The sequence below is a fragment of the Pelmatolapia mariae genome, linkage group LG9 (assembly GCF_036321145.2).
Source record: "Pelmatolapia mariae isolate MD_Pm_ZW linkage group LG9, Pm_UMD_F_2, whole genome shotgun sequence".
NCBI lineage: Eukaryota > Metazoa > Chordata > Actinopteri > Cichliformes > Cichlidae > Pelmatolapia > Pelmatolapia mariae.
In genome coordinates this window covers 3,627,118-3,699,206 of record NC_086235.1, presented here as the reverse complement: position 1 = coordinate 3,699,206, position 72,089 = coordinate 3,627,118, and the positions used below count along the sequence as shown (strand labels likewise).

Below are 72,089 nucleotides of genomic sequence, written 5' to 3'. Positions count from 1 at the left end.
TCCACAGTGGAGTTAAAGCGCACAGCTGTGACTTGTGTGGAAAGTCTTTTAACCAGGCTGGAAGCTTAAAAACACACCAACTCATACACAGTGGAGTTAAAGCGCACAGCTGTGACTTGTGTGGAAAGTCTTTTACCCATGCTGGAAGCTTAAAAACACACCAACTCATACACAGTGGAGTTAAAGCATACAACTGTGAGTTGTGTGGAAAGTCTTTTACCCATGCTGGAAGCTTAAAAAGACACCAAATCATCCACAGTGGAGTTAAAGCGTACAGCTGTGACTTCTGTGGACAGTCTTTTACCCAGGCTGGACACTTAAAAAGACACCAACTCATCCACAGTGGAGTTAAAGCACACAGCTGTGACTTCTGTGGACAGTCTTTTCACTGTTTTGGAAACTTAAAAAGACACAAACTCATACACAGTGGAGTTAAAGCATACAGCTGTGACTTGTGTGGAAAGTCTTTTAACCGTCCTGGAAACTTAAAAACTCACCAACTCATACACAGTGGAGTTAAAGCATACAGCTGTGACTTGTGTGGAATGTCTTTTAACCAGTCTGCAAATTTAAAAACACACCAACTCATCCACAGTGGAGTTAAAGCATACAGCTGTGACTTGTGTGGAAAGTCTTTTAACCAGTCTGGAAATTTAAAAACACACCAACTCATCCACAGTGGAGTTAAGGCATACAGCTGTGACTTGTGTGGACAGTCTTTTACCCATGCTGGAAGTTTAAAAACACACCAACTCGTCCACAGTGGAGTTAAGGCGTACAGCTGTCACATTTGTGGAAAAACCTTCCGCAGACTAGCCAGCCAAATCATTCACCTACGCATTCACACCAAAAATGATGTTTACTGCTGTGATCAGTGTGACAAACCTTTTGTGACATACAAAAACTTACAGCAGCACATGTTAACCCACACTGAGGAGAGACCTTATAAATGTGAACTGTGTGAGAAGAGTTTTAAATCTCCACTTAACCTCAAATCACACCAAAAGATTCACAGCAGAAAGAAGCTCTAAAAGTGCAGTTACTGTGAGGTATGTATTTTTCTTTTAACAGTTTTACAGTTTTATATGAATGAAGTTTAATTTCAAAGCTTAAATGAGACATAAACTTCATGTACCAAATATTGAGTCAAATCTGACACAAATCTCCTGAAACTTTCCTGATATTGGAAAAACGTAAAGTTTTAAAAGCTCCTCCCTTTCCTGTCTATCTAACATTCACACTCCAATAGATGCATCGGAGAGCAGGTTGGGGTTATTATCTTGTGGCATGCAGAGTAGAACATCCAGGGGTTTAACCACCAGTCTTCCCATTAAGTAGATTACCTACAAATGAAGACTTAATGTTGCCCAGTGAGCTGAGTGTTATAATGTAAACAGTAAAATATAATTGGACACTGGCACAGATGCTCTTTATTTCAGGCGGCGTTAAAAATAAAAATGTTGAAGGACTGACTTACACTGTCTTTGTGTCTTTGTTTAGAAGCAGAGCGACACAGATGGATCCAGTTCTCAACCCTGTCGTCACTGTGGTGGTGGGAAAGAGTTTCTCTGTGACCTTTGTGGAAAAACTTTCAGTCATCAAGAGAACATAAAACAAGATCAACTCAGACACACTGGAGAGAAATGTGGGAGAGGCTTCCCTAAACCAAGTGAATTAAAACAAAATGAACTCTGTCACAGCGGGGTCAAAAAGCATCTCTCATTCACCACTGCGGATCATCTTAAAGTGCATGAAAGAGTCCACACAGGAGAGAAACCATACAAATGCAGACACTGTTAGAAAAGCTTCTCACTGTCAGGGAGTCGTAACAAACATGAACATGGAGGGGAAACTACAGCTGTGACCAGTGTGGCTGATCTGGGTGTGGGCTGTACTTTGGTGTATTACCACCTTAAACAGCTTGATCTTTTTGTGGTTTCATTGACTCAGTTATGTCAGATTTCCTCTCTGTCCTGGTCTGGATGCTCATCTGTAAAGAAGTAAAACTCAAATTGTTCATTGGTCTCTAGCAGCTGATTGGTGAGCCAGCACTTCTGTGCAGCATGCAGTTGTGCTTCTTTTCCTCTTGTGTCGACTCAGCTCAGTTACTCGGTTAGAGGGTTTCACCTACACATGAATCCTTCCTGGATTCAGTGTTTTGGTATGAGGTGTTCTTGGGAAGACGTCACACCACCACCACTGTGTCAGGCTGTTCCTGTGATGTTCTTTTAATGCCACGTGTAACGGGACTCAAATCTCTCAAAAAAACTACAGCTTCTGTCTCATCTACCAACAAACATCTGGATGATGTTTGTTGGTAGATGTGAGATGAGACTTTCTGTTGTTCAATCTCTCCCATGGAGAGTCTCTTTCCCAGTCTCTTTCTTATTGCTGAATCATAGGCCTGCAGGTTTTTAGATAATGATCTGGGTTCTTCAGTGACCTCCTGGATTAGTCATCTATGCACTCTTGCAGTATTTCTAGTCAGCCGGTTGCTCCTGGGAGATTTTAGTACTCTTCCATTTTTCCTGTAATGTGGATAATGACTCGTGGTTCACTTGAGTCCCAAAGAATTAGAAATGACTGTGCAACCTTTTCATACTGATGTCAGTGACTTTGTTTCTCTGCTGCTTCTTTTGATCGTAGCATGATGTGCTGCTGTGTGAGATCTTTCAGCCTGCTTCCATACATGGTCAGGTTGTTTTTCATACCTTTTTACCCTTAACAAATTAAACCATTTACAGACTATTTTCCATTGACCCAGGTAACCTTTGTCATATTTCTTTCCTTTTTGATCATCTGAAACATTCAAATGTTGAGTCCTTCAGGTGTAACCTTGACTGTTTACCCAGTTGCAGCTTAAGCTAGGCTTAATTCTTCCTTTTTATACTACTGCTTAGTCACAACCAGCTGTGACAATGTTTATGGTTGGTTTGGTTAAAGTGCCAGTTTGGTAAATAGGAGAGGGCTCTCAATCCCAGCAGTGCATAAAAGTTTGAGTTCTCTGTCATTGCTCACTTTCTGTAAGAATGTCATGGTCCTGGGTCTTTTGACCCAGCGTTTTGTGTTTTCTATTATTGTGATGTATTTTGGTTCTGGTTTTCTATTTCTTTGGGTTTTGGTTCTGTTCTTCCTCAGTTTAGTATTTAGGCTTTTCTGCCTGCGTATTCCTGTGTCAAGTCCGGGTTTCTTAGTCTGTGTCTTTGCATGAGTGAGTTCCTGTTTTATTTTGTAGGTCTGTGTCTCTCGTCAGTGCTTCTAGTTTCACTCCCCTTGTCTCATTATGTCCAATTACCCCCAGCCGTGCCTCCGTCTGTGTCAGGTCTGTTTTTGTTTCGGTAACTCCCTATTCTGTTTTGCCACCCTCGCCTTTGTTTGATATCTCACTGTCTCTGCGGCCTGCTGGAGCGGGGGGGCTAGGAGGAGGAGTTGGCCGTCCGACTGGGGTCTGGGGTGTGGGGCCTCCCTGCTGCTGCGGAGTCGGGGCAGTCTGCTTCTCCCCACTGCAGGGAAAAGGGTAACACCACCTGGGTCTGGGTGCAGTTTCCCCCTCCAGGGGCAAGGGTACCTAGACCCGGTTCTTAGAGTACGTTTGGGGAGTGTGATTGTGTGTACAGCGTCTCTTTATGTCTGTCTCCACGTTGGTTGAGTGTGGAGTAATTGCCTATGAGAGCATGAGGGTGGGAATGGATGTTTGTATTTGAGTGTGCCTGTATGTCTGTGTCTATATGTCAGGTTGGGTATCAGACGCCACCTCTCTGGGGACATCTCAGGCCCTCCAAGGTTTGGAGGCCTATCTCCCCCCACCACTTCCCCTGCCGGTGGCGGACGCCCTCAGACATCGATGCGTTGGTGGTTCTTTGTGTCCGGGGGTGGGCGCCCAGGTACACACCGGCTCACTCCTTGGTGGCTGCTTATCGGGGCCTGGAACCTGGGGCTCGCTCGGGCCACTTCGGGGGTGGGGTGCCCTCGGCCTCTCGGCCTGGGGCTCGGTCACTCAGGCACAGCTGGCTGCCGGCGGAGCTCACGGGCACGTCACTGCAACCCCCCCTGGCTTCTGCTCCGCGGCTGCTGAGTGATCCCTCATCTGGGACTCTCCTCAGCTCTTTCTGGGACAGTGGCGCGGCTGCCCCTCTGTTGGTCTTCCTTGGTCTCTTGTGTTCTGGGGGCCTCTGGATGTCTGGAGTTTTGATCTCCTCCATACCTGCTTCATGCCCTGGAGGATGGGACTGTGCCCCCCCACACCCTCTAGCAGATCATTACATTAAGGAACCTTTTAAATACAAGCGCGCTCATGCTCACAGGTGTACACACAGGTGATCACACACACAAACTACACCCTTTTTGGCTCCTACCTCAAAGCACACTGTGCGCTGTCGATCTTACGTGCTGCACAATAATGTTTAATATTAAGTATATAGTGTTATATTCCCATATATCATTGTGATGTTGTTTATTCTATTACTCTCGTTTTCTTCTGCTTGTTTTCTTTTTTCTTTCTCAACAGGTGATCCAGGTGATCGATATATGTATTTTTTGTCTGCTTATTTTGTTGGTTTTTGTTTTTTGCCCTTTATCCCCGTCCCTCTTCTCCGCTGTTTTTTTTTTTTTGTTTGTTTTGTTTTTTCCCCCCTCTTTCTTTCTCCCTTTTCTTTTCCCCTGTCCCGTATCTAGCAAGTAAAAAAAAAATAAATAAATAAAATAAACAATAAAAGGTAAATCAAATGGACCATTACGGCAAGGCTGGGATGGTCCATTTGGTAAAGTAAATCCGTTGGGCATCTTTCTTCGCCTTTAGACAATAATTCTGATGGCAAAAGAACCAAACGGGACAGGTTTAAAAAAAAAAAAAAAAAAAAAAAAAAAAAAGATATCTCACTGTCAATAAAGCTTCCTCACCTCAGTTGTGCTGCATCCTGGGTCCTTTAATAACTTACCCCGTTTCTCAATATGCGTACTTGTGCGTACTTGCGTTCTCGTGTACTCGTGATACGTCATCAGTTGGAGACCAAGTACTGTTCCAATTTGAAGTACGCATCAAGCCTAGAACGCAAAAAAGTCCCAGATGTGTTCTCGCTCCGCCCGTTTTATCGAGCATGCACCGGTGGTGACTTGTGTGGACTTGGTACAGCTAAATATCCCAGAATGCATTTAGTCCAAAACTCAACAGCGGACTCCCGGCACATCGTTTTCACCCCCCCCCCCCCCCCCCCCCCGGCTCGGGGTCTTCTCACTACTCAGGTTAAAGAAAACCCAGCAGCTGTCTATAGTATTGAGTGTCCACTAAAATAAAAATAGGAGCGTTCCAACATCTCACCTGCTTGTTTTTATTAAGGTATGTACACGTATGTACATGTACACTATTTTTATTAATAGAGGTTTCACTACTGAGGTTAAAAATGATATATAAGTCACTTAGATCACTTCTAAATGTTAATGTTTGGTTTATTTCAGTGTTTTATTTGTTCCTGAGTAAACCGGTTTGGCTGTGATTAAAGTTAAGCTTCATAACATGTTACTCACAGTTAAATTAAGAGGGGACGGCAGTAGAAACTCCGGACCTGTGACATCATCACGTACGCTGGTGTTCCAATTGTACAAATTACGAGTCCGTGCTCGCGTTCTCGGCGAGTCTGTACTCCCGTGCATTCTCGGCCAGTACGTACTCGCGTACTTGAGAATTGAGAAACGGCCAAAGAAAGCATGTTATACGCAGGCAGAGCTGCAGACGATCAAGAATCCATAACTACTGGATGGTGGACGTTTCTCCAAGCAGACAGTCAGTTCTTGGGATGCCAGCTGGATGTAGTTTTACAACCTTTAACTTAATCTCTGTGTGTTTTTAACATCTTATACTCTGGTTTAACTTTTAAACAACCTGATCAAAGAAAGCACATCAAATAACTCCTGTTTGTCATCAGCAGTGGCTTTAGGATCATCCTCACCTGCTCATGGTTGCAGTTGTTTATCGGTGTGCTAATAGACATGAATTGGCATTAACTTTATAGTGTGATAAGATGTTAATAAGCTTATAAAGCTGTAAAGCCTCTTATCACCTCCTTCCTCAGTGTGATGCTCAATGTGAACATCAGGTTGTCTTGATGATGTCTACGTGAGTTTCTTCAATATTATTGGTTAATTAGATATTTCGATTGATAAGCATCTGAAATTGTGGACCTACTAAAGTGACCAGTGAGTATACAGTCTGGTTATATCAATACTACAATCTAAATATCAGGAGAGCAAATCAATATGCTTTCATCATGTTTAACTTTGTTCACATGCACTGATGAATGTACAGCTGATGGCTGTAGCATAAAACCCACTGTAGAAAACAGTATTCTTTATCAGGAAACATTAAATACTGAGTGTTTCCTCCCCACTACAGTTGTGATATATCTTGAACTTCTCACAGTCCTTCAATCATTCCACCAAAACACTGATCCTGAAATCCCTGACACGTCCCTGTACAGCACAACCCCCCCACCCCAATAACCATCTAAATTATGTTTCGTGTAATAAAAGTAGTAAAGGGAAAAAACTTTCAACACTAGAACAGGAGGGGTCCTTTTCACATCGGACTAAAACAGCAGCTGTAACTTGTATTTACTCAAATTACTTCAGGTCTACACAGACCTCCCTCTCCCCTCACCACCTCCTGAGTATGCAGGGGAACACCAAGGCGTTCCCATATAAAAGCCACTTCACCAATAACTGGTTTCAGCTTCTACCTTGTGACAGGAATGTTCTTTCACCTCAAAATGACTTGATACAAATCATGAGACACATGCTTGACAGATTACAGAATAATTTTATAAGCAAATTGAAATTTTAAAATATTGTAATACTTTCATATGTGAGAAATAATTCCTAGAATAAAGACTGAGCTGCTTAAGACTGAAATCATTCCTTTTGTGTTGTGTGTAATGGTCTCAAAGTTACTCAGAGTTGTCTATGAAAATTATTTATTCAAGATTTGTATCCCATCATGCATTACATCTAAGGGAAAAAATGGAAAGGTTCGAGTAATGCCAAAAAAAACCTCTCCTTTTCGTATGATGTATTGTTCCATACCTCAGATTTCATATACAGAGAGCAGGGCGCAGTGAAGGATTTTTCCTGTGTGCAAAATAAACACACAGGTGCATTTTAAACTTTGATTTCTCTGAATGAGTATTACAGTGTTTTATATTCTTTATTTCCAGAGGTGTTCAGCATAAATGTTTTCAAGGAATTCCCTGACTTACGCTGTCATTGTGTGTTTTGCAGAGTGAAACCGATGGATCCGGTCCTGAACCCTGTCATCACTACGGTGCCAGGAAAGCTTTTTGATGTGACGTTTGACGAAATACTTTCAATTTTACTTGGTGACTTTGTTAAATAATAATGAATCTTGTCTGCAGTTAAACCAGTGCTATAAAAGTCATTTCAGTTGGTGGGACACAAGCAGCCCAGAAAGAAGCACTGAATCGTTTGTGTAAAAACTTGTAAATTGTTCCCTCAAACTTTTCCCTCCTTTTTAGTGTATAAAGGTTTGTGTGCATTTCTTAAATTATCCATATCAGCATCTGACAACACGGCTTCAGAGTTAATGTCTCTGGATAACGATATACTATATTCTGCTTGGAATATTGTCTGTGCACCCCCATCCCCCTTCCTGAAATCAAATAGAATTAATGTGAAATAATTGTAGTGCTAAAATTTTCATTGGTGCTGCTTCTCTTTTAAAGATACTAATAAAAATATAAAGGTCACCGAGCCCCCCAACATTCATGAAAAACAAACAAAACTGGTGTCGATCAGCTGTGCTATGTTAATGCTAGTTTGTGATAAACTAGCTATTCTAAGTAGCTTGGAAAGAAAAGCGTCTGGACTTCTTTAAGTGGCACCACTTATATTCCAGATGCTTTTCTTTCCAAGCTCCTTGCACTATGATGACCTGGATGACCGAGAACCTTCACAGACAAACTAGCTATTGTTTTTGGAGTAATCCTATAAAACTTGAGAGGCTCTACAGTTCCATGTATTTAGTTTTTCTTACAGGAAACATGCCTACGCTGTTCTGATAGTTTTTTATGTGGTGGCAGATTTCTTTTCTTATGTATTAATTACATATTTTAATCATATCACCTTAGTAATAGTAATATCACTTTCTCATTTAATTGTATGCATGTGCACTACAAATGGGCTATATGCTCTACACACACACTGACACAGTGATGCCATTGTAAGTTCATAGGACACGTTAAACTGATAGTGAGACTCCTGCTTATCAGGGATGTAAATCCTTAGGTGACGGCCAAGCAGAAAAGCACTCTCCGCCTGTGAGCGGAAACCCGCCCTTTCCTATTGGTCGAAAAATGTACCATGTCGACCAATCAAAAAGTGATATGGCAACATGGAATTTAGTTGTTTAGGAAAAGGGAAGTTTTAGCAGTGACGGTTTTGAGATGTGAGAGATTTGCGACGTTTAGCGCAAATCTTGTGTAGTTAGTGTGTAGTTAGTGTGTAGTGTAGTCAATAGTTTTGTTGTGTGTGTCAGAACAATGAGGCAACTGCTGAATGTTACAGGTGTTACAGTAGTGATACACCTCCTGTTGTCACAACTGCAGGTATCAGGCTGTTGTTCTCCTTTATCTCCTAGTGGACAGAGATTATTTTTTGGAGTGGCACAAATAATTTGTGTGACATCAGATTTGATGCAGAACAGCTGATTGTTCTGTAAATAGTTTGAAATGTTTATTTAAAAAATGCCTTGGCTGCATTTTTAGGTAAACAGCTGCAAAAAACGTTGTTGTTTGCAAAACTCAGTAACTTTTTTTTCCTTTTTTGAAGAAGTAACTATATAATTAATTGCCCAACATTGGTCATTATTTACTGTGTTTTGCAGACAGAGAGTTACAGGACTCTCTCCCAGATCACAGACTCATACTCATAATACAAGTCAGAGCTTTATAAAGAAAAATTAAATTAAAAAGAAAGTTGTGTTTTCAAAATTGGAGTTCAAGTTATTTTTACTTCCAAGAGTGTTAACATACCACACAGGTCATGAACAAGATTTTTTTTAATTTTCATTATAAGTGGGCTAAAGCAGTTAATTAAAAGTAGTCTAACATAAATGTAAATGCTGTAATTTGATTATTTTAATAAACCATGTAACTTGGATGGATTCGATGCTGGCGTGACCACAGTGCACACGTCTGCTGTTGCTCACAGTGGACCAAGTGTCCGCTCAGGAAGTTTGTGTGTTCGCTCAGACACATGAAAAATTAGAGGGAACATAGTTTGTGATCATTTCCAGTGTTTAGTGTTCTCTGTGCCTCCCTTATATTTGGTCTCTGTGTTTCTCAGTTGCTCCGTCTCCCCTGTCAGTTGTATCCCCTAGTCAACACTGTGTCTCGGGGTTACGTTTCCTGTTTTACTTTGAAGGTCTGTGTCCTACATGAATGTATTGAGTTTTACTTCCCTTGGGTCTCCTTATGTCTGATTTCTCCCAGCTGTGCTCCCCTTCTGTGTCTCATTCTCCCCGTTATTCCCCAGTGTATTCATGCCCTGTGTTTCTCTGTGTTGGCGTTATGTCTTTTCTCATGTTGTGTGTCTGTTCCTACATCTCCCAGTGTATGTTTTGTTAGATTTTGCCCAGTTTAGGTTTTGTATGGGGTTTTTTCTGTTCAGCAATAGAGCTGCTTTGTGACTTTCAGTCCCGCCTCAGTTGAGTCTGCGTTTGGGTCCTTTTCCTGCCTGCACACAGCTGTAACATGACAAACCATGTGTTATGTTTGCCTCATGAAAACAGTTTGACTTGACAAATAAAAGGTTTGAGCTACGATTTCACTTCCTGTATTTCAGAGTGTCGACCCAAACTTTCAGAGTCAGAATACTTTATTAAGCTCTGTTGCTGCAAGATAGTAAAAACAATCAGTGAATAAACTGGATTGAATAAATTATTATAGTAAAAAGTTGCAAACAGCACAAACAGCTATAATATAACAATTAACTAAATTATTTTTTATTTTATTTGTTTATTTATTTTTTGCCTGTCCTGTTCAGTTCTTTAGCAATCAGAATTTTTGTCTGAAGGCCAGGAAAGATGCCCAACGGATTAATTTTTTCAAGTGGAGAAAATATGCCAATGCCATATTGTTCCACTTTATTGATCTATATTATCATTGTTTATTTAGTTTTTTCATTTTTTAAAATTTCATTTTCAAATCAAAATTGTATTTTAAGTTATTACAAGTTGGACAGACAACAATACAGAGAGGGAGAAATAAAACAGAGGGGATGGACAGACACTAAAATAAGATTTCTTTGGCTCTCGGTGGAGGTGGACGCAAAATGCAGGACTCTTCAGATGAAGCAGCGTCTTTATTTACAGTGTTGCAAATATAAACCACAATAAATTCCTGTGCGTCCCACACTCCCGTGCTGTGTCCGCTCTCAAAGTCTGTGCTCTGAAACTCTGTTTTCCAGTTTCCGTGCACCCGTGCTTGCTGCCCTCTCATCTCCACACTCCTGCGGGAAGAACACAGCCGTAAATACTTCACACTACGGCAAACTTACACTAACTGACATCTAACTGGGAAAGTGACGGAAAGTCTCACACAACGATCCATCGTCGGAGAGAACTCAACCACACCCCTAAGTAGCTATCCTGATGAAGCTTGACCAGCTGCACACACCTATACCCACAAACAAGAAAAACAAGGTAAAAACGAGGGACAGCAACACCAAATATACACATGTCCATAAACTATTCAAGAACCCTGGGTATCCAGACGCAGGGTTCTTGATAAAAAGTAAAGTGTATTTATTAAGCGCTTTTCATAGACGGGCAGTCACAAAGCGCTGTACAGGATTCTTATAATTCTTATTTTCTGGTTTATTTGTTTCTTCCCCTTCTCGTCCAATCTGTCTCTGTGTGCTGTGATTAGTGTCCTCATGTTTGTTTACCTCCCACCTCCTCAGTCATGTCTTTGTATCTGTCTTGTGTCCAAATCTTTTTTAGTGATGTTACATCAATGTGCTCACAGACATTTACCTTACACTATGTTTGAGTTACAGGGCATCATCTGTGAAATATAACAGAGATTACAATCTTCAACCTTCAGTGAGTTTATGGTGAGCCTACAATGTTATTCATTAACAACAAAGCAAACGAAGCATAGCTTGATAAATCTAGAAGACAGTTCAAATTAAATGATTAATTCTAGTCTATGTCTCAAAACCATGCAAACCAATGAGGAGGGGAAGAGGTGTAGCTAATGAAGTGGCCAGTCTGAGGGATTTCCCTCCTTCTCACTGAGGTTCTTTTGCTGCTCTTCTTCGTGTCTTTATAAACTGGTGGTGTTGCCACAGTATTCCTACACGCATTACTGTTTTTATTTACAGATGTGCAATATCTCCACATGCTGCTCCTCTTTCTCACTGTCTGAAGCCCAAATGTGTTTTCTCAGGGCATCTGAGTCACGTGATCGCACAGTAACGAATCAAAGCAGATCAGGAAGAAGGGGGCGGAGCAAAGTGTGTGTGTAGGAGAGGAGTCGAGCAGAGAGAGCTACTTTTGCATGAAACGGGAGTAAAGTATTGAACTTAGAGAAGAGACACAAACTAATGTATCGATCATATACCACTACCAACGTTTGGATCGATATCTGCATCGATCTGCCCACCCTTGTCTCCTGGATCGTAGCTGAGATCAGCGTGAACCACGTGGGTCTCTGCTCCCTGATCTGTTTGCTGTGTTTGGAAAGAGTTCCAGCTTCATCACGGAGTTTCTCTCGGTTTGTGGGCTCATCTAAAGGTAAGCACCGAGCTAACTTTACTGTGAGTTCAGTTCATGTTGAGTTTAGCTCCTGAATGAGGTCTTCTGCTGCTCTCCTCGGTGTCTGTTCACAGTTTATTGTGAACACGTTGAGAGAAGAGTGAGAGAGTGTTTGGAGAAAAACACCAACTAATCATTAGCTCAGCATGCTGGGAGAAGTTGGAGCAGAAAAGTCTTTTCATTGTCCCTGCAGCTGTTTTTCTGCATGCACCAAACCTCTACAGCCTCATTTCTATTTAAGTGATAACAGGAAGGTGTGTGTGTGTGTGTGTGTGTGTGTGTGTGTGTCCATGCTGCCCAGTCTCTTTTACTGTGTTTAAATTGCAGCTGCGAGAACACGGCTGTTCAACATCTATTCAGTCAGTCACGTTTATTTCACATCTACAGACACCCATTTCCACGTGTTACAGACAGTGTGTAGGTAGAGCGGTAAGCTTTGATCTTTTATTGGTCTATAATTTGAATTCTAGTCTTTAATTTGTCACATGCATCTTTCCTGGATGATTTAAGGTAATTTTGAGTCAACATTCAAACAGCAGTCAGTAAATTCTGGGTAAAAATTTCCCTGAGTGTTCACTGATGGAGAGAGTTTGTTCTTTTTTAAAAACATTACACCGGTATTACCGTGAACGGTATGATATAGCCCAGCCCTATATATATCTACATTGGGTGTTCGGTTATAAAATGTTCTTTTTTTTTTATTGCTAGTGATTTGCGGCTGGTTTATGACAGTTGACTGTTACATGTGTTATCATGTGTTTTTTATGATGTAATGTTTAGTAATAAATTTTAAGGTGCTAATCGCGGATAAGCTACCAAGCTCAACAATTAGCCGCCATGCTAAGCGGATGTTGGTAGCCAGGTCCGTGGGCCTGTCTCAATGGTCGTGTCCAAATTCATGGGCTGCCTCCTCCTGAGGCCGCATTTGTAGACCGATTACGTCACAGCGACTCCCCGAAGGCTGTCCAAATTCATAGGCTGCTCCGAATGCAGCCGACAAATGGGTCCTCATTTTCTCCGAATTTGAGGATGGGTCTGATGTAGAGCTGGGCGATATGACCCAAAATTCATATCTCGATATTTTTTAGCTGGATGGCGATATACGATATATATCTCGATATTTTTTTTTTTTAAAGCCATAAGGTAAGAACAAAAAGAGAGTTCTTAGTCAAAGCTGTGTCCCAGATGTCACTCAGGCACTTTTATTAACATACAGCGTAGATGTACATGAAGAAATTACTCAAAAATAAATTATCAGCATTTATTAAATAATAATGCTCCATAAATAAAAGAACACAATGTTGTTTTTGTGATAACAAAAAGCTCACAATTGTGCAGTCAAAATGTAAACTAAAAGACGCTGGGCATAATAACAAAGACAGACAGATTTCACAGCTGCTCTATTCCCAAGTTCTACTGCGTGACTGACAGCCTTGAGTTTGAAATCCTCTTTGTAACCGTCTCTTAACAGGTGCCATTTATGGTCCTTATACACACACAATACGGTAATATTACGTTGAAGCACAGTACGTATCACTCCGCGAAGCTCCACTACGGTAGCCGTAATGCTCTGAGTCAGCGGTGCGGCTCCGTAGCTTACCAAAGTCGTACTAAAACATTTTTTGAAAGATTGCTGAGCGCCGTGTACCACATAAAAAAGGTTCGCGGTCAGTAAGCACAACCAGAATTCATACATAAGGTGCACTGTCGATTTTTGAGAAAATGAAAGGATTTTAGGTTGTTAGCGTGGTTAGCTCGCTAACACGTTGACGCCGTCCAGCCCCACGCACGGGGCGATCCGCGGTAACTCGTTAACGGAGATTTGGCGTGTTCATCTTGTCGTTGCCTGCAGGTGAAGCTATGGGGGAGGGAGAGTTGTGTTCAGTGAAGGAGAGGCGAGGCCCAGTAACGCAGCGTAGAGACAAAAATGGACGAAAGAGAGGCAAACTTGCGGCTCCACAAGTATAATTATAACGTAACATAGACTATATCGATATAAACGATATTGTCACATCTTATATCTCGTATGATAATATATCGATATTTTTAAAAAAACTCGATATATCGCCCAGCTCTAGTCTGATGTATCCTTCTTTGCCCACCATATCCCAGAATTCATAGCGCGGCCCAGCCAAACTCTAGTTTCCGGTAATGGCGGCCGGTACTACGTTTTAAAATTACCCTTATTATTCTTTCTGGGTCACAAAATAAACTTTTAACATATTTTCAGGCGAGAAAGTAGCTGTGTAAACATCAAATATCTGCTCGGTTTATCAAGATATCGCATATTTGCAAAAGTGCTTCGACGTTTTCGGAGATGCCTGCTACCCACCAGCTCGATAGCGAGCCGGGAGCTCGAGGGTCACTGAAGCCGCCGGGAACGGCACAACTCCCGGCACATCATTTTCAGATCACCGCGGACTTTCGCTACTCGGGTTAAACGTAGTATATAAGTATAATCATGAAATATAACCTGAGACAACCTTAAAATGCTATTGTTGGGCTTTTACAGTGTTTTGTTTGTTCGTGAGTAAATTGGTTTGGCTGAGATTAAAGTTATTAGATTAGATTAGATAAAATAAAACTTTATTAATCCCCCGAGTGGGTTCCTCCTTGGTTTTTATACAGCTGACTAAACGTCAAACAGAAAACTGATTAAACAGAAGTGTGAGACGGTCGAGAATTTACTCCAGTGTCCTGTTATATTTTATATAGCAAGGAGCAGACGGCCGAGTTTATTAAACTCCACCGAGACAGCGGTGACGTTAATCAGAAGGCTGGACCGTCCAATTTCACTGCCGTTTACTTCCGGCCTACCCGACCGTCTAAGGACCTGGCCCACTTAGATTGCGAAGGCCCGGTCCCCAGGAGGATGCAGCCCATGAATTTGGACACGACCAAAGTGTGTACTTGCGTTCTCATGTACTCATGATACGTCATCAGTCGGAGACCAAGTACTGTCACTACCCGATCCGTACCGGAAACCCGATCGGTACCACGCACGTGCGAAAGGCTTCCGGTCGAAGCATTTTATGATAGTTACGGGTCAGAGTATCTGTTAAGATGTTAACAATAATAAGTTCCTCTTAAAATGTTTGCAGTAATGAAACATTCCAATATAATGTAGACAAAAAGGGGGAAAAAAAGATAGTTACGGATCAGGACTCCCCGATCCTTACTGCGCATGTGCAAAGTCGGGACCGTACAAATCGGGTCTACCCGATCAGTAACGCGCATGTGCAGATGTTTTCTTTTTCTTCTGTTCGTTTAATGGGAGTTTACTCCCCAGTGTTCGAGGATACCGCCACCTGCTGACCGAGCAAATGAACCCTATTGTAAACTGAATTAGCGTCATTACAAATGTGTGTTAAATTTGATTTAGTGATAGTCGAGTGTGTTTATGCTTGTCTGTGTGGAGAGGATTGATTGGAATAGTGATGATGATGTCCACTATCACTGTCAATTGTCAGTAAACACTTCATCTGGCTGATGAATCTTCACGTGACATATTACAAAGTCTGTATTATTAACTCTGTAATTAGGCGCCATTCTTCTTATTTTACGGCGCTGTTGTTCAATCGGGGAACGCTCTCTATTGAGGAGAAAAGCATGAATTTGTTTGTATACGGAGGTATCCATTGTCGCTATTAGGGCTGCCACAAACGATTATTTTGATAGTCGACTAGTCACCGATTATTTTTGCGATTAGTCGACTAATCAGATCATGCATCCATTGGACGTAAAACGTACAGCTTATTGCACCAGCATGCATCTGATCTTATATAACTATCATTAGCTTACAGTTTTAAGTGTTTAAGGTATGTGCTAACTAAAGATAAAGACAAGAAGATAGTTTATTAAATTTTAATGAAATTTGCATTGTTTCGGTGAAGTTTAACCTTGGAGAACCCCTGGGGTCAGAGCCGACCCCATTAGTTTTCTAGGGAAACCATGGGGTCAAATTTGACCCCATGGGTTCTCCAGGGTTAATAAACTCCTTGCTATCTAAAATATAACAGGTCACCAGAGTATATTCTCGAGCATCTCACACTTCTGATAATCAGTTGTCTGCTTGACGTTTATTCAGCTGTGTAAAAACTATAACTTTAATCTCAGCCAAACCGATTTACTCAGGAACAAATAAAATACTAATAAAAAGCAAAACAATAACATTCTAAAGTTATCTAAGTGACTTATATATGTTTAGCCTGAGTAGCGAAAGACGGCGGTGGGTTTGAAAATGATTTGCCGGGAGTCCGGTGTTCTCACCGGCTCTAGTGAGCCTTTCCCCCGGCTAGCTATCGAGCTAGTGGATAACAGACGTCTCCGAAAACGTTGGTGCGCTTTTGAAAATATGTGGTGTCTTGATAAACTGAGCAGATATTTGAGGTTTACACAGTTACATTCTCGCCTGAAAATATGTTAAACGTTTATTTTGTGACCCAGAAAGAATAATAAGAGTAATATTAAAACTAACTACCTGCCGCCATTGTTGGAAACTGAGCTGGGCTGCGCTATGAATTCTGGGACAGAGTTACTTCTTCTTCTTCGGGGTTTAACGGCAGCTGGCATCCTTGTACATGCAGTGCTGCCATCTTCTGTTTCAGTCCGTTATTACACTCTTAAATCCTACTACTTATTCCTGCGTCTTTTGTGATCTTACAAAGTTCAAACGACGCGTCGACTATTAAATCAGTCGTTGACGATTTTGATAGTCGACGTAATCGTGACTAGTTGACTAATCGTGGCAGCCCTAGTCGCTATCCATTGGGTAGCGACAGTACGCATCAAGCCGAGAACGCGAACAAGTCCCGGATGTGTTCTCGCTCCGCCTGTTTTTTTGTTTTTTTAAATTAAACTTTATTTATCACATTTTAGACATACAGTTAAGTAAAACAGGGATCATATAAAAGATGGCATTGTAGTATTACAGTGAGGAGCAATGAAAGTCACAGGGACAACGAGACAAAAGTGAGTACACAAAAAAAATAAATTAAGGAGAACATAAATAAAAATTTGCAAGAGCCAAAATCAAGTTAGCAGTTTCAAACGGTTACAGATGTTAACCGTCTTGAGAGCCTTAGTGTTTTTTGATGAGGAGATTGTCCTTATATATTGTGCGAGTTCCATTTTTAATACAAGATTTTAAAGCTACTGATTTACTCAAGTAGTTAGTTTTATTTTTCCATAGAAAATTGTATAATAATTTGTTAATTGACTTACAGGTTGTATTATCAACATGTAGTGACTGGGCAGCATAGGTTAGACGGGAGATTCCTTCAGCCTTCGAAAGCAGAACTCTTCCCTTCAACGACAGGTCTCACTGTAGCCAGTGATTAAAGATTTTTTGGGGGTTTTATCTATAATAGGCATGAAGTTTATGGAGCATCTGGATTGCTCGTTTTTTATTATTTGAATTCCAAGGTATCTTACAGAGTTTCTTGCAGGTATTCCATGAATTGAAGTTGCTAAACAACTTTTAACTGGTAGTACTTCACAGTGAAAGTCCAGAGGCTTTAGAGAATGGCTGTATATTGTTAATGGCCACTGAAACTTGCAAGGCGTCTCTGAGGAAGAGAGCTGTATTGTCTGCCAGCTGACTTATGAGTATTTCTCTGTTAGCAATGACCAGACCTTTTAAAGAACTAAGTTTAATGTGTGAATTAAGGAGTTGCAAGCTTTATGGAGCTGTTACTATTGGAATATGGTGTCCGAACGGCATTACAGAAGGATTGACCAAACCCAAATTTATTTAAAGCAGTAAAAATAAACTCATGCTCCAAGGAGTCGAACACCTTGTAGAAGTCTAAAAAAAGAATAAGACTATCATCCTGTACAAGTTCTGGGTAATCTATTATGTCTAAAATTAATCTTATGTTGTTTGAGATATGACGATTCTGTCACGCCCGGTGTGGCAGGCGTGTGGAGATTATAGAGAGGACCCAAAAGGCGGCAGCTCTGGTGCAGGTGAGTCTTTATTTACACGCGTGGGCACAAACAACAAAGGCAGGTGAACAAGAACTGAAAAACCTAAACTGGGAAGAGCTAACAAACAAACCTGAAACCTTGGGTCGAGAAACGGAGATGCAGGGAGAAAAACACGAGAACACGGAGGGGAGCAACACAGACGAACCAGCAACTAACAGAGGCAGACACGAGGTTTAAATACACAGAAGGATAACGAGGGAATGAGACACAAAAGGAGGGCACAGCTGGGAGTAATCAGACCTGACGAGACAGGGGAAAGTAAACTGAACACACTGAGATAAGACAGAGACTTTCACAATAAAACAGGAACTACACATACAAGGACACACACGGGCTGAACAGAGTAAACACTAAACAAAGGAAAAGCAGAGCCAAAATCACACTAAAAGAGAAACACAAAACGCTGGGTCAACCGGACCCAGGATCATGACAGATTCTGTATGAATCCTGATTGACTCTCATCAATAACTTTTATCTAATACGGGTTTTATGCTATTAGCCAGAACTTGTGCCAGTATCTTATAATCATTATTCAGTAAAGAGATTGGTCGCCAATTGTCTAAGAGCAAAGGATCCTTACCTGGTTTTGGAATGAGGGTGATCAAACCTTGACATAAAGTGGGAGGGAGTGCACCTCTATCCATACTTTCCTTAAAAACTTCTAAAAGAAACGGGGCTAAACTGTCAGCGAACCCTTTATAAAACTTGGCAGTAAGGCCGTCAGTTCCAGGTGATTTGTTAATCGTTAGATGTTTTATAGCATCTGCAACCTTGATCAAAGAGATTGAGCTATTGCAAAGCTGACTATCCTCCTCATTCAGCTGAGTAATTTTGCCTATAGGATTAAAAAAAGTCAGACAAGCTTGAGGGCAATAACTAGAAGAATAAAGTTTGCAATAAATTTTTGAACAATATTTTGTTGTTATCCTTATCATTAGAAATTGTCCCATTAATATTTAGTTGTAGGATAGAGTTGGTGTTAGATTGATGTTTTTCAAGTCTGAAGAAATAGGCTGAATTCTGCTCTCCTTCTTCGAGCCATTTTCTGCGAGACCGAATAAATGCTCCATCAGCTTGGGGTTTGGGGTTTGTTTAACCTGAGTAGCGAAAAGACCGGGGTGTGCCGGGAGTCGGCTGTTCTCGCTGTCTCTCGTGATCCTCGACCTCACTGTCTGCTATGGAGCTGGCGGGTCACAGACGTCTCCGAAAACATTGGAGCACGTTTGGAAATATGATATCTTGATAAATCAAGCAGATATTTGAAGCTTACACAGCTACATTCTCGCTTGAAAATAACTTAAAAGTTTATTTTGTGACCCAGAAAGAGTAATATTTAAAAGTTTTTAACCCCGCTCGTCCGCCATTGCAGTGTTTGAGTTTTGGACAAAATACATTCTGGGATATTTAGCTGTACCAAGTCCACACAAGTCACCACCGATGCATGACTGATAAAACAGGCGGAGCGAGAACACATCCGGGACTTTTTGCGTTCCCGGCTTGATGCGTACTTTGAATTGGAACAGTACTTGGTCTCCGACTGATGACGTATCACGAGTACATTTGGACCGAAGTACTTACACACATGTCCGCACTCAGTGCCATACATTCTCTTTATTTTGCTGGCCAGCTATCGCGATTGTTTTTTTGTTTTGCATTCACAAAGACTATACAAAGACATTTTGGTTATTGTCAAATAGACACTCTGATTACGGACTGAGGAGGTTGTAGTGTTACAACCCCAGGACTGAGGAAAAAAAAAAAGACTCTCTACATAATCATCACATTATCACTTATATCTTGGTTAAGAGAAGTGGCCATTGATGAAAATATTCTTTTTTCTCTTCTTGTCTTTGTTTATATTGCATTGCAGGAAAATTTTAAGTTGTTCAGGTGCAAACATCTGCACTTAGAAGTTTCCTTTGATGTATCAGTGTCAAGCTGATGTCTAAGAGGGTATGTTGAGAAGTGTTAAGGACGTTTGTGCTCCAGTCCATCAACCTTTAAAGTGTTGGACACCAATGGTAAACTGCCATCAGACCCTAATGGAAAATTACAGCAAAGTTACAGCATCCTACCTCTTATGTATGCAACCTAATATGGAAGAAACATTTTATGAGGACACATATAAGCAATTAGTGCTGGGCGATATGACGATATATATCGTGTGGACGATAGAAAAGTGTCTATCGTGCCATTTGTCTTCTATCGTTTCTATCGTTTCTAGCCCGAATTTTACAAATTATTACATAAAATATATCATTAACCCTTTACAACCGGTCGGAGCAGGCACACTCCGTTTTGCCTAACTATTTTTAAATCCCTGTAGAACTGTAACCACGTAAGGTAGCGCAATAATGGGTTTTTTTGCATATGAAACCGTAAGAGTTGTACTTACATCTTATTCCATTAGCTTGCCCTAGGTCACGGTTTTCTTCCACATATAGCTTTGCAAAAATTGCATAAAAAGCACTTCCAGCAACAAAAACATAATATTCCAGACTTGCAGCAACAAAAACATAATATTCCAGAAACAGGCTTTGCCGATCCAATCAGCTGTTCATAACACTTCCTAGTTTGTATATAAGCCAGCGCGAACTCTCGCATGTCTGCCATTACCTGCCCGAAACCGGAAGTGACGTCATTTTCGCGGAAAATGTAGTTTTTTAAGCTTCAAAGCCTATGTTGGTGTTTTTAAAAGTCATGTTTGACTTTATGTTCTTCTGTATCGTTTCTGGGATGCTTAGAAGTCAAATTACACTGTTGTAAATAGTTTATTTTGATGCACATGCTGTGTTTTTGCAAATTTGCATTTATTTATTTTTATTTTTCCTGTAGTATATAAAAAATTGTGTGTCTCAAAAATAAAACTAAGAAGACACTCAAAATAAATAAATGTAAAGATAAGCTCTGGCGGACTTGGTTCTATGGGAGGTCTTAAAGGGTTAAATAGCCGGTGCAAATATATTAGTGTTGTCTTCTCACTATACATACTCTTAACAAGAGAAAATAAAGTATTAAAAAATGATATTTTTCGCAAAGAAACTCTGTCTTGTGGTTTTGCGACATGGTGCTGCTTTACGTGCACCCGGATTTGCGACATGCTTTACAGTAATTCAAAACAAAGACTGCACCCTCTCCACTCGCTGTTTAAAGACTGCATACTTTCCAGATGACCACAGGTCAGGTGGTATATCGTGATATATATCGTTATCGTGATATAAAATAATTCATATCGTGATAAATATTTTTTCCATATCGCCCAGCACTATAAGCAATGGTTATGTAACTTTGCACAAATGATAATTTCAAAAGAATCAACTCTAACAGTCACTCATCCAAGTGACTTCTTCAGTCTCAGCCTACTGCAGGTTTCCCCAACCCTATAAACAGTACATTTGCACAGTAACTGAAACTAGCCCACTGAAGGAACAATGGGCTGAGGTCAGTTTCTTGATCATTAATATGCAAATTCTCATGACCATTGATCAAACACCACTGATCAATGGTCATGGGAGCCATTGTTTCAGAGGGCGTCCGTTTTTCAAATTCAAACTGATAGCTGTTTCCACAGCAGAGGGGCCTGAAAGCTGAAGGCTCTGCCTCCCATTCTAATTTTAAATACTGTAGGAAACACGAGTAAGCCTGTAGTGTGAGAGCAAAGTGCTCTAATGGGATAGTGTGATGCTATGAGATCTTTAAGCTATGATGGGGCCCGATCAGTCAAGACTTTGTATGTAAATATGATGGCTTCAAATTCAATGCTGGGACACATGTCCTTCCCTGTTCTTGTCTCACTGTGATGTTACAAAGATCTGTTTTGTGTCCCAGCTGATCAGCAGGAGGAGAAGAGTCTGACGGAGCACCAGACGAACATTTTCAACCATTTGGACTCAGCTCAGCTGCTACAGTGGACAAAAATGTCATCAACACAAAAGGTGAAGAACATATCACTTTTATTGAAACTATGTGCATTTCATCAGCTGATGCTTGTTTGTCAAGATTGAATAAGTTTCAAGAAGACTCTTATTGTCATTTCGTATGGTGATACCCAGGCTGAAATGAAAGTGTTTCTCACCAGCATATACAGTGCAATAATCAATTCAACTAAAAAGAAAAATTGGTTAACAAACAGTAAAAAGGCAGTAATAAATTGCAACAATAAATAGGGGTAAATAACATAAAATCTAAATTCATAAACAAACTCAAGTCTAAGTAGTCACACTCATACAGGTAGCAGCAGTCCTTTCACAGAAGGGGATAATTAAATTAAGTAGTGTGTGTATCTGGGGAGTATATTGTATGCTGTGTGTGTGTGTGTGTGTGGATAGGAGGCATCAAAGTATAGCTGTGCTAATAGCCGAATGGATGGTAAGGGGGTGCAGTCCTGCTTTTCTGAGTCTCCTGAGGGAGTGCAGACACTCTTGTGCTTTTTTGATAACTGCTGTTGTTTTAACGAAGAAGGACAGGTCATCAGCAAGGTGCAGGAACTTAACACTGCTGACCCTCTCCACAGCAGCACCTTCTATGGTGAAGTCTGTGTGGTGATCTCTGCCAGACTTCCTGAAATCGATCACCATCTCTTTTGTTTTGTCCACATTGTTGGTGAGATTATGGGATCTACACCACACTTCAAGCTGCTCCACATCCATTCTATAAGTGGTCTTTGTCAGTGATTAGACCAACCACAGTTGTGTTGTCTGCGAATTTCACAATATGATTAGCACTGAGTCTGGCTTACAGTAATGTGTGAGCAGACTGAACAGCAACGGGCTCAGGACACCCCCCAGAAGAAAGCCTGTGCTCAACAAGATGGTCTTTGATGTGTGGCTGCCCACCTTGACTGCCTATTGCCGCTTTTCAAGAAGCTGAAAACCCATTTGCTTAATTGCAGGGTCCACGCCTGATAGCATCAGCTTTTCCACCAACTGCTGCAGAATGATCGTGTTAAAAGCTGAGCTGAAGTCGATGAAAAGGACTCTGGCAGAGCGGTGTTCTTCCTCTCCAGGTGTGACAGCATAACATGGAGTGTGGTAGAAAGAGGTCATCTTCTGTAGATCGGTTGGTCCTGTATGCAAACTGAAGGGAATCCAGGTCTATTTGGAGACTGTTCATGACGTGTTTCAAGACCAGCCGCTCGAGGCATTTACTCACAATTGGTGTCCCTTGTCATTGGGGGAGGGGGCTTGTAGTACGTAATGTGTTGGAAGCCCTGCCACAGCGTTGTTCCTCACACTACGTTGAGAAGCTCTCCACAGTCTGATATTGTTGTCAAGGGAGCAGACATTGGCCAGCAACTGTGTCCGTACGTCTGGCTTTTATTGGTTAGCAGCTAGCCTCGTATTAGCTACTCTATGCTTACCCTGCTTCTGCATCCTATCACACTGGTTTCTGTGCTTCCTCCTGGGTGTTGCTCCAGGCATAGTTATGGATTTCTTCCAGCTTGCTTGGCATAGGAGTCCAAGGTCACCCAACGCAGTCAGTAAATGTTTCTTGTAGCGAGAGATGTGGTTATGAGCTTTCTCAGAGAATTGCATTTCCAAAAGATACTGCTGGTCATACACACACATCTCTTTCACACAGTTTACATTCGCAGTACATGGTCTTTGTCAATGGGAAATTGTACTTAGTAGTCAGTATAATCTTTTAATAATATAAGTTTACTTATGGTAGAATACTGCATGTAATCATTAAGTGTGCCTATGCACACTCTGCTGTTTTCAGAAAAAAACTCTTTTCAGCAGAAATTCTGCTCATTCACCTCTTTTCAGCGCAAAGTTCTGCTTCTTTCCATCTTTTCTACAGAAATTCTGCTCATTCACCTCTTTTCAGAAGAATTTTCACCTCTTTTCAACCCAAATTCTGCTTATTCACCTCTTCTGCAAAATTTTCAGCCTTTTCACCTCTTATCAGCACAAATCTCAGCTGTTTTCAGAAAAAACCTCTTTTGAGCAGAAATTCTGCTGATTCATCGCTTTTCAGCTCAAGTTTTTGCTTCTTTACCTCTTTTCAGCAGAAATTCTGCTGAGTCACCTCTTTTCTGCAAAATTTTTATCCTTTTCACCTCTTATCAGCACAATTCTCAGCAGCTTCTGCTAATTTCAGCAGAATTGTCCATCTCTCCACCTCTTCCTTGTGAGAATGAGTTTGGGTCAGTGAGGTGAATAGTTGCCTTGTGTCCGGCAGGGCCAGGTTCGAATCCTGCCCAGGGTGACTTTTTTTTTTCACCACCATACAACTTTTTGCAACTTTTCATCTTTTTCAGCTTTTCAGCAGACAGCTTGAGCGTTAAGGCATCCACACAGCATTTTCGCAGGAAATGCAAATTTTTCTAGTTGTGTGGATGCCCTCAAAGGGCTTCCACACTATTGAGTTCCTGTTTCTCTTTATTGTGTGGATGCCCTCAAGGGCTTCCACACTATTGAGTTCCTGTTTCTCTTTATTCTTTATACTTTATTCTTCAAGTTGCTCCGTTCTTCGCCGCTTAACTACTTCCGCAGTTTTTGTGCTATTTTCTCAGTTCAAATTTCACAATATTCAGCTATTTGTGCTCATTTGTGCTATATCTTTTTGTACTTTTAACTATTATACTTTTTAAAATATTAAGCTTTTTATGCAATTTTTTGTCCCATTGGAATGAATGGGAAAGTTCTAAAATTCTTCAGAAATTCTGCTAAAACTTGCTTGTTTTTGAAACTTAACTACTTCCTCATACTTTCACCTAGAAACTCCATTCAAACTTTAAAATGTTCTCAGATTATTGGGCTATTCCTGTATGATTCAGCTTTTTCAGATCTTCTACCGTTTTAATTTTATATCTCTTTAAGTTTTCAGTTGCAAAAATGGGATTTTTCACAAAATACATGCGTTGTAATGGTTGCTATGCAATTAACTCAGAGTGTGCACTTGTCCTTTCTGAATTTTCTCTTCATGTCTGAACAACTTCTTGCTACTCGCTCAATTTCCACTCAACCCCCACAAATTATACATCAAAACGTAGATATTTGTGCTGGCTTTCAGAAAATGTCACTATCATTGTTGTGGGACTTATAGATTTTTTGCAAATCTCCTCAGAGTAACACAAAGTTTGAAAACTCTCTATAGAAACTCAATGGAGAGTTTCTTCAAAATCACCGCTGGATTTCTCTAATGACAGGCATTTTCAAATTGTCATATCTCCTTAACGAAACAAAGTTGAGACATGACGCTTGTGCCAATATATCTTCAGACATCCCTGATGCTCACAATTCAAGAATTTTTTCCTCACCTATTACCGTTCTGCCATGAATTACACTTGTTTGAGGATAGGAAATTTGTGCCTTGCTCAGATCTCTTCAGATTTCAAACTCTGGAAATGAGCAACTTTTTTCTCTCGTCAGATCGTTTTGATGGATTTCAACAGAGACCTGAAAATTTCCATGACTATTCACCAAAGCCTGCTGTTTCTTACGGTGAAAGAATGATTTTGATGCTCCTTATAGATTTAGAGTTACAAAACGTTGTTTGAGGGCAGGTCAAGGCACTTTTGCTTTGCCTCTACTCAGTTACAGTGTATTACAAGTCAAATATCTTCAATAATTTATATTTTATCTCTGAATTATGAAGACCTGCAGATTCCCCCATCTCTTCTGAACAAAACGGTGTCAGAATGAGCGTTCTAGCCCCTACGGTTAGGAAATTATGGCCATTTGTTCGAGGGGAGTCCTGAATGTGAGAAATACACTGCAGAAAACTTATACCTCTCTGTGTCTCTGTGTGTGTAAGGGCTGATTACAGCAGGTGCAGCCAATTTAGCTGACCTAGATATACCAAGCACAGTCTCTTAACAGCCACTGCTCCCTTTAGGCTCTGTGTATGTGTATGTTTGTGTGTCTGTATCAATATTTCTCCCATGTATTACTCCTCCATAATAGTATTTCTGTTGAATCAAAGTGGAGCAGTTTTTACAGTCATCTTACTGTTGAGCCATAAATTACGTTTGTTTGAGGGGTGGAAATCTGCCCTCCTCTCACTTTTCAAACTCTGAAAATGAAGCCGTTTCTTCTCTCGTCATATCTCCGCGACTGAGGTACAAAGAGCAATGAAAATCGCAGTCAAAGTACACCAAAGTCCGCTGATTCACCCAGTAGAAGAATGATGCTCCTATTCCACCTAGTTTTTGAGTTACACGATGTTTTGTAACTCCAAAAAACGGCGTTTTACGCCTCTCACCGCGATCTAAATCTGACAGCTCATTTCCCTGTTTTCTCAGCCGTTGCTCTCTTTCCCAGTGGCGCAGTTGGTAATGACGCCAGTCGGCAGCCCAAAGATCGCTGGTTCAATTCCACCTTGGTCCACGTTTTTTTTCCCCTACAAATTAATACACTATCACAGACCAAGAATTCATATTGATCATTTATTACAATTCTGCAAACATTTATGATTTTAGCAGCTTTTCTAATATGGACCTCAGATTCTTTTTAACACTCAATGGCACAAATACTGTTCCCTTTAGGCTCTGTGTATATGTGTGTCTGTATCAATATTTCTCCCATGTTAAAGTATTACTCCTCCATAATAGTATTTGTGCTAAATCAAAGTACGTCTACTGCATCTTAGTACTTCTGCTCAATCATAGTATTTCTGCTAAATCACAGTATTTTTGCCATATCATGGTATTTGTGCCAAAGCATTGTATTTCCACAAAATAACAGTATTTCTGCTATGTTATATTATTACTGCTCATAGTATTTCTGCCAAATCTTGGTATTTGTTCCAAAGCATAGCATTTCTGCCCAATCACAATATAACTGCAAAATAAAGGTTTTTGAGCCAAATCATAGTGTTTGTACTAAATCCTAGTAATTCTGCTCAATGATAGAATTTCTGCTATGCTGTAGTGCTTTTTGCTAGATTATAGAATTTCTGCTAAGTCAAAGTATTTCATATAAATCATAGTATTTCTACCAAGTCCCAGTGTTTCTGCCAAATCATAAATCATAAATAATGTGGTGTGTTGGGGGAACAGCTAGTTCTCTCCCATCATGCCTTGGGACATGTGCTGCTGTTTAGATGTTCTTCTTTCATGGTTTATGGTCACGTTACTTTTAACTGTTGTCTTGAATGTTGTGTTTATACTACGGTACAAAGTCACTGACAGTTATTGTTTTATAGGAAGAATGAAGTACCATAAGTGAGTTCTGTTATGCTGTTATTGGCCCTTGAAGCACATTGTGGCACAAGCAAGTGTGTTTAATTAAGAGCACTCCCTACCATCTTGGGGTGAAAAGACAAGCGTAATCTCTCTCTGTCGGCTTCTTTGTAAGAATATACACTATCCAAGACATGTGATTTATATTGATCATTTATTACAATTCTGCAAAGTTTTATGATTTTAGCAGCTTTTCTAATATGGACCGAAATACATACAAGTACACAGCCTAATGAAGCAGACAGAGGCAGTAGCTCTGATTGGTGAATTTGAGCAGAACCAGGTTGTTCTGCCTCTTTTCAGCAGAAATTCTGCTCATTCACCTCTATTCAGCACAACGTTCTGCTTTTTTGCCTCTTTTCTGCAGAAATTCTGCTGATTCATCTCTTTTCAGCGCAACGTTCTGCTTTTTTGCCTCTTTTCTGCAGAAATTCTGCTGATTCATGTCTTTTCTGCAAAATTTTCAGCCTTTTCGCCTTTTTCAATGCTTTCATCTTTTTCAAATCATAGAGTTCAAATCAAAATATAGTGTTTGTACCAAAGCATTGTATTTGTACGAAGTACAATATTTCTGCCAAATCATAGAATTACTGCTATTTCATAGTATTTGAGTGAAATTACAGTTTTTCTGCAAAAACATTGTATTTCTGCTACTGTATTTCCGCTGTATTACGTAGTGGCTAAGTAGGAGGCTGACTGTTACTAAGTGCATCAGTGTACATAGGTCATCTCTTGTGTTGGAGTGCCCTCTTGTGGCACCTTTTGGGTAGTGCCTTAGTGAACGTGAACACTGCAAAGAAGTGGTATCAGACTGGTTTGTAGTGGAGAAATATGTTGCCAGTTTCTTTCATCTTTAATCCGTATTCATGTTGTAATGTAGTAACTTTTGTGGCACAAATACCACAATATGGCAGAAACACTATGTTTTGGCACAAATACTTTGATTTGGTATACTTTAGTTTCTCACCCCTTTTCAGCAAAATGTTCATTTTTTTCACCCCTTTTCAGCACAAATTCCAGCTTTTATGGCTGTTTTAAGAAGAAAAAACTCTTTTCAGCAGAAACTCTGCTGATTCATCTCTTTTCAGCCGAAATTCTGCTGATTCACCTCTTTTCTGCAAAATTTTCATCCTTTTTACCTCTTATCAGCACAATTCTCAACAGCTTCTGCTCATTTCAGCAGAATTGTCCGTCTCTCCACCTCTTCTTTGCAAGAATGTCTTTGGCTCAGGGAAATGAATAGCCGCCTTGGGACCAGGAGGGCCAGGTTCGAATCCTGCTCAGGGCTTGTTTCTGCTTTGTTTGTTCCCCCTGCAAATTTGTGTGAATTTGTACACTGTAATATCGCTGTATTACGTAGTGGCTAAGTAGGAGGCTGACTGGCAGGGCCAGACTCAAATTTGAGCATCTTCAGCCCCTTTCAGCAAAATTTTCAGTTTTTTGTGCTGTTTTCAGAACAAAAACCCTCTTTTCAGCAGAAATTCTGCTCATTCACCTCTTTTCAGCACAATGTTCTGCTTCTTTCCGTCTTGTCTGCAGAAATACTGTTCATTCTTCACCCCTTTTCAGCAGAATTTTGAGTTTTTTTCACCCCTTTTCAGCACAAATCCCATTTTTTTCAGGACTTTTCAAAGTCTGCTGATTCACCTCTTTTTAGTAGAATTTTGTGCTTTACCTCTTTTCACCTCTTTTCAGTGCAACGTTCTGCTTCTTTCCCTCTTTTCAGCCGAAATTCTGCTGATTCACCTCTTTTCAGCAAAATTTTCAGCCTTTTCTCCTCTTATCAGCACATGTCTGTGAAGGTTCTCAGTCATCCAGGTCATCGTAGTCTAAGGAGCTTGGAAAGAAAAGCGTCTGGACTTCTTAAAGTTGCTTGAAGACGTTTCACCTCTCATCCGAGAAGCTTCTTCAGTTCTAAGGTCAAATGGCCGAGAGTCCCAGATTTAAACCCAGTGGGAGTATCCCCCCAAAGAGGGACAAAGGACCCCCTGGTGATCCTCTAATCACATGAGCCAAGGTGTGAAAGCGGGTGTGGGACCTAATCAGCCAGGGTTTCGGGTGAGCTCATTGTTAAACCTGGCCCCACCCTATCATGTGAATTCCTGAGGTCAGATGGCCCAGAATGTGAGTGGGCGTTAAGGCGTCTGGGAAGGGATCTCAAAACTGGATTATAGATGGCAGACAATTGGTGTCGTAAACCACCGCCTCTGTTCAAAGATGGTCGCTCACAGTGGACATAGATGGCCTCTTTCACTCCTCTTTCAAACCATCTGTCCTCTCTGTCCAAAATGTGAACATTGGCATCCTCGAAAGAGTGACCTTTATCCTTAAGATGCAGATGGACTGCTGAGTCTTGTCCCGTGGAGGTGGCTCTTCTATGTTGTGCCATGCGCTTGTGAAGTGGCTGTTTGGTCTCTCCAATGTAGAGGTCTGGGCATTCTTCGCTGCACTGTACAGCATACACCACGTTGTTAAGTCTGTGTTTTGGAGTTTTGTCTTTCGGGTGAACCAGTTTCTGTCTGAGTGTGTTGCTGGGTCTGAAGTACACTGGGATGTCGTGCTTGGAGAAAACTCTCCTGAGTTTCTCTGATACACCAGCTACATAGGGGATGACAACGTTGTTGCGTCTGTCTTTCTTATCCTCCCTCGCTGGTGTCTGATCTTCTTTTCTGTGCATCTTTGCTGACTTCATGAACGCCCAGTTGGGATAACCGCATGTTTTGAGTCCTTCCTTTACATGTGTGTGTTCCTTCTTTTTCCCTTCAGGCTTAGAGGGAACATGTTCTGCCCGGTGGTGTAGGGTCCTGATTACTCCAAGTTTGTGTTCCAGAGGGTGATGGGAGTCAAAGAGGAGGTACTGGTCCGTGTGTGTGGGCTTCCGGTAAACTTCAATGTTGAGGTTGCCGTTTTCTTCAATGTGCACAGCGCAGTCTAGGAAGGGCAAGCAGTTGTCCTTTGTGTCTTCCCTGGTGAACTTGATGTTTTTATCCACGGCGTTAATGTGCGCATTGAAGGATTCCACTTCTTGTGTTTTGATTGTGACCCAGGTGTCGTCTACATATCTGTACCAGTGGCTGGGTACTCTCCCTTTAAAAGAGCCAAGAGCCTTTCTTTCCACTTCCTCCATGTAAAGGTTGGCTACAATAGGTGACACGGGGGAGCCCATGGCACAGCCATGTTTTTGTCTGTAGAAACCCTCGTTGTACTTGAAATATGTAGTGGTGAGGCAGAGGTCTAACAGTGTGCAGATCTGATCGGGTGTGAAGTTGGTCCTGTCCTCCAAGGAGTTGTCTTCTTGTAATCGTTTTCTGACAGTCTCCACAGCCTCCGTGGTGGGTATGCAAGTGAAGAGTGAGACTACATCAAAGGACACCATGGTTTCATCTGGATCCAGGGTAAGTTTCTCGACCTTGTCGGTGAAGTCGGTGGAGTTCTTGATGTGGTGTGGGGTGTTCCCCACCAGAGGTGCAAGGATGGTAGCAAGGTGTTTCGCAATGTTATAAGTGGCTGAGTTTATGCTACTGACTATGGGTCTGAGAGGGACACCTTCCTTGTGGATCTTAGGAAGTCCATAAATGCAGGGTATGGCATCCCCTGGATAAAGGCGGTGATATGTGAGGCGGTCGATGATTTTGTCCCTTTCAAGGTCTTGAAGGCAAGCTATAACTTTCTTTTTGTAGCTGCTTGTGGGGTCTCGCTTTAAGGCTTCGTAGGTATTGTTGTCACTGAGGAGAGTAGTGATCTTTGTGTGGTAATCCGTTGTGTTTAGGACTACGGTGCACCTTCCCTTATCCGCTGGTAATATAGTGATGTTGTGGTCTTTGCTCAGGGAAGCGACGGCCTTCTTTTCTTGTAATGTGAGGTTAGACGGAGGGACTTTGGCACTGGATAGGGTGGCTGAGACTTTCATCCTGATTTGCTCTGCTTCTGTCTGTGATAATTTGTTGATCCGTATGGCAGTTTCTGTGGCTGTGATGAGGTCCACTATGGGCAACTGTTGCGGAGCAATGGCAAAATTGAGTCCTTTGGCTAATACGTTCTTTTCAGGTTCAGTGAGCTTCCGGTCTGAAAAGTTCTTCACCCATTTTTCCTGACTGTCCTCAGGTGTATGCTCTTCTCTGAGTTGTGTAGATTCAGACTGAGGAGTGAGTGTTTTTGAAAGCAAGGTGTGGAATTTCCTGCATTGTCTTTCTTTTCCTTTAGAGTGTTGGGCCCGCTGAGCCTTGTCCACAAACTTGTAAACCTCTTCTAGGATTGGAGAGGGTAGGAGGGTTTCCAGTTCCTGCAGAGTCTGGCTGATCTTGATCTGGAGGGCATCTATTGTGAAATGGACCTGTCTTATCCTTTCACTTAGAAGGTGATTTTGTGCTCTCTGTAGAATCAAGTCTGCTCTGTGTCCCCTGACAGTGGATCCAAGGCGCAGGCTCTTAGGAACAACTCTGCTTTGTCTGCATCTCAGGTTGAAACGGAGATGGTTCCTATAATCCGCTAGTTTTCTTGATTCCCTTTCATACTCCCGCACCACTTGAAGGGTGTTCCTCCCAAAATGTACGGCAATATGTCTCAGACAGAAACTGGTTCACCCGAAAGACAAAACTCCAAAACACAGACTTAACAACGTGGTGTATGCTGTACAGTGCAGCGAGGAATGCCCAGACCTCTACATTGGAGAGACCAAACAGCCACTTCACAAGCGCATGGCACAACATAGAAGAGCCACCTCCACGGGACAAGACTCAGCAGTCCATCTGCATCTTAAGGATAAAGGTCACTCTTTCGAGGATGCCAATGTTCACATTTTGGACAGAGAGGACAGATGGTTTGAAAGAGGAGTGAAAGAGGCCATCTATGTCCACTGTGAGCGACCATCTTTGAACAGAGGCGGTGGTTTACGACACCAATTGTCTGCCATCTATAATCCAGTTTTGAGATCCCTTCCCAGACGCCTTAACGCCCACTCACATTCTGGGCCATCTGACCTCAGGAATTCACATGATAGGGTGGGGCCAGGTTTAACAATGAGCTCACCCGAAACCCTGGCTGATTAGGTCCCACACCCGCTTTCACACCTTGGCTCATGTGATTAGAGGATCACCAGGGGGTCCTTTGTCCCTCTTTGGGGGGATACTCCCACTGGGTTTAAATCTGGGACTCTCGGTCATTTGACCTTAGAACTGAAGAAGCTTCTCGGATGAGAGGTGAAACGTCTTCAAGCAACTTTAAGAAGTCCAGACGCTTTTCTTTCCAAGCTCCTTAGACTCTTATCAGCACAATTCTCAGCAGCTTCTGCTCATTTTAGCAGAATTGTCCATCTCTCCACCTCTTCTTTTTGCGAGTGTCTTTGGCTCAGTGAGATGACTAGCTTCCTTGAGACTAGGAGGGCCAGGTTCGAATCCTGCTCATAGCAACGTTTTCTTTTTCACCACCATACAACTTTTTGCAACTTTTCATCTTTTTCAGCTTTTCAGCAGACAGCTTCAGCGTTAAGGCATCCACACAGCATTTTCGCAGGAAATGCAAATTTTTCTAGTTATTATTATTCTTCAGTTTCCGCCTGAAATTTTGCAGCGAATCTCGCCTCGCAGTTTTGAGACAAGCTTCATATATGTTACCTCATTTTGTGCGGCTGGATCAGGAATGGTGTGCTATGACTTTTGGTGTTTATGACTATTATAGTTTTTTAAATATTAATATTTTAGTGAAAATTTTCCCGCGCTTCTCTGCCAAACAGTTTTGACAATAGGGTTACATATGTTAGATCATTTTGTGGGGCTGGAGCTGGACTAGTATGGTATACACTTTTGGTGTTTATGACTTTTATAGTTTTTTAAATATTAATATTTTAGTGCAAATTTAGAAAGATTCTTCTTTTGGCGCCATAGAAACAGACTTCATTTGTGGTGTGTTGGCTCCATCTTTTGGTCCCACTGAAACAAATTTCAAACTTCATTTGTGGTGTGTTGGCTCTCTCTAGTGGTATGCCGGGAGTAGTACGGCCTGTCTACCCTTATTTGGATTACCGTAATGATGACAATATCAATGGTGCGCACAGCGTCGCTGCTTTCAGGAGCCATTGGAATTTTTAAGGTTGCGCAAATCATTCAAAAGTTACGGTAATGCTTGGTGGAAAACTCAATATCCCACAATTCATAGCACGCCTCTGCCGAGTCAAACAATGGCGGCCATCACTTAGTTTTTATTTTCCTCTTAATACTGTTTCTAGGTCACAAAATAAACTTTTAAGATATTTTCAGGCGAGAATGTAGTTGTGTAAACTTCAAATATCTGCTCGTTTTGTCAAAACATCCCATATTAGCAACAGTGTTCTGACGATGTCGTTTCTGCCTGAGGCTAGCTGGCTAGCTAGCCAGGCCGGCTTTGCTAACAAGCTACAGCCGGCCTGGATGACAGTGAGGGCGGCTTACTATCGTTTTCACCCCCGGTCCTTCGCAATATCTCGTGGTCACAGCTGGACTTATTTTTCGTTTATATGGACCGATGATTTATTTATTTATTCATTTTAGTAACGGTATAAACAGTGAAAGGTGGTGGATTGGCCAGATGTAAACTTAAAATATCTGCTCGTGTTACCAAGACATCCCATATTAGCTCTGATGGTTTCGGTGCCTGCAAAGAGCTAGACAGCTAGCTAGCTAACCCGAGCTGGCTGTCTTTTTGACTCAGGGTCATAGCTGGATTTATTTTTCGTTTTTATGAGCCGATGAGGGTTTTTTTTTTAGTAACGGTACAAACAGTGAAAGGCGGTGGATTGTCCAGATGCTGGTCGATGTGGAAAAAATAACTGAGTTGTTTGGTAGTCGCTGACGCGGAGCTACAACCGAGGGCAGCTATCCACCGGTGTGTGTCAGAAAGAACATGCGGGGAATGAGACATACGAGGCGGCGAGGCGACCGCCGATCGACCGGTGGTAGATCGTGGATCAGGGAAACCGAAGGCAGGAGAAGCAGGCGGCTGCCGGTCGGAGCGTGAGGTGAACTGAATTTCAGGTAAGAAGTTATGAACTGCACTCTATTTGGGTCAGATATAAACCGAGTTTAGGTGTAGTTTATTTTCGTTGTGCTGACTTTTTACAATCAGTTATAATAACTCGTACTGCGTGCTAGCTAGCACGACGGAGTTTCTATACAGCTGTGTGCGCGCTAAGTTACTGATGTTGAACTTTATGACAGCCTCCCCTGTCATTCTCTCGCCTGTTCAAACTTCAATCATGAAACTGATCAACGATCGGCTTTTCGCTCTTGTTTATCGCGCTAAACAACAGCAGCACGTTTAAGCTTGATCAGCTGTTGTTAGAATTCATTTGATTTTAATTTCTAGTATCAGCTGATGTTTGCTGGGGCCACAGCTGTAGAAGCGGCTGGTTGAAACCAGGAGATGTCCTTACTGAATCATCAGAGCTAAACTGGTGATGGAGAAACAGGTTTACCCTTTAGGTGACATGAATGAGTTGAAGGGAATCTCCAAAAGTTGATTCTGTTCATCTTCACGCTACGTCCAGATGAACAGAATCAACTTTTGGAGATTTACTTTCCTGGATGATTGAGAATGCATCAAGACGAGTTGAAGGGAAGTTATGAACTGTTTCTGAGAGACAAATAAACACCAAGCTCCTGTTTTTGTGTAGCTGACAGCTGGTAACTATGCAGGGGCAGATCTAGCAAAGCTTTTGCCAGGGGGCCAGGTAGGGCATTAACAGGGAAAGGGGGACACAAAGATATACTTTTCTTTCTTACTCTCATATAAAATATTTAGCTTTTTATTAAATAGTTATCTGCATCTTACAACCAAAGTTTGTATAATAATACACAAGATTGGCTGTAGACCATTGTTAATCATTCAGAACACTGTGTAAAAATAACAAAAAACAAAAAGTGAATGCAAAAGTGCATAAATATTTATTTTACGTGTTTGATGTGTGTGGCGGGGCGTGGTCTGCAGTGCCGCTGCAGGGGAGGTGGACCCACCTGAGCGGCACCTGCAATCACGCCTCTCGGGTGTAGTCTGCGCTCTCTTGGCTGTTTTTTGGGTGTGTATCGGGCTGTGAGTTGAAAAGCTACAGCCGGCTGTGTGGGTACACCAACCATGTGTGAAAAGTGGTCCATAACGTAATGCTTCAAAGAGTGTTCATGCAAACATTGTCGAGTCTGCCGTGGTACAATGGGACTTCTGCTCATGAACCTGTGTGCACAGCATCTGCAAATCGGGGCTGTACAAAGTCACTTCATCTTTACCCAAAACTGTAAGCTGTCATCTGTGAGGCGCGAGTGGTGTTTGTTTTTACCATAGTTCATGGTGGAGAATGGCTGCTCTTCTGAGTTTTGCTCTCTGTAGCTGTATGAATGGCAAACTACACTGATTAGCAGTGGCATAGGCACACTTAAAATTTCTTCTGAAATTTTCGCTTCTAGTTTGTGTTTAGAAGTATATAGTTGATGGTAGGGCTGGGCCATATCATACCATTCACGGTAATACCGGTATAATGTTGAGCAACAGTAAGAAAATGGAATATCGCAATAGAATATGGGTAAAACATGCATTCACAGTGCCTTTGTTTTCATACGCACATGGCGGAAAAAGCATGGCGGCGACGGAGAATGAGAAGAGCGAAAGTGGATCGTTGAATGAAATGGATGAACCAGAATTGGTTTGTAAACTGGTTTAGCTTTCGTCCGTCAGATACACAACAAAGCACTATTTTTGTAGAGCATGCTAGCGGGCCGTCGTTATTACCGTGTTTTCTGGAAAATACGGCACACTTAAAATCAATCCTTTGATTTTTCTGAAAATCGACAGTGCCCCTTATAATCCCGTGTGCCTTATGTATGAATTCTGGTTGTGTTTACTGACCTCTAAATGATTTTATGTGGTACACAGCGCTCAAAAATCTGTCAGATGTTTTAGTACGACTTTGCTAAGCTACGAAGCCGCACCGCTCGATGGATTGTCGGAGCATTACGGCTATCATAGGCAGGAGCCTCGCGGAGTGATACGTACTGTGCTTCAACATAATATTACTGTATTGTGTGTGTATAACCTCTTTTTAAGTTTTATACATGGTTATGCTGAGGATATGTCGGCTAATTTTCACTGGAAATGCCTTTTGGTTAAACTGTCAGCAAGGAATTTGCATTTCCACTGTTAAATTTCTATATAACTTTAATGCACATAAAAAAACAGCTGCTTGTTTAAGTGAAAATACATTGATGGTTTTTTTTTTTTATGCACTAATAAAGTTGTGGAGTTGTAAAGTATTTTATCTAGTGTCAATTATATCGTCAGTTATATCGTTATCGCAAATTTTCAAATGTATATCGTGATAAATATTTTTGGTCATATCGCCCTGCTCTAGTTGATGGCATATTGAAAGAATGTCTCATCCTAGGAGGTCTGTGTAGCATGAAGAGGGGGGTGTGTTCACTCCTCTTCAGAGTGCTCTGGCTTTCACACCCACATTCTGGGAGCAAGAAGTACCTTCTTTTATTGTTTTATGGTAGGATAAACGTATCTATGTCTGTTTTAAGCTAAGTGCCTTTTGTTTAGGTGAACTGTTGGACTTCCAGACCTGCAGGGAAGTCTTTATGGGGTCACACTCTGACCCCGCACGCGCACACACACACGCACACACACACGCACACACACATTCACATTCCAATGTAATGAACAAACGCGCTCACTGGTGTATATAATAAAGACCAGGGCAATGGGAGAGCAGACTCTTGGAGCCCTCGCTTCCGTGCGAGCGCTCTGGGAGCTCCCCTTGCTTGCAAGTGAATTCTGCAGTGTGTGTGTCTCCACTCTCTGACTCTCAGCTAAAGAAGTGTTATTTAGAATAAATCTCTTGACAGTCTTTTTTAGCATTAGGCTTATTAGGGCCCGAGCACTGAGAGTACGAAGGCCCTATTGTGTCTGCTCCGTTTCTTCTTCTTATCATCATTATTATTCAGGCAAAACAAGTGCCTTTTTGAGGCAAGGGCGTAGATTTGATTTTGGCATTGGTGGGGACGGATGATTCAACCACCGAGCCCTGCCCTGTTTCTTTTTTTTTCCCCTTTTTGTCTTTGCTTCTTGATAAAAAAGGAGAAATATACTTGCCTACATATGCTATTCTACATGCTTTTAAGCCATTTAAAATTACAATTCATAGTTTTATATGTGAATTATATAATGTTAAATTACTAATAAACAAACAACTGACTAAATATTTTAGACTTTAGTTTACTTCAGCCATGTTCCATATAAATCAGGTATCATACAAACATAAAAATAGCTTCAAATAGAGTCATGACAATAAAAGAATATGACTTTAAGGACTTAACAACATGACTTCAGTTATAGTACACCAACATGTCTTATACATTAGCACTAAGGGAACACTGAATGACCTGGTGGGTTTTGTCCATAAAACTACTCAAGATCTCTCAGCAAAATGATGCAACATTTTAGGCACTATTGCCCCGATCAAGTCAGCGAGCTGGGATTTTTATTCTAAACATGAACTACTGATACAGCAACAGACATGGACTACATGCCCCACACAACAACTCAATGTGCACTATGTGAAGGAGCCAAACACATGCCTGCTCCTCTCGTTAACTGAGATAATTAATAAAATTACCAATAATCATCCCACAGATGTAATATCGTCTACAGCTACTTTTAGTACCATTAATGTTAAGTTAGACTCTTTTTCTCCAATCGATCTTTCTGAGTTAACTTCAATAATTACTTCCTCCAAACCATCAACGTGTCTTTTAGACCCCATTCCTACAAAACTGCTCAAAGAAGTCCTGCCATTAATTAATTCTTCAATCTTAAATATGATCAATCTATCTCTAATAATTGGCTATGTACCACAGGCCTTCAAGGTGGCTGTAGTTAAACCCTTACTTAAAAAGCAATCTCTAGACCCAGCTGTCTTAGCTAATTATAGGCCAATCTCCAACCTTCCTTTCATATCAAAAATCCTTGAAAGAGTAGTTGTCAAACAGCTAACAGATCATCTGCAGAGGAATGGCTTATTTGAAGAGTTTCAGTCAGGTTTCAGAGCTCATCACAGCACAGAAACAGCTTTAGTGAAGGTTACAAATGATCTTCTTATGGCCTCTGACAGTGGACTCATCTCTGTGCTTGTCCTGCTAGACCTCAGTGCAGCGTTTGATACTGTCGACCATAATATCCTATTAGAGCGATTAGAACATGCTGTAGGTATTACAGGTACTGCACTGCAGTGGTTTGTATCATATCTATCTAATAGACTCCAATTTGTTCAAGTAAATGGAGAGTCTTCTTCACATGCTGAGGTTAATTATGGAGTTCCACAGGGTTCAGTGCTAGGACCAATTCTATTTACATTATACATGCTTCCCCTAGGTAGCATCATTAGAAGACATAGCATAAATTTTCACTGCTATGCAGATGATACGCAGCTCTATCTATCCATGAAGCCAGGTAACACACACCAATTAGTTAAACTGCAGGAATGTCTTAAAGACATAAAGACCTGGATGGCCGCTAACTTCCTGCTTCTTAATTCAGATAAAACTGAGGTTATTGTACTCGGCCCTGAAAATCTTAGAAATATGGTATCTAAGCAGATCCTTACTCTGGATGGCATTACCTTGGCCTCCAGTAATGCTGTGAGGAACCTTGGAGTCATTTTTGACCAGGACATGTCCTTCAAGGCACATATTAAACAAATATGTAAGACTGCTTTCTTCCATTTGCGCAACATCTCTAAAATTAGAAATATCCTGTCTCAGAGTGATGCTGAAAAACTAGTTCATGCCTTCATTACTTCCAGGCTGGACTACTGTAACTCATTATTATCAGGATGTCCTAAAAACTCCCTGAAAAGTCTTCAGTTAATCCAAAATGCTGCAGCAAGAGTACTGACAGGGACTAGAAAGAGAGAGCATATTTCTCCTGTTTTGGCTTCCCTTCATTGGCTTCCTGTTAAATCCAGAATTGAATTCAAAATCCTGCTCCTCACATACAAGGTCTTAAATAATCAGGCCCCATCTTATCTTAATGACCTTGTAGTACCATATCACCCTATTAGAGCACTTCGCTCTCGCTCTGCAGGCTTACTTGTTGTTCCTAGAGTATTTAAAAGTAGAATGGGAGGGAGAGCCTTCAGTTTTCAGGCCCCTCTTCTGTGGAACCAGCTTCCAGTTTGGATTCAGGAGACAGACACTATCTCTACTTTCAAGGTTAGGCTTAAAACTTTCCTTTTTGCTAAAGCATATAGTTAGGGCTGGACCAGGTGACCCTGAATCCTCCCTTAGTTATGCTGCAATAGACGTAGGCTGCCGGGGATTCCCATGATGCATTGAGTTTTTCCTTTCCAGTCACCTTCTCACTCACTATGTGTTAATAGACCTCTCTGCATCGAATCATATCTGTTATTAATCTCTGTCTCTCTTCCACAGCATGTCTTTCATCCTGTTTTCCTTCTTTCACCCCAACCGGTCGCAGCAGATGGCCGCCCCTCCCTGAGCCTGGTTCTGCCGGAGGTTTCTTCCTGTTAAAAGGGAGTTTTTCCTTCCCACTGTCGCCAAAGTGCTTGCTCATAGGGGGTCATATGATATGATTGTTGGGTTTTTCTCTGTATTTATTATTGTGCTATCTACTGTACAATATAAAGCGCCTTGAGGCGACTTTTGTTGTGATTTGGCGCTATATAAATAAAATTGAATTGAATTGAATTGAATTGAATAAACTGCTGGCATATTTGTTTTACATCTATACTGTCCAGTCTCTCCTGGTGGACATGGCATACAGCAGCATTGTTTAATCTCATTTGAGTCATTGTTGACCTTACCCATCTTTTTAGTCTTCTGAGAGCACTGAAGCTTCTTTCAGCCTCAGTACATGCGTTTTATCCTCAGATTAAAATTATTATTATGTGCTTGATGTGCCTCAGCTTTGGCCCTGGCTCTTCCCCTCTGACTGCACTAGAACATATTGCCACAAAATAACACATTGATTCGTGCCATATAAAAAGTGAGACATGTCAATTCAGATTCTTTGTCAAATATACACTAATGAATCAATTTACATCAGCAGCCTAACAATTGTCATGATAATAAATACTAGTTAATCTGTAGCACTAAATCATCAGTCAGTCACCTGTGACCTTGCCTCTGCACCTCTATCTGAGCTACAACATGGCAGAGCTGCCTCTGTCACCTGATAAATAACAGTGAGACATTCCAAATACATGCAGTCACACATGTGCTTCAAATGCAGTAATGAACCATCAAGTCATCATCCAATTTCACCTGTGATCTTGCATCACCATCACTCTCTGGGCTTTGTGTTGGTTGGAATATTTGCAAAATCATGACTACCTCATGATATTTTGTCTCAAAAATGAACCCTATGAATATGTCAGTACCATTAGGATGAAATTATTGTGTCACCAACATTTTAACGTTAGACATATAATTTTAACAGCCTCTGTAAACTAATATCCTGGCTTGCTCGAGGCTGCCGTTTTCTCTGACAGTTTCAATCAAAATTAGAAATGCTACTCTGAGACTGAGAGAACTAATAGTGCTGCCTGTTGTGCAGTTAGTTTCCAAAACACGTTATTCATGGTTACATACAATTTTAGACTGATGTGGGCCAAAGCCTAGCATAGCCTGTAACGTTATTATGTCGGACACATTTTATGAGTGAACTTGGCCCTAAGTGACTTACAGGTTTCTTTGAAAAATACTTTCTTATATCCAGGTTCTTCCTTTGTGCTGCCGTCCTCCTCTCCTCCTCGCAGCGCAGGCTTGCCGCTGCTACACTAAACAGAGCTCCCTGAAAGGCACAGCCAATCACATTGGCCATATTTGTCACATGATGTAGGACTCCAGTAGAGAACGTAATTTAACTCTTTGTGCACCGCTGGGTGAATGAGAGGTAGAAAGATCGTTTTTTTCTTTCTATGGGGTTTGTTTTTCTTTACTCGAAGAGATTAAATTATTGGTGGGGACAATTCAATAATCGCTGGATATTGGTGGGGACATGTCCCTTCCGTCCATGCCAAATCTACGCCCTTGTTTTGAGGGCTTTAACATACTCAAAAACTCATGAAATTTTGCACACTCGTCAGGTTTGATTAAAAATTTCGTATTTTAATCATTTTATATATGAGCATTGGAAAATGGCTCTGGAGTTGGAATGGAATGTTTGGCCAACCCGACCAGTCTTCAATCTACAGGTCCTTCTCAAAAAATTAGCATATTGTGATAAAGTTCATTATTTCCTGTAATGTACTGATAAACATTAGACTTTCATATATTTTAGATTCATTACACACAACTGAAGTAGTTCAAGCCTTTCATTGTTTTAATATTGATGATTTTGGCATACATAACTCATGAAAACCCAAAATTCCTATCTCAAAAAATTAGCATATTTCATCCGACCAATAAAAGAAAAGTGTTTTTAATACAAAAAAAGTCAACCTTCAAATAATTATGTTCAGTTATGCACTCAATACTTGGTCGGGAATCCTTTTGCAGAAATGACTGCTTCAATGCGGCGTGGCATGGAGGCAATCAGCCTGTGGCACTGCTGAGGTGTTATGGAGGCCCAGGATGCTTCGATAGCGGCCTTAAGCTCATCCAGAGTGTTGGGTCTTGCGTGTCTCAACTTTCTCTTCACAATATCCCACAGATTCTCTATGGGGTTCAGGTCAGGAGAGTTGGCAGGCCAATTGAGCACAGTAATACCATGGTCAGTAAACCATTTACCAGTGGTTTTGGCACTGTGAGCAGGTGCCAGGTTGTGCTGAAAAATGAAATCTTCATCTCCATAAAGCTTTTCAGCAGATGGAAGCATGAAGTGCTCCAAAATCCATGCCACGCCGCATTGAAGCAGTCAGACACTACCGGGATTCCAGCTGCTTCGAGCGGACAGGACAAGAGACAGCGGTAAGAGGAAAGGAGGGGGACTGGCAGTGTTTGTGAATGACAGATGGTGTAACCCTGGGCACATCACTGTGAAAGAACAACTCTGCAGCAGAGACATTGAGCTGTTAGCCGTTAGCATGCGTCCGTACTACCTGCCCCGGGAATTCTCGCATGTTATCGCGATAACAGCGTATGTCCCCCCCTCGGCCAGCGCGGATGCAGCCTGTGACACTCTCCACTCAGTGGTCAGCAGACTGCAAACACAATCTCCGAGAGCCCTCCTCATAATATCAGGGGACTTTAATCATGCCTCACTGGACTCCACACTGCCCACCTTCACCCAGTATGTGACCTGCCCAACCAGAGACAATAAAACACTGGACTTACTGTATGCCAATGCTGAAGAGGCATACAGTTCATCACCTCTCCCTCCCCTAGGCAGATCTGATCACAACCTGGTGCACCTTGTCCCTGTGTATGAGCCCTTAGTGCGCAGGGAGCCACCAGCCACCCGCACAGTACAGAGATGGTCGCAGGAGAGCGAGGAGGCTCTTAAGGATTGTTTTGAGTCGACTGTGTGGGAGGTGATCTGTGACGACCACGGAGAGGACATCGACAGCCTTACTACATGCATTACGGACTATATTAATTTCTGTGTGGATAACACCGTACCTACCAGGACTGTACGGTGTTTCTCCAACAACAAACCTTGGATTACCCCGGAAATTAAAGCTGTCCTCAAGCAGAAGAGGAGGGCCTTCAAATCCAAAGACAAAGAGGAGTTGAAAAGGGTGCAGAGAGAGTTGAGGGGACTGATAAGGAATGGGAAGGATAGCTACAGGCAGAAGATGGAGAACCAGCTTCAGCAAAATAACGTTGGTGAAGTCTGGAGAGGCCTCAGAACCATCTCGGGCCACAAACATCAGACCTCTCTGCCTGGGAGGGATGTGAGGTGGGCAAATGAACTGAATCATTTCTTCAACAGATTTGATTCAGCCATGAGGCAGTCTCCAACATCGGCTGCAGACTCAACCACCCCCACTGCTGCTGTTCCACCTCTGACACCTCAGACACTTCACACCTCCTCTATTCACCCTGCTCACTCCTCCCCACCCCCAACAACAGCATCCAATACACAATCAACACAAGGCTCCAGCCTGTCTCTCTCAACCACCCAGGTTAGGAGGGAACTGAGGAGGATTAATGGCAAGAAGGCAGCGGGTCCAGATGGCATCAGCTCGAGGGTCGTCAGGTCCTGCGCGGACCAACTGTGTGGTGTGATGGAGCACCTCTTCAACCTGAGCCTGAGGCTGGGAAGAGTCCCACAGCTCTGGAAAACCTCCTGTGTTGTACCAGTGCCAAAGACTTCACGCCCCAAGGACCTCAACAGCTACAGGCCGGTGGCTCTGACATCCCACCTGATGAAGACCCTGGAGCGGCTGGTCCTGGCTCAGCTTCGGCGCCTTGTGAGCTCATCACTGGACCCACTTCAGTTTGCCTACCAGCCTGGCATTGGAGCGGATGATGCCGTCATTCACCTACTACATCGCTCCCTCGCTCACCTGGAGACCGCTGGGAGCACTGTGAGAATCATGTTCTTTGATTTCTCCAGTGCCTTCAACACTATTCTTCCCTCGGTTCTGAAGGACAAGCTGGAGAACTCTGGAGTGGACCATCACCTCACTACCTGGATTTTGGACTACCTCACCGACCGACCACAGTATGTGAGGACTCAGGGCTGTGTGTCGGACAGGGTCGTCTGCAGTACGGGGGCCCCACAGGGAACGGTTCTGGCTCCGTTCCTCTTCACCATCTACACTGCAGACTTCTCCCACAACTCCACCCAGTGCTTCCTGCAGAAGTTCTCTGATGACTCTGCTATAGTCGGCCTCATCACTGATGGGGACGACAAGGAGTACAGAGGACTGACTCAGGACTTTGTGGACTGGTGCCAGCTGAACTACCTCCAGATCAATGCCAGTAAAACCAAGGAGCTGGTGGTAGACTTCCGCAGGCACAAACATCCTCCACTGCAACCACTGAACATCCAAGGTATGGACATTGAGACTGTGGACAGCTACAGGTACCTTGGTGTTCATCTGAACAGCAAACTGGACTGGACTCATAACTCAGACGCCCTCTACAGGAAAGGGCAGAGCAGGCTGTACCTGCTGCGGAGACTCAGGTCGTTTGGAGTGGAGGGCCCACTCCTGAAGACCTTCTATGACTCTGTGGTGGCCTCAGCCATCTTTTATGGTGTGGTCTGCTGGGGCGGCAGCATCTCTGCTGGGGACAGGAAAAGACTGAACAGGCTGATCCGAAGGGCCAGCTCTGTTCTAGGATGCCCTCTGGACCCAGTGGAGGTGGTGAGTGACAGGAGAATGGTGGCTAAGCTGTCATCCCTGCTGGACAACATCTCCCACCCCATGCATGAGACTGTGACAGCACTGAGCAGCTCCTTCAGTGGGAGACTGCGGCACCCACGGTGTGGGACGGAGAGATTTCGCAGGTCTTTCCTCCCCACTGCTGTCAGACTCCACAACAAAGACTTTAACTGATCATACACACACATCCACAAATGTGCAATAACACTAATGTGCAATAATCTTTCTGGCACCGTTGTATTTTTCACTCAGTTGTATATAGCATTTGTATTCTATTTTTATCCTATTGTATATTTTATTCTATTTTATTCTACTGTATATAGTATTCTATTTTTATTCTATTCTGTACAGTTGTGTACTGTATTTATTCTTATTTTATTTTATTCTAATTGTCCTTCATAACTTTTGCACTGTCCACTTCCTGCTGTGACAAAACAAATTTCCCACGTGTGGGACTAATAAAGGTTATCTTATCTTATCTTATCTTATCTTATCATTTCTACTCCAGACTCAGTCCACTTCTTCCGCAGGTCCCCCAAGGTCTGGAATCGGTTCTTCTCCACAATCTTCCTCAGGGTCCGGTCACCTCTTCTTGTTGTGCAGTGTTTTCTGCCACACTTTTTCCTTCCCACAGACTTCCCACTGAGGTGCCTTGATACAGCACTCTGGGAACAGCCTATTCGTTCAGAAATTTCTTTGTGTCTTACCCTCTTGCTTGAGGGTGTCAGTGATGGCCGTCTGGACAGCAGTCAGGTCGGCAGTCTTACCCATGATTGCGGTTTTGAGTAATGAACCAGGCTGGGAGTTTTTAAAAGCTCAGGAATCTTTTGCAGGTGTTTAGAGTTAATTCGTTGATTCAGATGGTTAGGTTAATAGCTCGTTTAGAGAACCTTTTCATGATATGCAAATTTTTTGAGATAGGAATTTTGGGTTTTCATGAGTTATGTATGCCAAAATCATCAATATTAAAACAATGAAAGGCTTGAACTACTTCAGTTGTGTGTAATGAATCTAAAATATATGAAAGTCTAATGTTTATCAGTACATTACAGGAAATAATGAACTTTATCACAATATGCTAATTTTTTGAGAAGGACCTGTATGTTGGTCTGCTATACTGAGTCTCCTGCAGATATGTCAGCCTTGAGATTTTTGAGGTGTGTAAGCACCTTTTTGCGCTTAACAGGATGATTCATAGACTTAACGTTCCAACTTACAAAGTTGGCTGCATAACCAGTAAGCTTTACCTGTTTGTTGACAGCAGCCATAGAGTTATCTAATCAAAGAGCAACATGTATATGCACCCTCCCTTGTATATGCAGCCCCAGACTCCAAAAGTAGGGGAAAAAACTAAAAAGAAAGAAAGAAAGAAACCTGTCCCAAACCCTGTCACCATGTGGAATTCTGTGACCCTGAAACCCCATCTGAACAAGACCACACATTGAAATGCTGGCATTGGGGAAACACTAGGACCAAGAGAAAACCAAAAAAAATGAAAAAAAAGAAACAAAACTGGCAACCGCCTGGCTATAACTCAGGATGAAATAATATAGCACCTTAATAAACATCTGAATTTCTGCAAACGTCATTTACCCAGTCTTAACAGATGTGGTATGAACAAAGTAATTACACTGTTGACCAAACCTTGCGTCTTGCGAAGCCTCATCATCGGGGATGGGCTAGAAACAAAAGTCAATCAGGAGGGGGAACTTCACCCGGCAGTTTCACTCGCTAAGACAATGTTTTTCCACTATACCATTGCCTTCTCTGGATCCAGAAACTCCTTACTCTCACCCCGGAAAGATATACACAGTCTGGCTGGAAACATTATTTCGTAGCAGACATCTTGACGCCCTCGAACCAGGTTCCTCACGTCGTTAAAAGCAGAGTGAGCTTTGGCAACGCTTGCGGTGTAGGCAGGGAAGATGGCCACAGGGTTCCCCTTGTATTGCAACGGACCCCGCTCCCGGGCCCATCGTAACACTTTGTCTTGGTAGTAACGGAGTTTGGCGATGATAACTTGAGGTTTCCCGTTAGATCTTCTGGGAGCAAGACCTCTATGGTAAATGGTACATGGACTGGTTCTTATATAGTGCTTTTCTACTCTCCTGGAGTACTCAAAGCACTCTGTACAACACGCCACATTCACCCCATACACAACCATTCACACAAGCACTATTATCTATACGGTGAGTGCTTTTCTAACTATCATTCATACGCATTCATACGCTGACGGATGCATCGGAGAGCAAGTCGAGCATTGAGCTTTTCCTTTCCAGTCACCTTTCTCACTATGTGTTAATAGACCTCTCTGCATTGAATCATACCTGTTATTAATCTCTGTCTCTCTTCCACAGCATGTCTTTATCCTGTTTTCCTTCTCTCACCCCAACTGGTGGCAGCAGATGGCCGCCCCTCCCTGAGCCTGGTTCTGCCGGAGGTTTCACTGTCGCCAAAGTGCTTGCTCATAGGGGGGTCATATGATTGTTGGGTTTTTCTCTGTATCTATTATTGTACGATCTACTGTACAATATAGGCGACTGTTGTTGTGATTTGGCGCTATATAAATAAAATTGAATTGAATACTTCCTGAGCTAGAGCCTGAGCTAGAGCCACCCCAAAACCTGGTGGATGTGAGCGATCCACCAGGTTTTCTTTATCCAGTTGCAGAACTTCTTTGAGTAGAGTAGAAACTGAGCTGGTCAAGTTTTAAACAGTGTCCTCTGCAATACCCACAATACAAATATTACACCTCCGCATTCTTGACTCCATATCTTCATTCTTTTCTTTTCAACTAACTGTAATCCTGCAACCGTCTCTTGGAGGCTGACAACCTTGTCCGACCATGACGATAAACCCTCTTCCAGGTCGCTAATGGCGGACTTGACGTTGTTAATTTCTGAGCGGACTGCTGCCATGTTGTTAGCAATCTCCGTCTTAACTTCTCTTAGTTCGTTCTTGAGGGAGTCGAAATTCTCTACAAGCGCACTTTTAAGTTCTGACCTGATAATTGTGGAGATATCATCTTTCAGAGAGGAGAGGATGTCTGATTTCAGACCTTCATACTCCATCATGAGCTAGGCGACGAGCTCCCGCTTGTTTTATTAGCTAATTTTAACACTAGAAGTCCCAGGCTTTTCTAACCCTCTGTCAGCCAAGTGGAAGCTAACTTGGCTAGTCTGTTAGCATCAATTCATATGTAAATTGGGTCGTTACCTGAGAATTGTGGGGGGGAGTGGGGGTGTGTGAATGATTGCGGATTTCTAACTGCAAACTGCCTCTTTGTTTGTGTGTGGGGAGGGGGAACTGCTAAAAGCTGTGAACTTCATTTTGTGTTCGTCTTGATGCATTCTCAATCATCCAGGAAAATAAATCTCCAAAAGATTTATTGATAAAAACAGTACAAAAAAACCAAAAAATATTTCTACAAAAACAACCATTTGTACACATATTTACAGATAATAATAAAAAGTGAGTGAGTACATTTCAATCACTCACAATCCTGGCACTGCCATGGTAGCTGTAGTCTGCATTTACCACATGTGTATCTGTAGCAGTGAACACATCGCACAGTGGCATGATTGTTCTTGCATTTGTGTTTGACCTGACACGTGGCTCTTTTTCCAGGGCTAGGTGTGGAGGGTTGTGTCCGAAGCAACTGTTCTTTTCTTGCCTTCTTCCCAGCCATATGAGAGTTAGCCAACTCTCTTGCAAACTCCACCAGGAAGTCCACCCGTCTTTCCTGCGTCCCGTTGCATGCTTGATACAGCACATGTGCATTCAGTGCTGCCATGTCAATCATGTTATAGGACCGTGTACTCCCGCACCATCTGGTCCATCACATCCACGCCACACTTTGTGGTGTTGTAAAGGGCGACAGTGTTTGGCTTCCTTTTGGTGGTGTTATCAGTCTGAACCACGCTGTGCATGCTGCTAAGAATATAGACTGTCTTCTTCCGTTTGGCCGCATACGCCGTCAGCGTGGCAGCAGAGGTTGAAAACACCTAAGAAATAAGATAAATTGTTATTTCCATAGCACTTTTACACACAATGAAACACATAAACATAGAACCACAAAAGACCTGCAGCCTACCTGAGTGGTGAATTCCTTGCGATCTGTGTATCTAGCGGATTGAGGAATTTCCCGGTGAATCTTGCTGACTGTGCCGAGGATGGTGGTTTTCCATCTAAGAAGTTTTTGAGCAAGTGAAAGCGATGTGAAGAAATTGTCCGTGGTAACATTTCTGCCCTTGTCTAGGAATGGTTCCATCAGCCTCATCACTACATTTTCAGACTGCTGTTTCCTGCAGTATGTTGCAAGTAAACCTGACAGGTTTGGGATCAAGTTTTGGGTGGCCTGCGACCTAAAATCCAAGTACATTTGAAATGTCCTCCTATATCTTGGCAAGGACCCCAATCGTCCCAGTGGGGAGAGACTGTCCGTGGTAACATTTCTGCCCTTGTCTAGGAATGGTTCCATCAGCCTCATCACTACATTTTCAGACAATTTCTTCACATCGCTTTCACTTGCGCAAAAACTTCTTAGACGGAAGACCACCATCCTCGGCACAGTCAACAAGATTCGCCGGGAAATTCCTCAATCCGCTAGATACACAAATCGCAATGAATTCACCACTCAGGTAGGCTGCAGGTCTTTTGTGGTTCTATGTTTATGTGTTTCATTGTGTGTAAAAGTGCTATGGAAATAACAATTTATCTTATTTCTTAGGTATTTTCAACCACTGCTGCCACGCTGACGGCGTATGCGGCCAAACGGAAGAAGACAGTCTATATTCTTAGCAGCATGCACAGCGTGGTTCAGACTGATAACACCACCAAAAGGAAGCCAAACACTGTCACCCTTTACAACACCACAAAGTGTGGCGTGGATGTGATGGACCAGATGGTGCGGGAGTACACGGTCCGCAGAGGAACACGGCGCTGGCCAGTTGCCGTGTTCTATAACATGATTGACATGGCAGCACTGAATGCACATGTGCTGTATCAAGCATGCAACGGGACGCAGGAAAGACGGGTGGACTTCCTGGTGGAGTTTGCAAGAGAGTTGGCTAACTCTCATATGGCTGGGAAGAAGGCAAGAAAAGGACAGATGCTTCGGACACAACCCTCCACACCTAGCCCTGGAAAAAGAGCCACGTGTCAGGTCAAACACAAATGCAAGAACAATCATGCCACTGTGCGATGTGTTCACTGCTACAGATACACATGTGGTAAATGCAGACTACAGATACCATAGTAGTGCCAGGATTGTGAGTGATTGCTGAAAATGTTGAAATGTACTCACTCAATTTTTATTGTTATTTGTAAATATGTGTACAAATGGTTGTTTTTTTATTTTTGTTTTTTGTACTGTTTTATCAATAAATCTCAGCAACAAAGGAAATACACCCATGTGTGTTGATTTCTCCCTAAGGCAAACTGAAACACAAGTTTCCTTGTGGCTCAGGAAACTAACCACTCCAAGTGGTTCAGCATGGCCCCACCTTATTTACATAACAAAAGCAGCTGTTCACAGGTGATTAAGGATATTAGCTAAAAGCCTACCAGCCATTTGGCTCGACGGTGGGTTTTATAGGTAGAAAAGCCAAATGGCTCTTCTCTGGGACTTCTAGTGTTAAAGGCTTCTTGTATCAGCTTCTGCCTGTAGGCGGGCAGGAGTGGGACGGAGTGATGAACTGATTGGCCGAATGGGCATACGCATCCCGGAAGGAGGTGTAACAGTGGTGGAGTAGCTGCTCTCCTCGAGTGTGAAATGAATGTGTTGGTGTTTTTTGGTGAAACTTTCTTCAGGTTTCCTTTATTAAAATCCCCGGTTGTGATAAACACAGCAGTTTCCTGACTGCTGATCACGCTGTACAGTTCCCTGACTGCTCAGTCAGTGTCGGCTCGTGGAGGAATGTAAACAGCCGTGATAATTGCTGTAAATGACCTTGGTAGCCAGAATGGCCGGCACTTAATCATCAGGTATTCCAGGTCTGGTGAGCAGAAGGATTGGTTTGGATTGGATGATCGGTTTTCACATGCTAGCAAAGGGGTGCCGGTAAGCAGCATCTCTGCCCTCGGTCTCAACTGACTCCAACCCCAACCTCCGCTTGCAGCCTTTTTTTTGAAACGACACAACCCCCATTGTAAACTCCATGTGGTGTTTCATAAAAAAAGCACTGTGTGTGTGTATGTGTGTGCACGTGAGTGAGTGTCTCTCTGTGTGCGTGACTCCCTGGTGATCATATCCCCTCACCCCTGTATAGGGCTTCCTCTAACGGTTAACCATATACAAACACAGGTGAGGCCATAAAGGGCAGGATGTCAAACATCCTCACTAAATAAGAAAGCAGAACCCTCACATAGGATGTGCCTACAGTTACACTATAGCCGCCCTCACCATTCAACAGGCTGGGGAGAAAAATAGAAACAAAGAATGGCTTTGATCATGCAGTGTAAGTCAATTCAATTTTAGTTATATAGCGCCAAATCACAACAGCATTTGCCCAAAGGCGCGTTATATTGTAAGGCAGACCCTACAATAATTTGTCAACTTTTCCCAGTTACCTTCTGTGACCCTTCCGCAAGGTGCACGGGGAACCATGGTAGTGTATAACCGAGTCCGGTACCATGTTCAATCAGATCACACATTTACAGTCCCGCATCTCTCACTGTAAATGAGATCCGTGCCCGAAGCTCGCACAGCTTGTTCTCCAGAGACTGCACATTAGCCACTAATACATTGGGGATCTGTTAGTGCGCCGTCTCAGTCGAACCCAAACGCCAGAATTTCTCCCTCTGTGTGTGAGTTTGAAGCCTCCAGGGGCCCAGAACAATGGCGTCTCAGGTGAGATGAATGGGGGGTCTGCAAGCTTGAACTCCAGCTCTCATGTCCAATAAGGTTTGGCAGCCGTACACAAGGAAACATGGTAGTCATGAAGAAAAAAAGGAAAAGGAAAATTAATCCTCTGGGGTCCAGGGTATAATTTGCCGTTTTTTCGCAAGCGGAGAGTGTTTGCTAGCGCTGTCCTTAGAAAAGACAGTTTATACCGATTCTTCCCGCTGTTAACACCACTGTTTTGTTCAGAAAAAACATTGCATGTATTTTTTTTATCATAACTCTGGTTTTATGTGGCCTATTGGCACGATTTAAAAATTAGTATATAGCTTGAAGTCCACACTTTCAACCCAAGTTGAAATGGAGACTCAGGGTTGCTGCATCTTGTTGCTGTCTTAAATGGGTCATTTGATTGATTGATTGATTGATTGATTGATTGATATACCTTTATTAGTCCCAAAAGGGGAAATTTCATGTTAAGGCTGCCGACCTATTGCACGCAATGGCGGCGCCATCTTACCCATCCGACCAGACATACATTACACAAACATCACATGGGGAAGACAGGTCAGAGGGGTATAACATGGAAAAGCACAACATGAGGAAAGATAAGGAGAAAAAAAATAACTCCCCCCAGACTGAGCTCCAACAGGGAGATCAGTTTGAGAACAGAAAAAAACACCTCTGCACATAGCACATGAAAAAAAACTCTTAATACACCAAAGAAACACATCACAAGCAACAGGGGTGGGTAAAGGGTAAGAGACATCCAATGTAGTCAGTATATCTGGGCCTGCAGCATAAGCGCTGGTCTCCATGATCCAGCGTCAGCATCGGAAGGGAATAAGCGTCGAAGGCGTTTGGAGGGGGAGGGGGGATGAGTGTATATCTGCATGTGTGTATGTCTGTGTGCGCGTGTGTGTGTGTGTGTGTCCAGAGTTCAGCTGAGACAGTGTTCTTCGCCCTGCCAGGCTAAGTAAACAGTCTTCCAGCCAACCCAGGTGGCCTTGCATAGAAAGGGAAGAACAGTCTCAACACAGTCGTTATCAGGGTGTTGTTGTTCAGCTCCAGCCTTGAGACCGCAGCTGGCGCCGAAGGGATCTCCGCATGAAGTGATGGTTTTTACTTTAGTGCGAACAACTCATAAATTTCAAAGGTGTGCTAACAGTCCGACACTGGTCTCTCAATCTCCCGTTGGAGAGCCGTGAGCTTCTCCATGATGTTATCAAACTTACGCTCCGTGATGTTGTCATTCTTGTGCTCAAAGAGCCGATTCTGAGAACTCACGACCGCAGTGCACTTCCCAAGATGTGATCCAATTTGCGCTCAGAGGTGTTATTCGAGCGAGCCCCTCCAGATGTAATCCAGTTTGCACTAAGAGGTCTTATTCTGAGTATTCACGGCAGCCGTAAGCTTCTCCAAGATCTTATCCGTGCTGCACTCAATGAGCCCATTTTGAGAAACTCACGCCTCGTCCCATCGTTTCAATCCCAGCGGGCAGCCTTATGGGGGTTTGAACAGCCGGTTCCGCTTCCTTAATTCTTCGATAAGCCAGGGCCAAACCAGCTCCGATCAGCAAGAACCCTGTTATCATGGTTCCGAATAGGTAGATATCTTCAGCACTCAGGCTCACCCAAGCCCAGACTTCTCATTGAGAAAGGGGTGTCAATTGCATTCAGGGACCAGTTGATCAAATCCATAATTCCTCTTTTAGGTTTTAGAGAACAGACTGTGAGAGAGTGTTCCAGGGAAAAGTAATACAAAAAACACGAGACTAGACAAGGACACAAGAGGCTAAGCAGGGAAGCTAAGGGAGAGGAGAGGAGGAGGAAAAAAAGTGCGACCGCCTTCGCCAAGAGCAAGAGAAGATTTTGACGCACCGGCTCGTCTGTCGACCCCAGAGGGTTCAACACAAAAACCAGCTGCTGCTTGGCGAAGCTCACGACGAGGCTGCCATACTTCACAGCTGTAAAGCGATCATATTTCCAGAATGAGGAAAGAAATCTGCTAACTTCTCTTTAGTCCATAAAACACTTTGAGCATTACAAACGTCCGGATGGGAGATGTGCACGAGAGGGGGTCCGGCATAAGGGTGGGTTTTAATAATCGATTCATCGATTAAAATCTATTCTGGCTTGGATAACGTGAAATCGATTCATTAAAATCCTGAATCGATTTTTTAATATAAATTTATTTTGCCCGAAACGCCAGAATCTCAGGTGAAACCTCACAAAATTTCACCATCCACCAAACAGCTAAGACAGTAAATGAGAGCAGGTACACTGATTCTGCACAAGGACGTAAACACACAGCGCGGACCCGCGTATCAGAATCAGTGAGATGTCGCCTTTCTCACCTGACTGGCGCTGCAGCTTTTAGTGGCTGCGCGCGCTCCCTCGGACGGCAATCACTTTCTGGCAGACAATCACTTTTTGGCACAACAACAGCACAGACACGGCCGGGGCTGAAAGCCGACAGCTCGCTGCTTCTGGTGTTTCGACGGGTCCGCGCTTTGTGTTCACGCCCTTTTTGCACTGATTCTAAAGCTGTTAGTTTTATCTCTCTCCAAACAATATTGACCGAACCAGCAGCAAAAGAAGTTCCAAACTACGCTTCACATAAACATCGCCATGAATTCCCTCTGACTTTTACTGTTTTGCTTCCACCACGATAAAATCACACTTCATGCACAGCTCTCTCTCTCTCTCTGTACTGTTTTCTGCATTATTCGCTTGCTTGTTACGCACAAGTCTACCGTTGTTTACAGCGCTGTCGGCCACTGTTTTTTTCCATTTACATACTTCTGAAAAGAAAACCTAATTTCTGCCGTTCAATACTGAACAAACTTAAACTTTTTAAAATTATGCAAAATGCAGAATGCTTAGCCGTGTCTCTAATAAAACCGCTGTAATGTCAGAGGTAACGTTCATATGTTGATTAATGGTTTTCTTTCGTTTTTGATGTACTGCAGAATATTTTTATAAAATCCCAGGCCAGGAAAACCACCTTCATGTTTTTCTGTGTTTTATCTTCAGCTACTTTGACACAAAAGCATCTACTGTGACGCTTACACCTTTGATAAAGTCTTGCATGTGTCAGCTTCCTTTTTATAGATACAAAAATATGTAAATGTACTTATCTGAATTATAATATTTCTGACTGTCAAAATTTCCCAGATTCAAATCGAATCGAATTAAATCGAATCGTGGATCGAATCGATTCGGGACCTTGTGAATCGGAAACGAATCGATTCTAGAAATCAGTGACGATACCCAGCCCTAGTCCGGCAGATCTCAGTGTCTGACCATTTCACTAACTCTCATAGTAGAGCTGGGCGATAGAACGATAACGATATGTATTGCGAAATAACTTTTTCTCGATAGAAAAATTAAACTATTGCGATAGACCTCGTCTCTCTCTTGCTCTCTTAAAAAAGATAAGAAAAGAAGAACAGCCAATCCAAATTAAGTAGCGCAGAGCCGAACCAATCACAGCTGCAGCGTCACATCACATAACTTGTTACGTACAGCACAAGTGCCAAGCCGCACATGTGTAGTTGTTTGGGAGGCAGCCGGCCGCCGTGCCGCCCCGGTAATGGAGGGAATGAGTGTGCCGACTAGAGAAAAATCAACCGAGAGCGTGGGTGACCAGGTTACCGAAGAGAAAACAGATGATGGTTCCAATTCCGGAGAGATTGTCGAACGGAAGGGCCATAGAAGTTCCGTAGTGCGAAGGTATTTTGTAGTGATGTGTCGGCTGCGAACGAAATGGCTCTTAGAGCCGGATTTTTGACGTTAACGACGCGAGCCGGCTCCTTATCGCGAGCCGTGGGGTTTTTTTCTTTCTTTCTCTCACCCTCTGTCTTGCACTTTTTTTCCGCTTCACTCCGCACGCGAGCCTTCTGCTTTGCGCTGGGAAGAGGGGGGAGGGGCGGTAGTTACACTCACAGTAGCACAGGAACAGAGTGGGAGGGAGAGAGAGAGAAAGAGAGCCAGGGACAACAACGTCACATTAGAAAGGTATAGTAATCATCCACAACTATTTTCAGTTGCGGATGATAAAGGATTCAGAAAGTTCAGAAAGCTATACAACAAGGAGAGATTGAAAATTTCCTTTTAGTTCTCAGTTTATTTGATATTGACAAAAGTTAGTCAATTTTGTCTGTTCTTCTGTAAAACAAACTAAGATTTATTTTTAGAATTAATATTTTGTTTCTAAGTGGAATTGACAATTTAGTCTGTTTTGTTTGTTCTATTTTGAAACTTAAACGCTTTAGCGGCTGCCTTTTGTGTAGTTTGCAATATTTGCCTTTATTTATCTGAAAAAGTCTCATGTTCCTTAAGTACATCTACCCTGTTGAACTTATTATGGGAAATAAATATCAAAATCAAGACAAGCTGCTGATTATTTCACATTTTACTTGTGAGCAACGGCACATTTAAATCTTACAAATATAATTATTTGGCTTATATCGTGATATATATCGTTATCGCCTGAAATGAAAAAAACATATCGTGATATGAAAAAATCTTATATCGCCCAGCTCTATCTTATAGCCATGACCCGCCTCCAAACTCATAAAAATTTTAATATTCAGATTCTTTTTTTCTCTCAGTGAGCCTAAGTTATGACCTTGGCTTCCTAGTTTTTTCTTCCTGTGTGAGATTAAGACGAATATCCCATGGAGTATGTTCTGTTCTCTTTGTAATCAGAAAAGCAAGGCCATGATTCTCTGCAAACAGTATTTCTTTATAAATCAGCAGTATAATGCATCATGAACAGTGTTGGGACTAACGCGTTATTAAGTAACGTGTTACAGTAACTACATTATTATTGTGGTAACGAGCACGGTAACTAGTTAATATGCCAAAATCAGGAACGGGTTACTCGTTACTGGGATTTAGATAGGCTCGTTATTCAATACTTCGTGTGGTGGCTATTGCGGAGCTTCCACAGATTCAGTAACATTAGCAAGAGGCCAGCAGGTGGATGAGAGAAAGGGAAGGCAAGAGGAGAGACCCGAAGCGGCCGCCGGTCCGAGTGTCAGGTGAACTGAACTTCAGGTAAGAAGTTATGACCTGCAGTCTATCTGGGTCAGATATAAACCAAGTTTAGGTGGAGTTTATTTTTGTTATGCTGACTTTTTCGTACTGCGTGCTAGCTAGCATGACAGAGTTTCTATACAGCTGGGTGGGTGCTATGTTACTGATGTTGAACTTTATTTTGTTCATAAGGTTAATTATTAGAGTTGCCAACCGTGCCCTTAAAAACGGAATTGTCTCGTATTCAGAGAAAACATTATGCGTTTCGTATTGAGGTGAAACGAAATGCAGTTTGTCCCGGACTTCAGCTACAATGAAAAAGACACAAAGCTGGAGTTATTCTGTGTCTTTGCTCCACAGCTCCCTCTTCTCCTCTCACTCTCTCCCCTCCCTCTCCTGTTTCTACTTCAATCATGAAACTGATCAATGATCAGCTGATCGGCTTTTCTCCCTTATTTGTTTATTGCCCACTTCGCGGCAGAAAGAGGAAACCAGCGGATGTCGCGTTAAACAACAGCAGCACGTTTAAGCTTGATAAGCTGTTGTTAGAATTTATTTAATATTAATTTCTAGTATCAGCTTAAGTTTGGTGGAGACAAATAACACCAGAATCCTTTTCTATGTAGCTGACAGCTGGTAACTGTGTAGGGGCGGGTCTAGCAAAGTGTTGCCAGGGGGGCCAGCTAGGGCATTAACAGGGAGAGGGGGGCACAAAGAAATACTTTTCTTTCTTATTCTCATTTAAAATATCTAGCTTTTAATAAATAATTATCTGAGTCTTACAACAAACGATTGCTAGATTGATACATATATACCATCAAGACAGTGTACATCACTGTCACAACAGCGTTTGTTTTCATTCAAAGGCTTTATGATTTTTCCTATAATGGTGGGCCGGTCTCTAGTCAAAATGCCCGGGCTGATTTTTTGTCCCAGTCCAGTCTGTATGCAGCTCATCTGCAGTCTGGTGTTACCTACATCTTCCTATTCAGAAGGCAGAATTTCCGAGTTCTGAGTACAATCGAAAGCACCACGACTGCAGTTTTTGTGTTGGATGTAAAAAGCGCACATGACGCTGTGACGTAGGCTAGAATCATGGCAGCGGTCAACAATGGTCCAGGCGTGGGATTTCTCTCGTGGAAATATGCACATTATCTTTTCCTTTCTATTGGTAGGTGGCACAGTGCACTTGTGGCAAGTAAGCAAGCTACAAGACAGGCAATCTTGCTGGGTATCCAGTTACAGAAGCAACACATTAACAAGAGAAGTCTGAGTAAAACCAAAGTTGCTTTCCCTAGTAACTAGTTACTTTGAAAGTAACAAGTAACTTGAAGTAACTGAGTTACTTTTGATGGAAGTAACTAGTAATGTAACTAAGTTACTAATTTAAAGTAATTTACCCATCACTGATCATAAAACAGTGTAATATTCAATTCCGAAAATAAACAATCAATTAATTTTATTACATGCAGTTGGGGATTTTCATAGCTCAGCATCCAACATCAAAATCCGCTGGGGCAGTCCTAGCAGCACAAATTGATACACAGAAATCAACAACCTTTGTCTTTTAGAACTAGGTGCCTGCTAATGCCCTCTCTATTTCCTGCCTCCCTTTCTCGTGTCCTTGATGCCCACTTCTTCGCACAGTATGTTCTCCTTGCTTTGGCTTACCAACTCCTTATCCCACTAACAGCAGCTCTGTCATGTCTGCTTCTCACATACACCTCTGACCTATTCTCCATGTTCTATCTGCTCTATGTGTGAATGTTTAGTAGCTTGACCTATGACCTACTTAAATGAATAATGCATATAATATTTTACTATGGTTAATACAAATAAATCCTTTATACTATCATCTATTCTTACAGTAGGCTAAGATGCGAATTGCTCTCCATCTGAGGGGCGCTAGCGCTGCCTCTGCACATTTTGCAAAGGTGCAAGGAGCAAGTGACAGCCTGAACGGCAGCATCAGGTATTCATAGGCTACGTCCTCGAATGCAACCCTCAGAAACTGCCTGTGGTTTGCATGTATAGCCACATGAATGTATGCATCTGTTAGATCAATTGTTGAAAACCAATATCCTGGGCTGACTGCATTCATGTTTCATTCATGTTCAAGACTCGCGGGTCGAGCCTTTCCAGTTTTTTCCGAACAACAAAATAATGGCTGTACCAACCTTTTCTGTCTCTGAAGCGGGGACCACTCGTATTTCGTAGTGCGTTTATTTCCTCCCTCAGTTTTATTGGTTCCATCAGTGCCGACAGTTATGTTCACGACTCTCCGGAGACAAGGCGGCCTGACCCAGAACCGCAACCGGTAACCCATAGCAATAGTTCACAACACCCACAGAGAGGGGCACAAGCGTGCCATTGAGGGAGGTAGGCAGCCAGCCGGCTGACCTGCAGCACCGACGGCGGGGTTTTGTCGCCCCCCCAGTGTGTCTGCAGGAAAATGTATAACCTGCCTGACCTTGCTCATTCTGCCAGCAGGCTAATCATTTGTGATTATCTGAGAATAAACACTTTATTGATTGTAACATGGGAACATGGTACATTCATACATTTTGTTGGAGGCACTTTTCTTCGGGCACAACAATGAAAAACGGTGGGAAAGCTGGATGTGGTCACCTGAAAATCTGAGCAGAGAGTTACAACCTGAGACATTGTGTGCAGGGGGTTTGTGCTTGGGAGACAGTGTTAGTAAGTGAAGCACTTTCTGGGGCTGAAAACCTGAACAGAACTTAAGCAGCACCTCTTAGTCAGCAACAGAGAGGAAAAGCAGAGTCTTCCTGCAACTGTACCCCTTCTCCACTCAGTACAACAGCTAGTAGGGCTGATGTTTCTTCCTCCTGGAAGTTGGGTCCCACTGGGGGCCAGAATGTGGGCCCTTGCTCCAGGCCGACTGGCGTGGAACTCGAACCGGAGGATGTGCTCCCGGCCAGAGGCGTGTTTGTGCCTCCAGGGGGAGCACATCCTCCAGTTCAAGTTCCACGCCAGCCGGCTTAGAGTGGGCCTGTGGGCACCGGTCTCTTGCCAGTCGGCAGAGGAGTGGTGGGCCTGTGAGAGGTAGCTGCAGGCTTGGGCTTCACCTGATATCTGGCAATGATGTCGTGCAGAGCTTCTGTCTGCTTCTTCCTCAGATCGAATCCAGTCTGAATGGCTTCAACTAAATGTCTGAATAACCCAGCCGCAGACACTGGCTCGTCCAAATATACAGCCCTTTCCCTGTCTGGGATGTCATAGAGGGTCAGCCACAGGTGCCTCTGTGCCAATACTACTGTCGAAGCCATCACTCTGCCCAGTGAGAGCGCTGTGACCTTGTTAAGAGGATGTAATCAGTGGCGACTGTAACCTCTTAACAAGGTCACAGCAGGCTGTTATCAGGAATTGGTGATCTGAGCTCCACCATTCACATCGCGTGGTACATCTGGAGCATGGTGACGGAGCTCATAGTTCAGGCAATGTCGGTCTGAGCCCAATAAGTCGTCTCCAGCTGCTATGCAGAGAGTCTGAAGTGCTTGGACGGCAGATTTGCGGGGCCACCGACTCTATGGTTAAGGGATGGGGCCAGGTAAGCGGCCAGAGACAGCTCCATAAGGAGTGGGTTAGCTAAGCCAGCTTTGTCGGCGCTGTCCTACTTCATGTACTGTTCATAGCTGGCTACAGTGATACAGGTAGACAGAGGTTTGCCACATGATGCACTTAGCTCTCAGACGAACTTTGGGAACATAGGAAGGCGGTCTTTCGATATTGTGGGGTCCAGTTGGAGGAAAAAGCCTGTGAACCGCGACAGCTTCTGAGCTGGCAGAGGAGAGGGCTAGTCCACCTGCAGCTTCTTAGCTGCACAGTGAATCAGGGGCTGACTGCTGAAGCAGTGGCGGCACATTGGGGCTGTGCACACGTCATCACAGATCATCTGCCTTAAAGGCATGAATACAGGTTTCCTCAGCTAGGACACGTGAGGGCATGATTTTCCATACCACGTGTGTTGTACCGAGTGTATTGACTGAAAAGGAACCTTTGGTTTAAAACTACTGTTAATGGAGGAAATTTGAAGGTTGTTTGTTCCACGACTGCATATCACTCACTGCCTCTGTTTGTTTCTCTTTCACTGCAGGACCAACATGGAGCGAGAAGTCAGCGCTCTCAGGAGGCCGACAAACCTCACAGAAGAAAGGGAGAGAAAAAATACAGCTGTGATGAGTGTGGGAAGAATTTTAACCAGTCTGGAAATTTAAAAAAACACCAACTCATCCACAGTGGAGTTAAAGCGTACAGCTGTGACTTGTGTGGAAAGTCTTTTAACCAGGCTGGAAATTTAAAAACACACCAACTCATCCACAGTGGAGTTAAAGCGCACAGCTGTGACTTGTGTGGAAAGTCTTTTACCCATGCTGGAAGTTTAAAAACACACCAACTCGTCCACAGTGGAGTTAAAGCGTACAGCTGTGAGTTGTGTGGAAAGTCTTTTACCCATGCTGGAAGCTTAAAAACACACCAACTCGTCCACAGTGGAGTTAAAGCATACAACTGTGATTTGTGTGGAAAGTCTTTTACCCATGCTGGAAGCTTAAAAAGACACCAAATCATGCACAGTGAAGTTAAACCATACAAATGTGATTTGTGTGGAAAATCATTTACCTCGGCTGAAACTTTAAAACAACACCAACTCATCCACAGTGGAGTTAAACCGTACAGCTGTGACTTGTGTGGACAGTCTTTTAACCGTCCTGGAAACTTAAAAACTCACCAACTCATACACAAGGGAGTTAAAGCGTACAGCTGTGACTTGTGTGGAAAGTCTTTTACCTATGCTGGAAGCTTAAAAACACACCAACTTGTCCACAGTGGAGTTAAGGCATACAGCTGTGACTTGTGTGGACAGTCTTTTACCCAGGCTGGACACTTAAAAACACACCAACTCATACACAGTGGAGTTAAAGCATACAACTGTGACTTCTGTGGACAGTCTTTTAACCGTCCTGGAAACTTAAAAACTCACCAACTCATACACAAGGGAGTTAAAGCGTACAGCTGTGACTTGTGTGGAAAGTCTTTTAACCAGTCTGGAAATTTAAAAACACACCAACTCATCCACAGTGGAGTTAAGGCATACAGCTGTGACTTGTGTGGAAAGTCTTTTACCCATGCTGGAAGTTTAAAAACACACCAACTCGTCCACAGTGGAGTTAAGGCGTACAGCTGTCACATTTGTGGAAAAACCTTCCGCAGACTAGCCAGCCAAAACATTCACCTACGCATTCACACCAACAATGATGTTTACTGCTGTGATCAGTGTGACAAACCTTTTGTGACATACAAAAACTTACAGCAGCACATGTTTACCCACACTGAGGAGAGACCTTATAAATGTGACCTGTGTGAGAAGACTTTTAAATCTCCACTTAACCTCAAATCACACCAAAAGATTCACACCAGGGAGAAACTTTAAAAGTGCAGTTACTGTGAGGTATGTATTTTTCTTTTAACAGTTTTACAATTTTATGAATGAAGTTTAATTTCAAAGCTTAAATGAGACCTGAAAACTTCATGTACAGAATATTGAGTCAAACTGACACAAATCTCCTGAAACTTTCCCGCTGTTGGAAAAAAGTAAAGTTTTAAAAGCTCCTCCCTTTCCTGTCTATCTAACATTCACACTCCAATAGATGCATCGGAGAGCAGGTTGGGGTTAGTATCTTGTGGCATGCAGAGTAGAGCATCCAGGGGTTTAACCACCAGTCTTCCCATTAAGTAGATTACCTACAAATGAAGACTTAATGTTGCCCAGTAAGCTGAGTGTTATAATGTAAACAGTAAAATATAATTGGACACTGGCACAGATGCTCTTTATTTCAGGCGGCGTTAAAAATAAAAATGTTGAAGGACTGACTTACACTGTCTTTTGTGTCTTTGTTTAGAAGCAGAGCGACACCACAGTTCTCAACCCTGTCATCACTGTGGTGGTGGGAAAGAGTTTCTCTGTGACCTTTGTGGAAAAACTTTCAGTCATCAAGAGAACATAAAACAACATCAACTCAGACACACTGGAGAGAAATGTGGGAGAGGCTTCCCTAAACCAAGTGAATTAAAACAAAATGAACTCTGTCACAGCGGGGTCAAAAAGCATCTCTCATTCACCACTGCGGATCATCTTAAAGTGCATGAAAGAGTCCACACAGGAGAGAAACCATACAAATGCAGACACTGTTAGAAAAGCTTCTCACTGTCAGGGAGTCGTAACAAACATGAACATGGAGGGGAAACTACAGCTGTGACCAGTGTGGCTGATCTGGGTGTGGGCTGTACTTTGGTGTATTACCACCTTAAACAGCTTGATCTTTTTGTGGTTTCATTGACTCAGTTATGTCAGATTTCCTCTCTGTCCTGGTCTGGATGCTCATCTGTAAAGAAGTAAAACTCAAATTGTTCATTGGTCTCTAGCAGCTGATTGGTGAGCCAGCACTTCTGTGCAGCATGCAGTTGTGCTTCTTTTCCTCTTGTGTCGACTCAGCTCAGTTACTCGGTTAGAGGGTTTCACCTACACATGAATCCTTCCTGGATTCAGTGTTTTGGTATGAGGTGTTCTTGGGAAGACGTCACACCACCACCACTGTGTCAGGCTGTTCCTGTGATGTTCTTTTAATGCCACGTGTAACGGGACTCAAATCTCTCAAAAAAACTACAGCTTCTGTCTCATCTACCAACAAACATCTGGATGATGTTTGTTGGTAGATGTGAGATGAGACTTTCTGTTGTTGAATCTCTCCCATGGAGAGTCTCTTTCCCAGTCTCTTTCTTATTGCTGAACCATAGGCCTGCAGGTTTTTAGATAATGATCTGGGTTCTTCAGTGACCTCCTGGATTAGTCATCTATGCACTCTTGCAGTATTTCTAGTCAGCCGGTTGCTCCTGGGAGATTTGAGTACTCTTCCATTTTTCCTGTAATGTGGATAATGACTCGTGGTTCACTTGAGTCCCAAAGAATTAGAAATGACTGTGCAACCTTTTCATACTGATGTCAGTGACTTTGTTTCTCTGCTGCTTCTTTTGATCGTAGCATGATGTGCTGCTGTGTGAGATCTTTCAGCCTGCTTCCATACATGGTCAGGTTGTTTTTCATACCTTTTTACCCTTAACAAATTAAACCATTTACAGACTATTTTCCATTGACCCAGGTAACCTTTGTCATATTTCTTTCCTTTTTGATCATCTGAAACATTCAAATGTTGAGTCCTTCAGGTGTAACCTTGACTGTTTACCCAGTTGCAGCTTAAGCTAGGCTTAATTCTTCCTTTTTATACTACTGCTTAGTCACAACCAGCTGTGACAATGTTTACGGCTGGTTTGGTTCAAGTGCCAGTTTAGTAAATAGGAGAGGGCTCTCAATCCCTGCAGTGCATAAAAGTTTGAGTTCTCTGTCATTGCTCACTTTCTGTAAGAATGTCATGGTCCTGGGTCTTTTGACCCAGCGTTTTGTGTTTTCTATTATTGTGATATATTTTGGTTCTGGTTTTCTATTTCTTTGGGTTTTGGTTCTGTTCTTCCTCAGTTTAGTATTTAGGCTTTTCTGCCTGCGTATTCCTGTGTCAAGTCCGGGTTTCTTAGTCTGTGTCTTTGCATGAGTGAGTTCCTGTTTTATTTTGTAGGTCTGTGTCTCTCGTCAGTGCTTCTAGTTTCACTCCCCTTGTCTCATTATGTCCAATTACCCCCAGCCGTGCCTCCGTCTGTGTCAGGTCTGTTTTTGTTTAGGTAACTCCCTGTTCTGGGCCCTGTTTCAGAAAGCCGGTTTAGAAAACTCAGAGTTAAAAATGATACTCAGGGTTGAGTAACCCCGAACTGTCCAACTCGGAATATTCGGTTTCAGAAAGGCTGATAACAATTAGTTCAATCAACGCGGAGTTGCTTTAACCCCAAGTTAAGCGCGCGCATAAAGCCCTGATTAGTGGAGCACAGATTAAGCGAGTCACCATGGAGACGGAGGGAAAGAAGGCGCGGTCAATGTATTTTACAGCGCTTGAGGCCGAAATTCTGATGGCAGCATATGCCGATAACATGCAAATTTTGCGGAAAAAAAGTAACACAGCCTCAGCTGCAAAAGAAAGGGAGCATGCATGGCAAAACATAGCCGACAGAGTCAGAGTCAATGCGTGAGTGTTAATTTAAACATTGATCTAGGGATTTCCACCCATTTAACACGTTATTTTATTATATTTCATTTTATTTTTTGTTTTATACATTTTATTTTGTGATGTGATGTGAGCGCAGGTGCAACCCAACAGGCCCCAAACGTTCCTGGCAGCAAGTAAAAATGAAATATAAAAATATAGTCCAAACAGGTGTAATTGTATTATGAGCCATAGTGCTTGGTCTGTTTGTCCTATGTAAATCAATTGCAGTTAGAGGCTACATTAATTTTCTTTCTGTAAGCACTTATTGAAATTATCTGAGCACATTACAAGTACATATTTGCTTACTCAGTATGCTCAAATGTGACCCGTTATAGCCAACAGAAAAAAAGCGGAGGCCCGAAAAACAGGTGGGGGTCCTCCACCACCACCACTCACAGAGGCGGAGCAGTTGGCCCTCAGCCAAAACAGTGGGCGCCCTGTGGCTGAAGGCATCTCTGCGGGGACATCCTCTGAGTCAATAACCCCGCAAGACACAAGTGCCTACATAAGAGGTAAATTACTGTATTCCATTACTTTAATGAAATAATTTGTTAGTTTGAAATGCTACAGGGAACTATGTACCTGTACATTAATGCTGTGGAAAGACTTCCTGTTCACATAGTCTCCTTCATTTACTGAAGGAGCAATGATTGGAATGTGAGTGCCATCTATACAGCCAATCACGCCTGGGAACCCTGAAAATAAATGTAAAATCTAAGTAGTAGTTCAAGTATCACCACATCATGAATTAAGTTTTGTTCATCCTGATACCTGCAATTTTGTGGAATCCCTCTTTGATAAATCGTGTGGGTCTATGACCGGGGAACACCACAAACGAGTACAGGAGACGTTTCAGTGCAACTGTAACATTCCTGACTGCCCGACAGACGGTAGCCTTGGAAACGTGCTCAGCGTCACCAATATTATACAGAAAGCTCCCGTTTGCAAAAAAACGAAGTGCAATACAAATAATATGTACAGAACTGAGAGAATGTCCGCGCATGTCTCACATGAGCAATATAAGGCCTGAGGATGTTATTCAAATAAATTATAGATTGTGCTGACAAACGGTAACGTTCACACAGAAAATCATCAGGAAATGATAAAATGTCCAAACGCGCTCTAATCACTCTCTCCCGGCGGAGAGCTCTGCGGAGAATTTGGGCTTCAACATCTACTGGCTCTTCAAGGAAGGGGCACGCCATGTCTGACACTTCCTACAGTCAGGTTTCCGACAAAGAGGCGGAGACAGTCAGGGTTAGTTGAAGTAAACCTGCTAGGGGGCAGGTTAGCTTCACGGAGTGTGTCGTCATAGTAACTCACTCAGAATTAATCTAAACTCGCTTTGTGAAACCGAAAACCCAGAGTTTTTGTTAACTCAGGGTATACTTACTCAGAGTTTGCACTAAACCGGCTTTCTGAAACAGGGCCCTGTTTTGCCACCCTCGCCTTTGTTTGTTATCTCACTGTCAATAAAGCTTCCTCACCTCAGTTGTGCTGCATCCTGGGTCCTTTAATAACTTACACCTGGCTCGCGTCGCGAACCGTGACAAAGAAAGCATGTTATCCTCAGGCAGAGCTGCAGACGATCAAGAATCCATAACTACTGGATGGTGGACATTTCTCCAAGCAGACAGTCAGTTCTTGGGATGCAAGCTGGATGTAGTTTTACAACCTTTAACTTAATCTCTGTGTGTTTTTAACATCTTATACTCTGGTTTAACTTTTAAACAACCTGATCAATGAAAGCACATCAAATAACTCCTGTTTGTCATCAGCAGTGGCTTTAGGATCATCCTCACCTGCTCATGGTTGCAGTTGTTTATCGGTGTGCTAATAGACATGAATTGGCATTTACTTTATAGTGTGATAAGATGTTAATAAGCTTATAAAGCTGTAAAGCCTCTTATCACCTCCTTCCTCACTGTGATGCTCAATGTGAACATCAGGTTGTCTTGATGATGTCTACGTGAGTTTCTTCAATATTATTGGTTAATTAGATATTTCGATTGATAAGCATCTGAAATTGTGGACCTACTAAAGTGACCAGTGAGTATACAGTCTGGTTATATCAATACTACAATCTAAATATCAGGAGAGCAAATCAATATGCTTTCATCATGTTTAACTTTGTTCACATGCACTGATGAATGTACAGCTGATGGCTGTAGCATAAAACCCACTGTAGAAAACAGTATTCTTTATCAGGAAACATTAAATACTGAGTGTTTCCTCCCCACTACAGTTGTGATATATCTTGAACTTCTCACAGTCCTTCAATCATTCCACCAAAACACTGATCCTGAAATCCCTGACACGTCCCTGTACAGCACAAACCCCCACCCCCCACCCCAATAACCATCTAAATTATGTTTCGTGTAATAAAAGTAGTAAAGGGAAAAAACTTTCAACACTAGAACAGGAGGGGTCCTTTTCACATCGGACTAAAACAGCAGCTGTAACTTGTATTTACTCAAATTACTTCAGGTCTACACAGACCTCCCTCTCCCCTCACCACCTCCTGAGTATGCAGGGGAACACCAAGGCGTTCCCATATAAAAGCCACTTCACCAATAACTGGTTTCAGCTTCTACCTTGTGACAGGAATGTTCTTTCACCTCAAAATGACTTGATACAAATCATGAGACACATGCTTGACAGATTACAGAATAATTTTATAAGCAAATTGAAATTTTAAAATATTGTAATACTTTCATATGTGAGAAATAATTCCTAGAATAAAGACTGAGCTGCTTAAGACTGAAATCATTCCTTTTGTGTTGTGTGTAATGGTCTCAAAGTTACTCAGAGTTGTCTATGAAAATTATTTATTCAAGATTTGTATCCCATCATGCATTACATCTAAGGTTCGAGTAATGCCAAAAAAAACCTCTCCTTTGCTGATGATGTATTGTTCCATACCTCAGATTTCATATACAGAGAGCAGGGCGCAGTGAAGGATTTTTCCTGTGTGCAAAATAAACACACAGGTGCATTTTAAACTTTGATTTCTCTGAATGAGTATTACAGTGTTTTATATTCTTTATTTCCAGAGGTGTTCAGCATAAATGTTTTCAAGGAATTCCCTGACTTACGCTGTCATTGTGTGTTTTGCAGAGTGAAACCGATGGATCCGGTCCTGAACCCTGTCATCACTACGGTGCCAGGAAAGCTTTTTGATGTGACGTTTGAGGAAATACTTTCAATTTTACTTGGTGACTTTGTTAAATAATAATGAATCTTGTCTGCAGTTAAACCAGTGCTATAAAAGTCATTTCAGTTGGTGGGACACAAGCAGCCCAGAAAGAAGCACTGAATCGTTTGTGTAAAAACTTGTAAATTGTTCCCTCAAACTTTTCCCTCCTTTTTAGTGTATAAAGGTTTGTGTGCATTTCTTAAATTATCCATATCAGCATCTGACAACACGGCTTCAGAGTTGTCTCTGGATAACGATATACTATATTCTGCTTGGAATATTGTCTGTGCACCCCCATCCCCCTTCCTGAAATCAAACACAATTAATGTGAAATAATTGTAGTGCTAAAATTTTCATTGGTGCTGCTTCTCTTTTAAAAATACTAATAAAAATATAAAGGTCACCGAGCCCCCCAACATTCATGAAAAACAAACAAAATTGGTGTCGATCAGCTGTGCTATGTTAATGCTAGTTTGTGATAAACTAGCTATTCTAAGTAGCTTGGAAAGAAAAGCGTCTGGACTTCTTTAAGTGGCACCACTTATATTCCAGATGCTTTTCTTTCCAAGCTCCTTGCACTATGATGACCTGGATGACCGAGAACCTTCACAGACAAACTAGCTATTGTTTTTGGAGTAATCCTATAAAACTTGAGAGGCAAGTGGAATTTAGTTGTTTAGGAAAAGGGAAGTTTTAGCAGTGACGGTTTTGAGATGTGAGAGATTTGCGACGTTTAGCGCAAATCTTGTGTAGTTAGTGTGTAGTTAGTGTGTAGTGTAGTCAATAGTTTTGTTGTGTGTGTCAGAACAATGAGGCGACTGCTGAATGTTACAGGTGTTACAGTAGTGATACACCTCCTGTTGTCACAACTGCAGGTATCAGGCTGTTGTTCTCCTTTATCTCCTAGTGGACAGAGATTATTTTTTGGAGTGGCACAAATAATTTGTGTGACATCAGATTTGATGCAGAACAGCTGATTGTTCTGTAAATAGTTTAAAATGTTTATTTAAAAAATGCCTTGGCTGCATTTTTAGGTAAACAGCTGCAAAAAACGTTGTTGTTTGCAAAACTCAGTTACTTTTTTTTCCTTTTTTGAAGAAGTAACTATATAATTAATTGCCCAACATTGGTCATTATTTACTGTGTTTTGCAGACAGAGAGTTACAGGACTCTCTCCCAGAGCACAGACTCATACTCATAATACAAGTCAGAGCTTTATAAAGAAAAGTTAAATTAAAAAGAAAGTTGTGTTTTCAAAATTGGAGTTCAAGTTATTTTTTTGACTTCCACAGGTCATGAACAAGATTTTTTTTAATTTTCATTATAAGTGGGCTAAAGCAGTTAATTAAAAGTAGTCTAACATAAATGTAAATGCTGTAATTTGATTATTTTAATAAACCATGTAACTTGGATGGATGCGATGCTGGCATGACCACAGTGCACACGTCTGCTGTTGCTCACAGTGGACCAAGTGTCCGCTCAGGAAGTTTGTGTGTTCGCTCAGACACATGAAAAATTAGAGGGAACATAGTTTGTGATCATTTCCAGTGTTTAGTGTTCTCTGTGCCTCCCTTATATTTGGTCTCTGTGTTTCTCAGTTGCTCCGTCTCCCCTGTCAGTTGTATCCCCTAGTCAACACTGTGTGTCGGGGTTACGTTTCCTGTTTTACTTTGAAGGTCTGTGTCCTACATGAATGTACTGAGTTTTACTTCCCTTGGGTCTCCTTATGTCTGATTTCTCCCAGCTGTGCTCCCCTTCTGTGTCTCATTCTCCCCGTTATTCCCCAGTGTATTCATGCCCTGTGTTTCTCTGTGTTGGCGTTATGTCTTTTCTCATGTTGTGTGTCTGTTCCTACATCTCCCAGTGTATGTTTTGTTAGATTTTGCCCAGTTTAGGTTTTGTATGGGGTTTTTTCTGTTCAGCAATAGAGCTGCTTTGTGACTTTCAGTCCCGCCTCAGTTGAGTCTGCGTTTGGGTCCTTTTCCTGCCTGCACACAGCTGTAACATGACAAACCATGTGTTAAGTTTGCCTCATGAAAACAGTTTGACTTGACAAATAAAAGGTTTGAGCTACGATTTCACTTCCTGTATTTCAGAGTGTCGACCCAAACTTTCAGAGTCAGAATACTTTATTAAGCTCTGTTGCTGCAAGATAGTAAAAACAATCAGTGAATAAACTGGATTGAATAAATTATTATAGTAAAAAGTTGCAAACAGCACAAACAGCTATAATATAACAATTAACTAAATTATTTTTTATTTTATTTGTTTATTTATTTTTTGCCTGTCCTGTTCAGTTCTTTAGCAATCAGAATTTTTGTCTGAAGGCCAGGAAAGATGCCCAACGGATTAATTTTTTCAAGTGGAGAAAATATGCCAATGCCATATTGTTCCACTTTATTGATCTATATTATCATTGTTTATTTATTTTTTTCATTTTTTAAAATTTCATTTTCAAATCAAAATTGTATTTTAAGTTATTACAAGTTGGACAGACAACAATACAGAGAGGGAGAAATAAAACAGAGGGGATGGACAGACACTAAAATAAGATTTCTTTGGCTCTCGGTGGAGGTGGACGCATCTTTCACCCTCTCCCTTCCTTATCTTCCCTGCTGCTGCTTCTATGTCTTTGTCTAGTCTCTTCTAACTCTAACCTTCAAAGGGTCTCTCAGTCATGTTCTCTAAAACCTAAAGAATTATGGATTTAATCAACTGGTCCCGTAACGAAATTGACACCTTCCTGGGCCCCATTGTCCCGCAGACAATGTTTGCTACTGGATACTCGATGGTCGGTTGCGTTGCGTGTCTGGCGACACTCTCGATGGAGGACATTGAATGACATCTACCAATCTGGAACCACGATAAGAGAATTCTGGCTGATTGGAGCTGTCTCGGACCTGGCTTATCGAAAAGCAAGAATCGGCTACAGCTGTTCAAAATCCCATAAGGCTGGCCGACATGATAGACGATGGGCAGGGCTGTGAGTAAGACTGTGTCATTGAACAAAATATGGATAAGGTTTTGGAGAAGCTCATGGCTCTGCAATATATCTATATTGCAGAGCCATGAGCCATAGATGACATCTTTGAGAAGAAGAACAGGAATTCAGAGAATTGAGAGAATTGGTGACCAGTGATAAAAAATTAGACCAACTGTAAACATTGGATGCAGTTGTTTGCACTCAACCCAAACATTCACCATCTTCACTCATGCGGCTATCCCACTGCCACCAGCTGAAGGCCTGCCGAGGTCGAAGCTGACTGGAACAACAAAAATTCTCCATGATAACAGGATTGTTGACAGAACTCTTTGTCCCTCCTTCAAGGCCACCTGGGTCCACTGGAGACTGTTGACCTTCACTTAACCGGGCGTGGTGACACTTTCTGTGAGCTGAACACGGGATACACAGACACACACACGAAACATGTACACTGATACTGATACGTACTATCACCCTCCCTCCCCTGAATCCAACGCCTCCTCCCATGCTTACCTCCCATCTGATGTGGACAGCAGATCAGCTGGAGGCGCGATCGAAGATTGCAGCAGTCCCAGATCCAGCTGTACACACTGGACTATTCTCCCATGTTGCTTTATTTTGTTTTATGGTGTTATGGTGTGATGATGTCTGTGCATTCCAGATTATCCTTCTGTGTTACACATTTCAATGTTGTTTTTTTTTTCCTTGCTACCTAGCCTGACCTGTCTCCCCAATGTGATGTTTGTGTATTGTATGTACGGTCGGCAAGGTCTGTCATCTAGAATAGTAAGAAAGTGTCACAGTTTGTGTTGACAGACCGTGGGGATGTGGAGAAGGAGGACCCAAAATGCAGGACTCTTCAGATGAAGCAGCGTCTTTATTTATAGTGTTGCAAATATAAACCACAATAAATTCCTGTGCGTCCCACACTCCCGTGCTGTGTCCGCTCTCAAAGTCTGTGCTCTGAAACTCTGTTTTCCAGTTTCCGTGCACCCGTGCTTGCTGCCCTCTCATCTCCACACTCCTGCGGGAAGAACACAGCCGTAAATACTTCACACTACGGCAAACTTACACTAACTGACATCTAACTGGGAAAGTGACGGAAAGTCTCACACAACGATCCAGCGTCGGAGAGAACTCAACCACACCCCTAAGTAGCTCTCCTGATGAAGCTTGACCAGCTGCACACACCTATACCCACAAACAAGAAAAACAAGGTAAAAACGAGGGACAGCAACACCAAATATACACATGTCCATAAATTATTCAAGAACCCTGGGTATCCAGACGCAGGGTTCTTGATAAAAAGTAAAGTGTATTTATTAAGCGCTTTTCATAGACGGGCAGTCACAAAGCGCTGTACAGGATTCTTATAATTCTTATTTTCTGGTTTATTTGTTTCTTCCCCTTCTCGTCCAATCTGTCTCTGTGTGCTGTGATTAGTGTCCTCATGTTTGTTTATCTCCCACCTCCTCAGTCATGTCTTTGTATCTGTCTTGTGTCCAAATCTTTTTTAGTGATGTTACATCAATGTGCTCACAGACAT

At 42.3% G+C, this 72,089-nt stretch overlaps 1 long non-coding RNA gene across 3 annotated transcripts; it reads left to right on the top strand.

Annotated features, from left to right (window-relative positions):
• The first annotated feature begins 11,522 nt into the window (after window positions 1-11,522).
• Window positions 11,523-68,163, top strand: LOC135933558 (uncharacterized). 3 transcript variants are annotated; one of them, XR_010573805.1, is made up of 5 exons: window positions 11,523-11,803; window positions 21,641-21,747; window positions 60,311-61,663; window positions 62,115-64,876; window positions 67,482-68,163. It is a non-coding gene; the product is annotated as an uncharacterized LOC135933558 (long non-coding RNA). The 3 variants fall into 3 exon arrangements; XR_010573806.1 differs by lacking the exon at window positions 67,482-68,163 and adding an exon at window positions 22,704-22,817 and having other exon boundaries at window positions 62,115-67,029; XR_010573804.1 differs by lacking the exon at window positions 67,482-68,163 and having other exon boundaries at window positions 62,115-67,029.
• The last annotated feature ends 3,926 nt before the right edge of the window (window positions 68,164-72,089 follow it).